Source organism: Ranitomeya imitator, chromosome 1 (genome assembly GCF_032444005.1).
Source record: "Ranitomeya imitator isolate aRanImi1 chromosome 1, aRanImi1.pri, whole genome shotgun sequence".
Classification (NCBI taxonomy): domain Eukaryota; kingdom Metazoa; phylum Chordata; class Amphibia; order Anura; family Dendrobatidae; genus Ranitomeya; species Ranitomeya imitator.
In genome coordinates this window covers 1,198,288,755-1,198,360,843 of record NC_091282.1, presented here as the reverse complement: position 1 = coordinate 1,198,360,843, position 72,089 = coordinate 1,198,288,755, and the positions used below count along the sequence as shown (strand labels likewise).

Here is a 72,089-nt window from a genome sequence, read left to right as displayed (position 1 = left end):
CCTGACCCCCCTGCCATGGTAAGTTATTGGTAACCTGACCCCCGCTGCCATGGTAAATTATTGGTAACCTGACCCCGGCAGCCATGTTAAGTTATTGGTAACCTGACCCCGGCAGCCATGGTAAGTTATTGGTAACCCGACCTCCGTTGCCATGGTAAGTTATTGGTAACCTGCCCCCTGCTGTCACGGTAAGCCATTTGTAAGCTGACCCTGGTTGCCAAGGTAAGTAGTGATGAGCGAACATGCTCGGATAATGACTTCAGAGAACGCTCAGGTGTTATCTCGGTGTGCTCGTGTATTATGTTTGAGTCCCTGCAGCTGCATGTTTTGCGGCTGTTAGGCTGAACACGTGGGGCATGCGTAACAAGCAATCCCCACATGTGTTCAGACTGTCTAACAGCCACAAGCCATGCAGGGACTCGAGCACAATATACGAGCGCTCCCAGATGCTCGGAAAACACCCGAGTGTGCTCTGATAAGTCATTATCCGAGCACGTTTGCTCATCACTGACGGTAAATTATTGGTAACCTGACCCCATCTGCCGTGGTAAGTTATTGGTAAGCTGATCCTGTTTGCCATTGTAAGTCATCGTTAACCTGACCCTGGTTGCCATTGTAACCCATTGGCCATCTCACCCCATCTAACCCTTCGATTAAGAATGCAACTAATGAATTGGACCCTCAAAAACTTGACAAAAAATAGATGAAAATGCAATAATTAAGCCCGAAGGGAATGTTTGATTTTGTGTAAAATATGTGAATCACCAGGTGCCATTTTGAGGTATTTGGTGCAAAAAGAAACCCTGCCATGAACCCCAAAAGACAAATAGAGGTAAAACTGCTGATGATGAATTGGGGCCATAGTGACAGAATAAAACGGCTGATCATTGTATAGTGTCTTCCCGCTCTTGAATAATCTCACACTCTACTTACATCCAGTACGTTCTCCGGTTTTCTAAATGGCGCAGACTTCAGATCTTAATGACACAGCTTATTTATCAAGTAAATGATGAGAAGTAGCTCATTGCTCGACAATCAATTCACTTATCATCTTGCAGCACAAGCGGAGCTCTGATTATACCCCTCAGTTATCAGGCACCCAGTGCAGGTCTACACGTTTGAATAGCACCGTCACATGATAATATTCCTAGTAATTCATATATCATGGTAGATCGCTATCTTATTAGAAGCCTTTATAATGATATGACAAGGAACAGATATCATAAGTCCTACTGCTCTGCTTATTAATGCTCCACATGAAACTACTCCTTAATAATGCTACAATACTGTGCCCAAAGCCTTCTGCTGTACTACTGCTAAATTTACCCACCATATAGTGCTTAAGACACATGGACTATTGACGTCTGAGTCTGAATGTTGAGAGTAGAATTGATGTTTGTGAAATTGCTGAATGGCAGCTGTTTACTTCTTATATCAGCTCCTTGAGATTATTGTCTGCTATCTTTGTAAAAAAGGGACGCAGGGTCATTGAACAATCATGTTTGCTAATATGTTGATTACAGATTGTACCAGGCCATGGAGCTTGTTAACTTTCAAAACAGAGGAAGACAAACTATGCAAATGAATGAAATACTTAAATAATGCGAGATAACCCCCTGCAAACTTCCCCCAATCCTGTGGAAAAGGGGAATCTGCCTCTGTATCAGGTAAACTTAATAAAACCACAGCCAGAAACACTCTACAGGACAGCTGCCAGAACACCATGGCTCCATCAAGAGGGACACAGATTTGACCTTCTACAAGATGCTTGCTTAACAATCTCGGCCCCAGCGGGAAGAATACTGATCTGCTCCTTTGACCATCACTGAATCCATGGATACGTTTGGAGAAGTCAGGGGGTGAGCCTCCGGTCACCAGGTCCACGGATACACTTGGGGAAGTCAAGGTTGGGAACCATCAGTTACCTGTCCTGAGGGAAATGTTCGGAGAAGCCAGGTTGTGACCGTACTGTCACCTGCCTCAATGGACTGTCAGCTTCCTAAGCTTTTTGCTACATCCTCTCTGTGGGCACCACAGGTAGTGGTAGTCAGCCCTGGAAGCCCGGAGGTCGCAGCTGCTCTAATACCGGCGAATCAGTGGTGAGACTGACTTTGCACCATCATGGGTAATTTGCTGGGACTGTTCCATTTGTTATTGTCTGTTCGTGGTTCAATAAAGTATTGCCACTCAGTTTTTACCCTCACTCTGTGTTGTCTGAGTAGTATTATGCCCATGTGAAGTGAGAGCAGGGGTTCAGTGGGATGATCTCTGGTCCAGGCAGTCACGGGCTAACGGACAAGAGCGCCCAGCAACCCCCTTGTGTCTCCACAATGACCAATAATGGATGGACTAATAACCGGCTGTATCGTGCCCAAATAATACAATGATACTGTGCACAAATACAACTGCCATATAGTGCCCACATATTACCACTAATCAATGTACTAAAATCACTGCTTTATGATATTCAAATTATTCTGCCATGCAACTCTGCAATATGGTGCCCAACCTTTATATTGTTGCCAAAAATACCCTCCATAAAGCACTTACATAATACTACCAGATAAAAAAACACATAGACCCGCCAATTTGTCATTTACTGGTTTTTGGGGAGTTTTATTTTCTTTTTCTACTCGCAGTTTTTTTCTCAAAATGGTGCACATGGGTTGATGAATTTTGTGCAAAATCAAAGATGCTTTTTTCGTTCTTTTCCACATTTTGCGCATCTTTAAAGCAAAAAGTTGTGCGATCCTTTAAAATCTCGAATGTTAGTCTTAAACTAAAAAAGACATAGATGATTTAAGGGATTTTTTTTTTTTCAAGCGAGTTTGGAGCGGGTCCACTCTGAAAATCACCTGAAAAAGCACTCAGAAACTGCCCCAAAAATCTTCCTTTTAAATTCTATGGATCTCTTCAGTGTCTTTGAAATCCTTCAGGTTTCCAAAAACACCAAGAGGTTGAAAGAAAGGAGTAGACCATTCTTCAGGCATTTTCTGTTTCGCAGATGCTCAACCCCAGAAGATGCCTGGGGTGTCTTTTAGTGACAAAATTCTCTCATTTTATGCATTGCTGAATGGACCGGTAAGAGCCCAGGATTGTGGAATATGCACAAAAAGTGTAACCATCAAAATAATGTAAGACCCCATGGGATCAGCACCATAAATCAATCCGCTAGGCCTCACATGTATCACTGCTAAAAGGGCTGAGAAATTCCCAGGGGATTTAAGCCTATTTAGGATGCAAAAATACAGGTGGTCAGAAACAAAGATGCCTGAATTCAATCTGGAGGTAAACTGATAAATCAGCACATGTGAGTAAATTCCTGCAAAACAAGTGTCAGTGAGATGGGGCTGAAAGGCCAACGCGTGTCGCCACTCACGGTGGCTTCGTCAGGGGCGGATTGTTCACCAGACGCATTGCACACAACTTATGTCCAAGATAATTGACGAGATTACAGGCAGCTGTTTAGCTTACCAGAGACTCGCAGGAAGTCAGAACAGGGGATAAGTAATGCTGTTTTGCAGGAATTTGCTGATTTATCAGTTTACCTCCTTGGACCCCATGGCACCTATTCACCTAGTGGTCTGCTGGTCTGTATACTGTTGTTGTTACTTTTTCTTTGGTCCAGGTTTGTCCTGATGAAGAGGTCCTGCTTGACTTCGAAACACGTTGACTTTTAACTTGTTTTAATAAATGTTTTTATTCTAAGGATATTCCATCTCAGCAGCGCATAAGTGATACCTCCGTTTGTTGAGGGAGGATCTAAAGTGATCCTTCACGGTTGACTCAGTGATTTCCAGATTAATTTACAGGGCGTTGCCGGCAACTGAAAATGACCAGACAGAGACTCGTGCCTCTGTGTGGGGGATCGAGCAGATCTCTGGGCCCCGTTTATTGTCTGACTTTTCATAGTCATAGAAATTATACTTCAACCAATCAGCATAAGAACACGTTCACAGTTCTTAACCTATAAGAATGCAGGAAAAACTTAACCCATGAGGATACAGGAAAAATGGGAACTACAGATATGGTCATGTCTTTTTGGCATAGAAAAACATATTAACAGATGCCTCAGTCCTGTATAGCGATACCCCCACGAGTCTCTTATCTGGCTCACTTAAGTTGGAATACTCAAGGTCTTTATACCAATTATGAACCATAGACTAGCTGAATAACAAAATATTATCTTCGTGAGAAACAGGACAGTTATTTCATAGCAGCTGTAACCTTTTACCTAAGTAAATAACAGAATTTATCTTTAACCAAAAACAAAATGGAGTCAAAGCAGAAAATGGAGAATCTTTCATAATTTGTTCCTTTACATTCCCCCCTAGATAAATTTTGTTAATTAATGTCCAGCATCAGAGGTACTATCCCAAGCTATAAGCTCGAGGGGTACTGGTCTTCACATGACTGGTGCCATGTTACCAGCCATGGCTGTTGCGGCGTACCCGTCCCCCCTGTATACTAGAATTTACGAATAACAATTATTGATAACGGTGGTGGGGATCTTTTGAAGATAGCCATGCGCTTGGCTTCAACATCTTCATCAGGTAACCTTGTGAAATCGGTGTAGAGAAGAGCAGTGGTGGCAACGCTTTTGGTTTCATCATTAGTTGTCTTAGTGCAGAATTTCCTAATACATACAGAAATACACCAAAGAACAAGTTTTAGTATTACATACATGACAAGGATAAAGGCAGCGATGTGTAACAAACTTTACAAGATTCCAGCTATCCAGCCGCAAGTCCCTCAAACCAATTGGCTGGATTAAGAAAGGAGAAGATATCCGTCCACCAACTGTCCTTATTACGGTCATTGTCTTTATCATACTAATCTCTGAGTCTTTGAATATCTTCTAACTTATGTGAATAGCCATCTTAAATACAGTTAAATTTGCATTAGCAAACATAAGGGGCATAAGAATATATAAAAGTACAAAAGAGTATAAAGATATATATTTTCAACTTGACAATCCCCCCTAAACACTAAGTTTTTCCCTAAGAAGAAAGTTCCTTCGAGACTGTCCATGTGATGGGGAAAGGGGAGGTGGATTTCTTCATCCAGACACCTCAGAAGCTTTCCCCTTGTGAGAGGCCTCCAGGCAGCTGAACCCTTCACTAGCTTCACATGGAGTTCTCCTACTGTCCCTAAACTAAATCTCTTAGCATCATCTGAGAGTAAAGGGCATTGTCTATCTTCTTGAGGGGGACGTACTTGGGGATCTCCCCTGGATCAGTGCCATCGTACTCTGGTGAGTCTACTTCTTGGTTAAGGAAGGTGCCAGTCGGAGTTGCCTTAGTGATAACCTTTTTATACAGGGGAATAACACAACAGAGGATTATCGATCCAACTACAAGGAGAGCAATCAGTTCTAGACAAGCTTGTTGAAAGAATCCTTTGAGCCCACCCAACCAGCCGGAAAAGAAAGATGTGTCTACTCCAACATTAGTTTTTAATTCTGCTGCTAACCCATTTATCTTTTTAAGGGCTATCATGGTCTTTCCATTTACCCCAGAGTTCTGAGGGATATAGGTACAACATTCCTCTCCCACCATCCCACAGACTCCTCCTTTCTCAGCTAAGATCATATCAAGGGCTAGTCGGTTTTGGAGGGTCATTCTAGTGTTAGGGCCCAATTCCTCAACTATACCCTGGAAGGCTTCACAGGTAAAATTGACAAACCTTTGTTCACTGTAATATATGTAATTGATCCCATCAACATTTTGTTAATCTGCACTTGTGGATTTATAAAGCAAAGCTAGCATAGATCTGGTTCTGGGCTTTAAATTGGTCAGGCACCCCCCTTGGCACTCCAATACCATCGACATATACCAATGGATCTTCTTCATAACTCATGTGGAGCTGATCGAGACTTCTCCTCTTTCTGGTATGTTCATCAGGTATCTCTGGATCCCAAGGTAAAATCTTGAACTGCATAGCTAGTTTAACAAGGGTGCATTGACCTGTCCAGGCATTAGGCAACCTAGGACGGAGCTTACCATCTCCACATAACCAATAAATGTCGTACATATACTGTGTATGATTAGCTAGCAAGTCAGTATCTAGGGAACTGTTCTCTTTACAGAAACCTGTCTCGAAGACCCCTACTGGTGTACCTGTAGTGTCGTGGGAATTATAGCAGGTATAATTATCAGCTAATACGGTTATCCCCCCTGGGACCTTTAGTGTGGGTTCTTCATGAATTAGTGGGACATAATCTGAGCAATCAGTGGGCTTTAAACCCTTCAACAGATTCATAACACAGGCAGTGGTATTAAGTATATCCAATATATGCCAAATTTGATCTTCTAGATAGTCTGTGGCCCTAACCAATTTATCCCACATTTGTGTAATCATAGGGTAAATGAAAATAGAACTGACAATTTTATTGGCTATACCCATCTGTACTATTAATTTTTCATGATATTGTACAAACTTATTATTCAAGGATGTTGGAGAATTTAGGCTGTCCCATGCGGTTACCAATATTATTACATGGAAATACGAAAAACTAAAACATTATGTCCCCCTTATTTGCTACTAGTCTGTTTGACCAGTTTGCAGTGCGATACGTGGATCCATTTCGGCCTAGCTTCCAGCTTTACTGACATAGGAGTGATGAGGAGGACTTGGTAGGGACCGTCATACAAGGGTTCTAGTCCGTGTTTTCTGACATAGCTTTTCACGACCATAAAACCACCAGGCTTCAAATTGTGACAAGTGTCGGTTTCTGCTGAATCTGGAAGGGAAGAAGAAACTAAAACATGGGTGTTAGCAACATTTTTACTAAGCTGAATAACATATTGAACAGCACGGACAGTTTCTTCTGATAACTACTGAGACTGAAATTTGCAACTGGGGCCTAGCACCAAACAATATCTCATATGGGGACAGGCCAAGTTTTGCAATAGGGGCAGTACGAATGTGTAAGAGCCCTGGCCATGGAGCCGTAGTCTCCTGCATCATTTTGGTCAATTGTCCCTTCAGTGTGCCGTTCAGCCTCTTAATTTTCCTACTAGATTGTGGATGGTATGGAGTATGGAGGGCTACAGTGGATCCAGGCATTGTCAGAAGCTCCTTATACACATGAGAAGAAAAATCCGGGCCTTGGTCACTTTCAACAACTTCTGGAACACCATATCTGCATATAACTTCCATCACCAGATTCTTTGCTGTGGTCTTTGCAGTCATGTTGGTAACAGGGAATGCTTCCGGCCAATTGGAGAACATATCGACAACCACCAGACAATATTCATACCTTCCAGACTTAGGCAACGTGATGAGGTCCACCTGGAGCCTTTGGAAAGGATAGTCGGGCTTAGCAAGGTGCTTCGGGGTTACACGTTGAAGTTGACCGGGATTGCAGGTCTGACAGATACCTCGATGTGTGGGCCCATGCGCCCACGTGGCAATAGCAGGGTACATCCGCTTAGGGAAACACACAAGTTGGTCCTTTTTCCAGAGACCATTGTCCATACGTGCTCCATCAGCCTTCCACTGCTTCACTTCTTCCTTTGGAGACATTCTCTGCATCGTCATTAAGCGGTCTCGCGGGGTCCGGCAGAAAACCTCAGTCTGGCATAGATCATCAGGTTCCTGTAGAGTCAGTGTTTCTTGTAACTGTTTACGCAGAGAGCGTGTGGTCACCATAGCTGGTATGGTCAGTTCAACAGGCAGAAGAGCAGCGGCTTTTGCTTGCATATCTGCAGAGGCGTTACCAACAGTCTGTGGACTGTTCTTAGGACCGTGCTCCTTAACTTTGATAATGGCCACCTGAGTAGGTAATTTGATTGAGTCCATGAGGGTTTTAACAGCTTCAGCATTCTTCACTGGAGTCCCGGCAGTAGTAACAAACCCTCGATTGGCCCATAGGGCTCCGAAATCATGAGCAATACCAAATGCATACTGTGAGTCCGTGTATATATTAGCCCGCCTGTCTTTGGCCGGAACACATGCAGTAGACAAATCCTGAAGTTCTGCTTCTTGTCCTGACAGGGAGGGAGGGAGGGAGTGCAGCTCCGTGCACTACAGTGTCTTCCGTAGTAACAGCTTATCCGGTGTGGAATCTGCCAAAATCATCACCATATCTGGAACCGTCTTTCAGGGCATTGTAGAGAGGTAGCATTATGCGGGATGCGTCCGGTATTCACTGACAACAATAAGTACATAGTCCAAGAAAACGCTGGAGCGCAGTCTCATCTTTTGGAAATGGAAGGGAGCTGACGGCTATTTTTCTTTCTTCTGTGAGGTGTCTGGCACCCTGAAGGAGACAGTGACCCAAAAATATCACTTGACCAAGGCAGAACCGAAGTTTCGAGGCCGAAACCCGACAGTTCAGATCTGCCAGATACTTGCGAAAACTAACAGTGGCAACAATGGCTTCCTGCTCTGTCCGTGCACACAACAAAACAAAAAAATTACCCACATACTGAAGCAACGTGACATAGGGATATTCTAACTGCCAGGGTTAACAACACTATCCCCCCTATTTTTTTTTTTTTTTTTAAACTGATTGGGAAAGGACATGTAAGATACACATCTCATTATGCTCATCTGCATAGGGGTTATATAACATAAGGACCATCTGACCATCATCTTGGCTCACCAACTCTCTAGGTTTGCTCAGGTGCACTTATACGTCCATCATATTATCTTTGTCTGTAAAATGGGAAAGGTTTGTTCTCAGGGTCAGCCAATTATTTTAGCGTAGCTAGCTAGTCAGAGGGCTTCCAGGGATAATACTCCTGTATCTGTCTTACACTACCTGATGTGGTTGGTTCTCTGGTGGTGGGGGTGACATGATGACCGGTTGGGGGTGACATGACATGCTGGTCTACAGCTCCTTCCCAAAAGGATTACTGTCAGCTTACTCCCAAAAGTTAATGTCCCCACTACCCACAATCCTGTCAGTTTCTTAAGTCACTACATGTGATCTTGTCTGGACAGGATTCAGTGTAATTCACTTAGGTTGGGTTGCAGCACAGATTATACAAGTATTTCTCCAGTCTGGGTTTGTCTGTGCGCAATATTTACAAGTCCATCTGTCTTGTCTTGGTCTGAGCGAGAGAGATTTCCAGACACAGGGTTAAAATAGATATTGGAACGTAAGACTGGATTTGTGTAAGGGAGGGGGCTGGAGCTGAAATCTTCTGCTTGGGCCACTGATAAGGAACCAAGCTGCTAGCTGTGTCCTTGCAGCTGTGGCGGGGGGGAGGGGGACTAGAGAGCGAGTAAAGATCGCTGCAGCTGCTGATACAGAATGGGTTAAGTTCTTCTGGAAACTTTGTACTACTTTTAATGCATCGTCCGGAGTGGAATTCTCGATGTCAGGTCTGACTGACATTATTGCCTCTTTCAATTCAGATTTAAAACTCGGACATCAAAGCTACCACAAAAACGTGTGAATGGGCTTTATTATACAGTGAAAACCCCAGATCTTTAAACACTACCATAAGACGCCCATAGAACTTCTCGGCAGTCTAGGATATATTGGTGCCTTGGGGTTAAGGGGCATAGGGCTTACAGTCGGGAGAAGAGACTTAATTTCCTGGGGAGGGACCATATTACCCAACAGGGAGTCCCCCTGTTTCAGATTTCTTATTGTTTGCTTTCCCAACACATTAATCTCAGTCACTTTCTCAGTTCCTTCCTGCACCACAAACATCCAGTTTTTTTTGTCATAGTAATAGACAACTTTCCTTTTTTTTTTTTTTTTTTCAACGTAACAAAAACAGATCCGAATTCACTTTCTCTGTTAATCCTTAATTTACTATATATCAGCCACTCAACTTGAAGCAGATGAATCCTTTTCCAATTTTTTTCAATCACACTGATAACCAAACGATCTCTTACAAATCTCCTTCTAAAACAAAACACCATATTTTACTTTAAACTTACAATATTTCTTTCTACACAAGGAGAGGATGCAGCGACTCGACCCCTCCATACCAGAAACACAGAACTGATAAGAACATCACAGCATTCCTCAGCACAGAAAGCAGAAAGACACAGCGCAGTTGTTTGACCCCTCCCATCGGGAAATCTACACAGAAACAGAATACAGCAGTTCTCAGACTTAATTAATTTCTACAAAACCTTCATCACACAATTCATATGCCAGAACACCTTAGAAAAACCAATGATTGAGAATATTTTCCTCATCTTTGGGCTAACAGTATCAGATTCAACACACAAATTCAAAGTCTTCTCTTACTTCCATGGAAACATAATTCTCCTTTAGAGCTAAATATCCTTACTTTGTCGTGCATAGTACCAGAGCGGCCGTATATAGTCTATTCCACTAGGTTTACCTGTCCCCCACTGGGACAACCCAAAAACGCGGTACTCAGTGAAAGGAGGAGGGCGTCTTAGACATTCCCTCCGAATACCTCTGGATATATATACTGTATACTTCTATATATTCCTGAGTTACGTATCCTACCCAATCTTCGATCACCTCACCGCGCCTGATTCTAACAATGATCAGGAATTCAGGATATTTTGACTATAAAGAGAATTACATCACTGGTCAATCCGGGGTGTCCGTCCCTTATGAGGTACGGTTCGAGCACTGGGCTCCCAACGGAACTACACCTCTATATGATTCCACCCAAAAATCACCCACCATCGGGGACAAACCTCAGATCCTCTTTGCAGCAACAAACACAGGAAAACCACACCAAACGGTCAGTCTGGACAGTATAACTGCCAACTTACTGTGGTTGTTGTGGGGGATGATCAGCCCCAATTTTCCAGTGCCTGTGTCCGCTCCGAGGGTCCTTTGTCTGGTTGTCCTCCGGGGGGCAGAGGCGTTCCTGGTTGGGGCCCCACGTTTTCGGGCGCCAAGCTGTTGAGGGAGGATCTAAAGTGATCCTTCACGGTTGACTCAGTGATTTCCAGATTAATTTACAGGGCGTTGCCGGCAACTGAAAATGACCAGACAGAGACTCGTGCCTCTGTGTGGGGGATCGAGCAGATCTCTGGGCCCCGTTTATTGTCTGACTTTTCATAGTCATAGAAATTATACTTCAACCAATCAGCATAAGAACACGTTCACAGTTCTTAACCTATAAGAATACAGGAAAAACTTAACCCATGAGGATACAGGAAAAATGGGAACTACAGATATGGTCATGTCTTTTTGGCATAGAAAAACATATTAACAGATACCTCAGTCCTGTATAGCGATACCCCCACGAGTCTCTTATCTGGCTCACTTGAGTTGGAATACTCAAGGTCTTTATACCAATTATGAACCATAGACTAGCTGAATAACAAAATATTATCTTCGTGAGAAACAGGACAGTTATTTCATAGCAGCTGTAACCTTTTACCTAAGTAAATAACAGAATTTATCTTTAACCAAAAACAAAATGGAGTCAAAGCAGAAAATGGAGAATCTTTCATAATTTGTTCCTTCACACGTTCATTTCTTTTTTATTCCTCTCGACCGGTATCTGTGCAGCAGCTGTCACTTGCTGTTTGTGTTGCCAATCAGCAACTCAGCAAGGTGAGTGTATCTCCCCTTTTTCCTGACAACCCATTGTCATCGGATAAGACCCTATTGCGCTTTTTCTTTCCCAGTTTTTATTCATACAGTTTGGAAACTAGACAACTTAAGGAACTTATCTAGATGTGTGGTGAGCTCTTTGAACCCCCAAGTACTTCACAGAAGTTTATAACGTAGAGCCGTGAAAATAAAGGACTGCACGACTTTTAATGAATTTGATGCATCTCCGGTCATGACAAATCATCTCCATTTTGCCCGTAGAGGAAAGACTGAAGGTGGAGACTGTCAGGGACTTCTCACTACTGATGTGATAATATCTCAGGAAACCGAGTATTATGCAACCTACAAATCGCTGCTGGACAGAAACTTGGGACATTCAACAGTTGGACCCCCAGAGATCAGCAAATTTTCACCTATCCTGTGGATTAGTGACAACTTCCCATTTGGGTATAACCCTTTTAGTTACAGTCGTGTCATATTTTCTATTAGTGAAGTGCAGTGTTTTTTGGTTTCGCACTTTACTTGACGATATTGAGTTCTGCTGTAGGGATGCCAACATTTTGATACTCTTGCGAAGCCCTGCCACGGTGATTTTCAATAGTGAAGTTCAATCGCAGGTTTTTGTCCCCTATGGGGACTAAAGTATACATTTAGAAGTAAGAAAAACTTTTTTTAAATATTACAACAAATAATAAAATGGTGAAAATGTCAGTCAGCACCATTTTGTCCCCCCCCCCCCCCCCGGCAAAAAAAAAAAAAAAAAATTACATGTGGCATCAATACTTTCATAAAAGTCCATAATAAGTTAAACCTTAACTGGATACGCCAAAAATGCAATTTTTTGGTTGTTGCACCTTTTCCAAAATTGCAGTAAAAAGTGATCAAAACGTCCTGTGTACCATAAACTGATACCAAAAAAAATGCAGTTCACCACAGCTCCGACGACAGAAAAATAAGATTCACGAGTCTCAAAAAAGGGTGACATAAACCAATTTTTTTCATTTAGAATTTTGTTTTACCGCTTAAATAAAACTATGCAAGAATGGTATCGCCGTAACTGTAGTACTAGAATCATGTTGATATTAATGTCATCATTAAAAATAAAAATTAAAAAAACTACAGAATTGCGCCTTTTTCACTATTTCACCAGGCTTGGATTTTTTTCCTGTTTTTCAGTATATTAAATGGTAAAGTGAATGGATGGCGGCATTGAAAACTACAGCTGGTCTTTCAGAAAACAAGAACTCGTATGGCTATGTGGGGGCTAAAAGAAAATTAAAAAAAAGGTAATGGCTCTTGGAAGGAGGTAGGGGGAGAGAAGGAAGGGGTTAATACCTATTTTTTTTTATATTTTAGCTGTTTTTTTACTTTGGAGTCATTTTCAGGGTATGTGCACACGTCAGGATTTTTTCCTGACATAATCCTGAGAATTTTTCGCGCGGATTTCTCGTGGAATTTGCGCGTTTTTTGCGCGGATTTTGCGCGGATTTTTTGCGAAATTTTTGCGGATTTTTTTAAAATTTTCCGGAATGTCCTTTTTGATAGGAAATCCGCAAAAAATCCGCAAAAAGATAGAGCATGTCCGGATTTTTTGCGGAATGCGTTTTTTTTTTGCGGAAAAAAACGCTAACATCTGCACAAAAAATGCGGAATGCATTCTAAATGATAGGATGCATAATGTTAGCGTTTTTTTACCGGATTTATAGCGTTTTTATAGCGAAATTCCACAAAAAAACGCTAAAAATCCGGACGTGTGCACATACCCTCAGTCTTCACACCTGTTGCTGCCATTGCCAAAGTAATAAATTATTCATTTTGCCTGCGGATTTCAGTGGGATAAGAGATAATGTATTGTAATGTGGTAGGTGATGACAACATCAGTCCGAAGACGGGGGCAGCATTGCAGTCCGCGAGTCCCATCATGGAGACAGTTATTAAATGGCCTCCTCTTGTTATTTGCTCTCATAAATTATCCCAGCAAATAGAAACATTTAACTACGGCTCTTGTTTAATAGCAGAAGCTGCAGGGAGAAGATCAATATCTAGTTACTTTAGGGGCTTGAGATTTGCTGACTTTACATTTTTGCTCCTAATGGCGCATCCTTCATAAGATCTCAAAGGAAGATTCAAGAAACCTCTCAAACATCTTGCACATGGGCATGTCACCAATTATATAAATGGCAGCGAAAATGTCCAATGTACAGTATCATCAGTAAAGGTACCGTCACATTAAGCGACGCTGCAGCGATATAGACAACGATGCCGATCGCTGCAGCGTCGCTGTTTAGTTGTTGTGTGGTCGCTGGAGAGCTGTCACACAGACATCTCTCCAGCGACCAACGATGCCGAAGTCCCCAGGTAACCAGGGTAAACATCGGGTTACTAGGCGCAGGGCCGCGCTTAGTAACCTGATGTTTACCCTGGTTACCATTGTAAATGTAAAAAAAAAACACTACATACCCGGCGTCCGCTTCCCTACACTGTGTAAGCGCCGTCCGTAAAGCAGAGTGGTGATGTCACCGCTGTGCTCTGCTTTACGGCCAGCCGGCGCTGACACAGGATGCAGGAGGAGTGCAGGGAAGCAGACGCCGGGGGACGCGACAGATGCGACAGACACCGGAATGTAAGCATGTATTTTTTTTTTTTTTACATTTACATGGTAACCAGGGTAAACATTGGGTTACTAAGCGCGGCCCTGCGCTTAGTAACCCGATGTTTACCCTGGTTACAAGTGAAGACATCGCTGGATCGGCGTCACACACGCCAATTCAGCGATGTCAGCGGGAGATCCAGCGACGAAATAAAGTTCTGGCCTTCTAGCTCCGACCAGCGATGTCACAGCAGGATCCTGATCGCTGCTGCGTGTCAAACACAACGATATCGCTAGCCAGGACGCTGCAACGTCACGGATCGCTATCGTTATCGTTCTAAAGTTGCTCAGTGTGAAGGTACCTTAAGTAACATTAGCATTTATTTATAGGGTGCCTGTAGAACTGCACCAAACAATAAGATCCTGAATCCCATCAGATGGGACGGTAGCAGCCTCTGTCTCCACCCTGAAACTAAGCTTTTTTCAGGGGTGAGTCTAGTCTCTGTTCTCCCCGCTCACCGGGTTATCTCCTTACAATGTGCGCTGACAGTGCACTCTCTTGCCGGCTCGTCACTTCTCATCAGAGCCTATGAAAAAAACACAAAAACTGAGCTTAACTTGAGTTGGTACACATGCAGAGGTTAAACGCATGTTCACATTGGCCACAAAACATTACAACCTACAAGAGAAAAAAGTAAGCAAAAACCCTAATGTAACTAAGCAAAAAAGGAAAAGTGCATTTAAATAACACAGAGTTTTTAGTAATACTGTTTTTTGATCAAAAAACAGCACAAAAGCCATCCCACTGCGCCAAGGTAACTCTGATCAGGACAGTCCTACACAGTGTTACCTTGACACGATGGAATGACTTTTGTGCTATTTTTTTAAATCAAAAAACAGTATTACTAAAAACTATGTTATTTAAATGCACTTTTGCTTTTTTACTAAAGGTACCTTCACACTGAACGATATCGCTAGTGATCCGTGACGTTGCAGCGTCCTGGAAGCGATATCGTTCAGTTTGACACGCAGCAGTGATCAGGATCCTGCTGTGCCATCGTTGGTCGGAGCAGAAAGTCCAGAACTTTATTTCGTCGCTGGATCTCCCGCAGACATCGCTGAATCGGCGTGTGTGACGCCGATTCAGCGATGTCTTCACTGGTAACCAGGGTAAACATCGGGTTACTAAGCGCAGGGCCGCGCTTAGTAACCCGATGTTTACTCTGGTTACCAGCGTAAACGTAAAAAAAACAAACACTACATACTTACATTCCGCTGTCTGTCCCCTGGCGCTGTGCTTTCCTGCACTGGCTGTGAGCGCTGGCTGGCCGTAAAGCACAGCGGTGACGTCACCGCTCTGCTTTACGGCTGGCCGGCGCTGACAGTGCAGGAAAGCACAGCGCCGGGGGACAGACAGCGGAATGTAAGTATGTAGTGTTTGTTTTTTTTACGTTTACGCTGGTAACCAGGGTAAACATCGGGTTACTAAGCATGGCCCTGCGCTTAGTAACCCGATGTTTAGCCTGGTTACCAGGGGACCGGCATCGTTGGTCGCTGGAGAGCTGTCTGTGTGATAGCTCTCCAGCGACCAAACAGCGACGCTGCAGCGATCGGGATCGTTGTCTAGATCGCTGCAGCGTCACTAAATGTGACGGTACCTTTAGTTACATCAGTGTTTTTACTTACTTTTTTCAGAGCCTCTGAAGGAGCGCACTGTCACTATGCACTGAGAAGAATACTGCACAGTAAGAATGGAGCTGGTGCTGAGCATACGTTGGACAATCCCTTTAAACCTAAAAATATCTAACTTTTATTAAGCATATTTTAAAATATCCACAAGACCGAAACATTGATAGATCATTGCATCAATAATGCATAGATCTAGTCCTCATGTTAGTAATAGATAAAACCTTACCCATAGTAGAGGGCGCTATGACTAGTAACCAACAAATGCGCCATGATTCGCGTTTCGCTTAGTCTTCTGCTTCTTCAGGGGGTGCATTTCGAATGTGGCATATTTTTTATATTATCAGAAAGTGAACTTGTCCCTATATTTATCATGCCAGATCTCACCAAGACACCAAGACAGAGACTCGTCACCCAATTTTAAGTAGTTGGATCCATTGACCACTTTCCAATGGATCGTATGACTGATCTGTTGCTGCATTGTGACTTCATTTAAAGAGATTTTATGGTTTCGGATAACCAACGTCCTCCAACTGTAGTTTATTAAAAACAAACAAACTGAGCTTTACTCAACATTGCCAGGTCCAGCATTGATTCTCTGCCACTGCTCATTGTGTGTTATTGTCTGTAAAGCTGATGTCATGTTAACAGTGCTGCAGGCAATCAGTAAGTTTATGGCATGAACAACACAAATATGCTGAGCTCACTGATTGGCTGCAGTGCTGTCGACATGATCTAAGCACTGCAGTCATTAACAAACACCGTCAGCAACAGCGCAGAGTCAGCAGTAGACCCAGAAAAGAAATTGTTTAGTTTTTTAAACAAACAGGTTTTCCGACACCTTTAAGAATGGAAGTCCTGAAGCAGAAGAGGTTCTCCTGCTCTGATGGACCTGCCTGTAGCATCAGGGGTGTAGCAATAAGAGGTGAACATGTAAAGCTGATCACAACACGCAGAGGCGGGCCAGCCAATTAACTATTTATTTTCCCTGAAATGGCTGGAAACGCGGTAATTATGAGAACAGTTAAACAATGTGAACCAGATGAAACACAAGTGGATTATACAATACAGAATGTGTGGCGAGTCCTAAAATTCATACGTTATGGAAGTCTCTGATTGCCTCTTCTCATAACCCGCTAACAGGGGTTGTACACCCCTTCATATGGGGGCTAATATGACCACTCCTCCTCTGGTAATAGCCCTAGCGGGGGTCGCCGATTCTTCCCGCTAGGCCACAAGTCCTCCTGACAAAGTCTACCAAAGCATGTTGGGCCTCCTTCACTTCAACCGACCCCCTGTCTGCTTTCCTGGCCGAGGTCCACCCTTATACCATACGACAGTGCTGAAATTGACGACCCCGCTCACTGGCATCTTCCGTTCACCACAGCAGGCATCCACTTCTGGTTGGGATGTCCTCCAGGATCTTTGGTGCTTGACTGATGGCGCATGTCTCTTCAGTTTGAAGGGATGAGGGCTGGGCTCCGACTCTTGACTGGCGTCATCTAGGCACTGGATCTTGACCGGAGCAGGTCTGTGATTCGGGCCTTGACCGGCATAGACTGTACTCAGGTACTGGTCTGGTGTTATTTGGGTTCTGTTTCCAAGCGTGCCGCAGCCCACTGGTCAAAACTTCTTACTGCAGCCTGTCACCTCCAGCATCTTCCCTAGTGCACGTCTGGACGACTCCCTTTCTTGGCGCCAAACCCACCTCCTGTTTGGCGCTCAGACCTTTTATATCCAGGAACCTCATCATCTATGTCTCCTGACTCTGTGTTTGATGAAAACTCGCCATCTTGAAACTCTTCCTCGTCCGATTCATTCTGCATGATCCAATTTGGACGATAGGTGGCAGTCTTCTAGCTCCAATGATGCACAGCACTGGGGACTGTCATTACCATTGTCACATCCTCTTACACAAATCTAACCGAAACATCAGGGCTCTGATACCCAAAGATCCTTAACCACAAGTGCAAATCTAGATGTTGGTCATACACGGGACAGAAAACATTGGAGGACTGCTGCTTTCCCGGAGGCTTCTGCAAAGTTTGGAAGTTCTACTAGTTCTTCTGGAGTTCTCGCCTTTGTCTGGGATCCTTCTGTGTATTCTGGAAGAGTCAGGAATAATCTCTTTATTTAAGACTCTGTGATTAGGATACAAACTAAATTGCCATTTTTTTTTTCGCAAGTTATACAAAACTTTAAAAATCATCTTGATTGTACAGTATACTGTTACAGAAAGAAGAGATGGCGGCATAAACCAAAACATGGTGGTTGAATGTTGATAAACAGAAAAGCATGCCCGCATGCTGTAGTAATCCTATTGCTGCATATACATAAAAAGGGAATATACGCGGTACCACAGAACAGGAGGACTTGGGTCTTCTGGTTACAAGTAAGCTCAGCAGCAGTGCTCAATGTCAAGCAGCAGACGCAAAAGCAAACAAGATATTAGGGTGTATAAAAAGAGAAAATAAATTGTAATCCCAATGTATTATTAGTATTACCGCTCTATAAATCACCTGTAATCATTTGTGGTTAGCAAGGTTTAGTGGAAATTGCCTTCTTCTACCCTTCCCAGTTTGGTGACCCGAAACTTCCCTACAGATTCCCAAGAGCCAGCGCTCAGCTTCAAGTGTACAGAGCTGTGCTGTTCTATGCACACAGCTGACAATACTTGATCAGTAGGAGTTCCAGATGTTGGACCCACTGATCTGATACTGATGACCTAGCCTAAAGTTAGACCACCAATATCAATGTAGTGGGCAACCCCTACCTGACATTGCATGCGAGTAAATCATATACTGTATGTGTAACAGCAACGACTGGAGCTAGCTCCGATGCTGCTCTTTCAATTTCTGACATCAGCAATTAGAACTAGAATTAGAATTATTAACTAGTTTCCGGTGCACAAATGCTCAAAAACAAAAAATTAAAGTAAAAAATATATTAATGTTTGAATAACTCGTCTCTTTCCAGTTGAAAAAAAAGAAATAAAAAAATAAGCATAATTAGAATCTGTCCATAAAAGTCCAATCTATCAAATTAGAAAATTAATTAACCTGTAAAATCAAACAGCTAGAATTGCCATTTTTTGGTGACCGCATCTCCCTAAAAAAGAAGCTATCATAATGTCATATGTTCCCCAAAATGGTGTAAAAAAGTTATAGTTATGCGAAAATGGCAACACAAACCCAATTTATTGATTTTTTTTAAAATTAAAACTTTTTTTTACGTTTTACAAGTTTTTTATCACTGTAATTATACTGAGCTGAACAATCATGTCACCAAGTTATTTTTACCGCACAATGAAAACCGTAAAAATAACACACACACACGCAAAAAAAAAACCAATAGCGGAATTGCGGATTTTTATTTTAACCATTTTATGGCATTTGGATTTTTCGTTCACACTGATTCTTTTTCAGAAGTTTGAAAACCACATATTTAAGCAGGTTTTTTTTGTTTTTGTTTTTTTTTTGGGGGGGGGGTGTCAATTCCTAAGCATATTTTTCTGGTATTTTCAGGACGTTTTTCGACCTCCACAAATTAGTTAAGGAAAAACGCACACAGGAAAAAAAACAAAGCCCAGACATTTTTTGTTTTAGCTTTAGCTTGACTTTTACCGTATAGCATTGAGCGCCATCCTAGAGAAAAATGTCAGAAGAATGGTTAGGTCACTAGTCACTACTAAAAAAAAAAAAACTTTTTTGAAGTTTTCACAAGGACATGGGTGTTTTTGAAGTGGAAACGACTTCATGAAATTCTCCTTTTTGGGGTAGTTTTTAATGAGTTTTTCGATGTCTGAAGTGGTTTTGTAAGAGTTTCCTCCCCCCCCCCCCCCCTTCAATCGTCCCTTTGATTGGACAATGCCTAGTTTGGAGAAGTTTCCTTCAGGATCCATTTCAAAGAAGTGATCTTTTTTTTTTTCCACCAGGCATTTTCAGGAAAAAGGGAAAAAAAAAAAAAGATTTCATGAACAGAAAAATGAACCTTATATGCAAAGGAAAGTTTTCTCAGGCTTTGAGCACGCGGCGTCTTCATCAAGCAGGGTCCGCACAAAGTTTTTAAAGCAATTTTTTAAGAGGACTTCATTATTTCGGAGAGGATTCGCTAAAAAAAAAAGCCCTCAGTGTGAACACAGCCATTAATGTAATGCACCCAGAAGTCTTGTAAAGTGTTTCATTGATGCAATGAATGTTCCCGTGGTCTGAGGCTCTATGGACTCTTTTTATGAAGCTTTACATGACCAGATCCTTCCAATTACCTAGTGAGTGAGCTTGTAGGACAGGTATCTTGAGACTTGTAACCCAGATTTCCGAGGCATTTTTAAAACGAATCCAACCATTTGCAAAGCCTGTTTCTATGTGAAGCCTATTTATTAGTGCCCCCTATAACTGGCACATACAGGTCATCTGTGCTATCCTCATCTCCTCCCCATGATATGGCTTTTACCTGCTTTGCTATAGGAGGACACACGTAATATGTCATGTGGAGTAATGCACTAACACAGTCCTGTCTCCCTTGCAGAACGATGGGCGCACGATGGCCCTGCAGGAAATATAGTTATGTTCTAGAAATCCAAAGGAAAAGTCTCACATTGCAACTCGTCATCGGGATTGGGATTGTAGTATACAGTATGTGTGGTTAGAATAGAAGGTTACGTATGGCTACCTGGTGCCCCGTATATCTCCATTTTTTTTTAAGGCTTCAAGTATGTGATCCACCATTGTCCCCATGACCCCAGGTGGGATGGCTCAAGCAGAGTTATGGCCGGTCACCACTTGGGTCAAGTGCTCCACTAGTGATGGCTGCAGGTAGCCACCAAGGCAGTAAGGTCGTGTTCAGACTTGGTAGAATTATGGTACCTTTTTTTAATGCAGATTCTGCAAGAAAATTCTATGAAATTAACAGAAACATTACAACGACATGCGCTTTAGTATGAAATTTAGGACCTATCTCGAGAATCATAAATATCAGATCGGAGGAGGTCCAACACCCAGTATCCCATGATCTGCTGCTACTGTGTTAGGCCGGGATCACACATACGTGAGATACGGCCGAGTCTCGCAAGTGAAAACCCAGCTCTGGTGTCGGCACTCTGGAGCGGAGCGTGCAGCCGCACAGCAATACATGGAGCTGCCCACTCTGCTCCGGAGTGCCGGCGCCATATCTCGCAGGCCTGCGCTATTCCGGTGCTGAGTAGTGGTAGCACGCTCTTGTCCCTTCCGCACACTGTCTCTTCCTGCCAAGTCTGTCTGCTTACGCGCGCGCTCATTCTCTTTATAGTAGCCACGCCCCCTGCTCTGTCCTGCAAAGGTCGGTCCGAGTCTCTAAGTTTTCCCCCGGACAACAGAGGAGACAGCCAAGACAGTTCTGGACCCGGCACAAGACAGGTACCCCCGGTCCGGTCCTTCTTCTTACAAATACACACAGTGATGTCACAGTATGGGAATAATAAACACAGTGCTGTCACAGTACAGGGATGGTGCACACAGTGATGCTCTACACAGGGGTAATAAACTGCTGCTATTCGGAAATAAGACAGAGCAAAACTTCTGAAGTTACCGTATTTTGCGGATTATACAGCGCACCAGATTATAAGATGCACCCCAAATTTTGAGGAGAAAAATAGGGAAAAAAATATTTTTAATAAAATGGTGGTGCTTCTTATAATCCATGTGTCTTATTGCTTATCGGGGGTGGTGCCTGCAGTAAAGCGGGGTCCCAGGGCCGCTGTTGGCGGAGGCAGGAGTGGAGCGTTACTACAGGCCATGGGCTGGGATGAGGGGGTGTTCGGATGTGCGGTGCGGCGCACCGCTGCGGGTGTTCGGTGCTGTGGTTGTCGGGTGCTGCGGGTGTCCGGTGCTGTGGGTGCCGGAGCTGTGGGTGTCGAGATCTCCATCTGCGCATGCGCCGCTCCCGGCCAGCAGCCATTTTCCGGATTCCAGTCCACCACATAGGAAACCATGTCACTGCGGGGGCTCTGGGCTTTCACAACATGTCGGCAGAACCCCCGCAGCACCGGACACCCGCAGCACCGAACACCCGCAGCGGGGCTCCGCACATCTGAACACCCCCTCATCCCAGCCTGCAGCCGGTAATGTAGATCCACATTATAAGGCCGGCGTCACACTTGCGAGTTTTACGGACGTAAGAGCGCAGAAACTACGTCCGTAAAACTCGCAAAAAATACGGCACAATTACTCTCTATGCCCCTGCTCCTATCTGCCGTATTAAACTGATCAGTATTATACGGCTTTCTACGGCCGTAGAAAATCGCAGCATGCTGCGTTTGTCACCGTATTGCGCAAATAAAACGCCAATGAAAGTCTATGGAAGCCCCAAAAATACGGATTACACACGGACCAGCAGTGTGACTTGCGAGGAATACGCAGCGGTGTTAGAGAGAAAAGCCGGTAATTCAGTGCGGTGTACAGTAAAATCACACTGACAGCTGACATTAGAATAGGTAGAATAAATATGTACACATAGAATAGGTATATATATATATATATATATATATATGTCAGTAGACACATATATGTATATATATTAATATTTTTTCCAGCGCTATACAGCTTGAAAGCCGGTAATTCAATTACCGGCTTTTTCTTTCTCCTTCCTAAAACCCGACATGATTTGAGACATGGTTTATATACAGTAAACCATGTCTTCTCTCCCTTTTTTTTGCAGATTCCACACTACTAATGTCAGTAGTGTGTATCTGCAAAATTTGGCCGTTCTAGCTCTTAAAATAAAGGGTTAAATGGCGGAAAAAATTGGCGTGGGCTCCCGCGCAATTTTCTCCGCCAGAGTAGTAAAGCCAGTGACTGAGGGCAGATATTAATAGCCTGGAGAGGGTCCACGGTTATTGGCCCCCCCCTGGCTAAAAACACCTGCCCCCAGCCACCCCAGAAAAGGCACATCTGGAAGATGCGCCTATTCTGGCACTTGGCCACTCTCTTCCCATTCCCGTGTAGCGGTGGGATATGGGGTAATGAAGGGTTAATGCCACCTTGCTATTGTAAGGTGACATTAAGCCAGATTAATAATGGAGAGGCGTCAATTATGACACCTATCCATTATTAATCCAATAGTAGTAAAGGGTTAAATAAAACACAAACACAATATTAAAAATTATTTTAATGAAATAAAAACAATGGTTGTTGGAGTATTTTATTCTACGCCCAATCCAGTCACTGAAGACCCTCGTTCTGTAACAAAGAAAACATAATAAACCAATAATATTCTTACCCTCCGCAGATCTGTAACGTCCAACGATGTAAATCCTTCTGAAGGGGTTAAAACATTTTGCAACAAGGAGTTCCGCTAATGCAGGCTGCTCCTTGCTGCAAAACCCCGGGGAATGAGGCTAAATATAGATCAATGATCTATATTTAGCTTCATTTGCGGTGAGGCGCCCTCTGCTGGCTGTTCATAGATCGTGGGAACTTACCTAGAAAGCTCCCAGGCTTTCTAGGTAAGTTCCCACGATCTATGAACAGCCAGTAGAGGGCGCCTCACCGCAAATGAAGCTAAATATAGATCATTGATCTATATTTAGCCTCATTCCCCGGGGTTTTGCAGCAAGGAGCAGCCTGCATTAGCGGAACTCCTTGCTGCAAAATGTTTTAACCCCTTCAGAAGGATTTACATCTTTGGACATTACAGATCTGCGGAGGGTAAGGATATTGTTGGTTTATTATGTTTTTTTTGTTACAGAACGAGGGTCTTCAGTGACTGGATTGGGCGTAGAATAAAATACTCCAACAACCATTGTTTTTATTTCATTAAAATAATTTTTAATATTGTGTTTGTGTTTTATTTAACCCTTTACTACTATTGGATTAATAATGGATAGGTGTCATAATTGACGCCTCTCCATTATTAATCTGGCTTAATGTCACCTTACAATAGCAAGGTGGCATTAACCCTTCATTACCCCATATCCCACCGCTACACGGGAATGGGAAGAGAGTGGCCAAGTGCCAGAATAGGCGCATCTTCCAGATGTGCCTTTTCTGGGGTGGCTGGGGGCAGGTGTTTTTAGCCAGGGGGGGGCCAATAACCGTGGACCCTCTCCAGGCTATTAATATCTGCCCTCAGTCACTGGCTTTACTACTCTGGCGGAGAAAATTGCGCGGGAGCCCACGCCAATTTTTTCCGTCATTTAACCCTTTATTTTAAGAGCTAGAACGGCCAAATTTTGCAGATACACACAACTGACATAAGTAGTGTGGAATCTGCAAAAAAAAAGGGAGAGAAGACATGGTTTACTGTATGTAAACCATGTCTCAAATCATGTCGGGTTTTAGGAAGGAGAAAGAAAAAGCCGGTAATTGAATTACCGGCTTTCAAGCTGTATAGCGCTGGAAAAAATATTAATATATATACATATATGTGTCTACTGACATATATATATATATATATATATATATATATATATATATACAGTATATATATATATTTTTTTCTTTTTGGGACACATGGATCACTTCTATAGCGGTATGTTGGTTTTGCAAGCCTGCGAGAAAACCACGCAGTACGGATGCCATACGGATTACATACGGAGGATGCCATGCGCAAAAAACGCTGACACACCCTGCCTACGGAGGAGCTACGGACCACTATTTTTGGGACTTTTCAGCGTATTACGGCCGTAATATATACGGACCGTATTGTTTTACGCTGTGTGTGACGCCGGCCTAAGACGCACTCCCATTTTCCCAAAAAAATTTTGTGGAAAAAAGTGCATCTTATAATCCGAAAAATACGGTAATTTTTTTTAGATATCTTTAGAGGAGGTGAAGCTTTGTTTTCCTCATACAGAGCTCCGAGATGTCTAGTATATATAGTGCTAAACATAAATGAGTACACCCCTCTTTTAGAAGTAAGATTTTAGAAGATTTAGAAAAATTAATTTAGAAATTTAATTTCGTTCTCACCCCTTTGTTGTCCTTTCTAATTCTCGGTCCTCTACCAGAAGCCTGGGAATTTGAGGGTTCTGCACAGGATCTTATTTGTCCCCAGCATTGCGCTTTTCTGGACAGAGAGCTAAGATGTTGCTCCTGGGATCTGTTGTAGCCATTCTTCCAACTTAGGGGTCACAGCTCCACATGTTCCTATTGTGAGGGGCCGAGACAGGGTAGTAGTCATGGCCGAGAGCATATGTGTTAGTGTGCCCTGGTCTCCCGTCACATGAATATAGTGTCCCCACTGCAGCACACCTTCTGCTTTCTCTTCTGCACCCTCAGGGTCCCATTGGCTGGCTGAAGATCCTCTGCTGCCATTGTTCCACGTAAAGACACAGAGTCTGTTTCCAACTTCAAGTGCAAAACTTTACTTTCATGTTTTTGCAGCACATCCACTTTCTTCGCAGTATCAACATCAGATTTCACACTGCACATTTATTCCTCTTTCCCTGTACTCTTCTCCCTGTCACACAGTACGTGCCCAGGGATGGACCGTATCAAACGGTTCCTCAGCGTCCTCCCTATTCAGACTCTCTGCACTTGGGGGTTCCCTCAGCGTTTTGCATCGGATCTGAGGGCGTCAGCTTATGCGATGATCTGCAACATGGTGAACGAACTGCCATTCGCTACTGCTGTGACTTCTGCAGATTCAATTCTTTCTAACGCTGTCACTGCTGCTGTCTTGCTGTTGGTCTGGCTTGCTGGTCCTGGATGGCTGGGCTTCTCCCTTAATGTTACGTGGTCACTGTGTTGTCTTGGGCACTAAGCCCGTCTGCACTGTCTGGGCACTCAGGCCCTCCTGAGCTGTTCAGCTCCCAGGCATTTTCTGAACTAAAAACAGGATGCTCTCTAACTTATCCACAGTTGGCCCCTCCTAAATTAACTATTTACAGGGCTATTGCTACAAGCTACACTGTACCCCCTCCAGTGGCTAAACTGAGGCACTGCACTGTCCCTATGTTGACTGTTATAATTTAGGCAATTCAGTACCACAATGGACATAGAGGTCAGAGCACATACAGTGATCTGACAATAACCCAAAAACATAGAACGAGCTCTGAGACGTGGGAACGCTGTTGATCGCAATCCCTGATCCTCTCCAACAACACTAGAGGCAGCCGTGGATTGCGCCTAACGCTCCCTATGCAACTCGGCACAGCCTGAGAAACTAGCTAGCCTGAAGATAGAAAATAAGCCTACCTTGCCTCAGAGAAATACCCCAAAGGAAAAGGCAGCCCCCCACATATAATGACTGTGAGTTAAGATGAAAAGACAAACGTAGAGATGAAATAGATTTAGCAAAGTGAGGCCCGACTTTCTGAACAGAGCGAGGATAGGAAAGGTAACTTTGCGGTCAACACAAAACCCTAAAAAACCACGCAAAGGGGGCAAAAAGACCCTCCGTACCGAACTAACGGCACGGAGGTACACCCTCTGCGTCCCAGAGCTTCCAGCAAACAAATAGATAAGCTGGACAGAAAAAACAGCAAACAAAATAGCAAAGGAAAACTTAGCTATGCAGAGCAGCAGGCCACAGGAACGATCCAGGAGGAAACAAGTCCAACACTAGAACATTGACAGGAGGCCAGGATCAAAGCACTAGGTGGAGTTAAGTAGAGCAGCACCTAACGACCTCACCAGATCACCTGAGGGAGGAAACTCAGAAGCCGCAGTACCACTTTCCTCCACCAACGGAAGCTCACAGAGGGAATCAGCCGAAGTACCACTTGTGACCACAGGAGGGAGCTCTGCCACAGAATTCACAACAGTACCCCCCCCTTGAGGAGGGGTCACCGAACCCTCACCAGAGCCCCCAGGCCGACCAGGATGAGCCACATGAAAGGCACGAACAATATCGGGAGCATGGACATCAGAGGCAAAGACCCAGGAATTATCTTCCTGAGCATAACCCTTCCACTTAACCAGATACTGGAGTTTCCGTCTTGAAACACGAGAATCCAAAATCTTCTCCACAATATACTCCAACTCCCCATCCACCAAAACCGGGGCAGGAGGGTCAACAGATGGAACCATAGGTGCCACGTATCTCCGCAACAATGACCTATGGAATACGTTATGTATGGAAAAAGAATCTGGAAGGGTCAGACGAAAAGACACAGGATTAAGAACCTCAGAAATCCTATACGGACCAATGAAACGAGGTTTAAACTTAGGAGAGGAAACCTTCATAGGAATATGATGAGAAGATAACCAAACCAGATCCCCAACACGAAGTCGGGGACCCACACAGCGTCTGCGATTAGCGAAACGTTGAGCCTTCTCCTGGGACAAGGTCAAATTGTCCACTACATGAGTCCAAATCTGCTGCAACCTGTCCACCACAGTATCCACACCAGGACAGTCCGAAGACTCAACCTGTCCTGAAGAGAAACGAGGATGGAACCCAGAGTTGCAGAAAAATGGCGAAACCAAGGTAGCCGAGCTGGCCCGATTATTAAGGGCGAACTCAGCCAAAGGCAAAAAGGACACCCAATCATCCTGATCACAGAAACAAAGCATCTCAGATATGTTTCCAAGGTCTGATTGGTTCGTTCGGTCTGGCCATTAGTCTGAGGATGGAAAGCCGAGGAAAAAGACAAGTCAATGCCCATCCTACCACAAAAGGCCCTCCAAAACCTCGAAACAAACTGGGAACCTCTGTCAGAAACGATATTCTCTGGAATGCCATGCAAACGAACCACATGCTGGAAGAACAATGGCACCAAATCAGAGGAGGAAGGCAATTTAGACAAGGGTACCAAATGGACCATCTTAGAAAAGCGATCACAGACCACCCAAATGACTGACATCTTTTGAGAAACGGGAAGATCTGAAATAAAATCCATAGAGATATGTGTCCAAGGCCTCTTCGGGACCGGCAAGGGCAAAAGCAACCCAATGGCACGAGAACAGCAGGGCTTAGCCCGAGCACAAATCCCACAGGACTGCACAAAAGTACGCACATCCCGCGACAGAGATGGCCACCAAAAGGATCTAGCCACTAACTCTCTGGTACCAAAGATTCCAGGATGACCAGCCAACACCGAACAATGAACCTCAGAGATAACTTTATTCGTCCACCTATCAGGGACAAACAGTTTCTCCGCTGGACAACGATCAGGTTTATTAGCCTGAAATTTTTGCAGCACCCGCCGCAAATCAGGGGAGATGGCAGACACAATTACTCCTTCCTTGAGGATACCCGCCGGCTCAGACAAACCCGGAGAGTCGGGCACAAAACTCCTAGACAGAGCATCCGCCTTCACATTTTTAGAGCCCGGAAGGTACGAAATCACAAAGTCAAAACGGGCAAAAAACAGCAACCAACGAGCCTGTCTAGGATTCAACCGCCTGGCAGACTCGAGATAAGTCCAGTTCTTATGATCAGTCAATACCACCACGCGATGCTTAGCTCCTTCAAGCCAATGACGCCACTCCTCGAATGCCCACTTCATGGCCAGCAACTCTCGATTGCCCACATCATAATTTCGCTCAGCAGGCGAAAACTTCCTGGAAAAGAAGGCGCATGGTTTCATCACTGAACAATCAGAACCTCTCTGCGACAAAACAGCCCCTGCTCCAATCTCAGAAGCATCAACCTCGACCTGGAACGGAAGCGAAACATCTGGTTGACACAACACAGGGGCAGAAGAAAAACGACGCTTCAACTCTTGAAAAGCTTCCACAGCAGCAGAAGACCAATTGACCACATCAGCACCCTTCTTGGTCAAATCGGTCAATGGTTTAGCAATACTAGAAAAATTGCAGATGAAGCGACGATAAAAATTAGCAAAGCCCAGGAACTTTTGCAGACTTTTCAGAGATGTCGGCTGAGTCCAATCATGGATGGCTTGGACCTTAACAGGATCCATCTCGATAGTAGAAGGGGAAAAGATGAACCCCAAAAATGAAACCTTCTGCACACCAAAGAGACACTTTGATCCCTTCACAAACAAAGAATTAGCACGCAGGACCTGAAAAACCGTTCTGACCTGCTTCACATGAGACTCCCAATCAGCCGAGAAGATCAAAATGTCATCCAAGTACACAATCAGGAATTTATCCAGGTACTCTCGGAAGATGTCATGCATAAAGGACTGAAACACTGATGGAGCATTGGCAAGTCCGAATGGCATTACTAGATACTCAAAATGACCCTCGGGCGTATTAAATGCAGTTTTCCATTCATCGCCTCGCTTAATTCGCACTAGATTATACGCACCACGAAGATCTATCTTGGAGAACCAACTAGCCCCCTTAATCCGAGCAAACAAATCAGATAACAACGGCAAGGGGTACTGAAATTTAACCGTGATCTTATTTAGAAGGCGGTAATCTATACAAGGTCTCAGCGAACCATCCTTCTTGGCTACAAAAAAGAACCCTGCTCCTAATGGCGACGATGACGGGCGAATATGCCCCTTCTCCAGGGACTCCTTCACATAACTGCGCATAGCGGCGTGCTCAGGCACAGATAAATTAAACAGTCGGCCTTTTGGGAATTTACTACCAGGAATCAAATTGATAGCACAATCACAATCTCTATGCGGAGGTAGGGTATCGGACTTGGGCTCATCAAATACATCCCGGTAATCAGACAAGAACTCTGGAACCTCAGAAGGGGTGGATGACGAAATTGACAAAAATGGAACATCACCATGTACCCCCTGACAACCCCAGCTGGACACCGACATGGATTTCCAATCTAATACTGGATTATGGACTTGTAGCCATGGCAACCCCAACACGACCACATCATGCAGATTATGCAACACCAAAAAGCGAATAAGGCTACGTTCACATTAGCGTTGCGCGCCGCTGCGTCGGCGACGCAACGCACGACGCACAAAAAAACGCGCGCAAACGCACGCAAAAACGCTGCGTTTTGCGACGCGTGCGTCGTTTTTTGACGAAAATCGGACGCACGAAAAATGCAACTTGTTGCATTTTCTTGCGTCCGACGCTAGCGTCGGAAACGACGCACGTGTCGGAAAACGCAACAAAAAAAACGCATGCGTTCTCCATGTTAAACATAGGGGCGCGTCGCCGCTGCGTCGCCGCTGCGACGCTGCTGCGTCGCCGACGCAACAGCGACGCACATTAGCGGAACGCTAATGTGAACGTAGCCTAACCTCCTGATGTGCAGGAGCCATGCACATGGTCAGCTGGGTCCAGTACTGAGGCTTATTCTTGGCCAAAGGCGTAGCATCAATTCCTCTCAATGGAATAGGACACTGCAAGGGCTCCAAGAAAAACCCACAACGCTTAGCATACTCCAAGTCCATCAAATTCAGGGCAGCGCCTGAATCCACAAATGCCATGACAGAATACGATGACAAAGAGCAGATCAAGGTAACGGACAGAAGAAATTTTGACTGTACCGTACCAATGGTGGCAGACCTAGCGAACCGCTTAGTGCGCTTAGGACAATCAGAGATAGCATGAGTGGAATCACCACAGTAGAAACACAGCCCATTCAGACGTCTGTGTTCTTGCCGTTCAACTCTGGTCAAAGTCCTATCGCACAGCATAGGCTCAGGTGATACCGCCAAATGGTGCACAGATTTACGCTCACGCAAGCGTCGACCGATCTGAATGGCCAAAGACATAGACTCATTCAGACCAGCAGGCATAGGAAATCCCACCATGACATCCTTAAAGGGACTCTGTCACCTGAATTTGGAGGGAACAATCTTCAGCCATAGAGGCGGGGTTTTCGGGTGTTTGATTCACCCTTTCCTTACCCGCCGGCTGCATGCTGGCTGCAATATTGGATTGAAGTTCATTCTCTGTCCTCCATAGTACACGCTCATAGTACACGCCTGCGCAAGGCAAGATTGCCTTGTGCAGGCATGTACTACGGAGGACAGAGAATGAACTTCAATCCAATATTGCAGCCAGCATGCAGCCGGCAGGTAAGGAAAGGGTGAATCAAAAACCCCAAAACCCCGCCCCTATGGCTGAAGATTGTTCCCTCCAAATTCAGGTGACAGAGTCCCTTTAAGAGCTTCAGAGAGACCCTTTCTGAAAATCGCTGCGAGCGCACCTTCATTCCATTGCGTGAGTACGGACCACTTTCTAAATTTCTGACAATATACCTCTATCTCATCCTGACCCTGACAAAGAGACAGCAAATTTTTTTCTGCCTGATCCACTGAATTAGGTTCATCGTACAGCAATCCAAGCGCCAGGAAAAACGCATCGATATTACTTAATGCAGGATCTCCTGACGCAAGAGAAAATGCCCAGTCCTGAGGGTCGCCACGCAAAAAAGAAATAACGATCCTAACTTGTTGAACTGGGTCACCAGAGGAGCGAGGTTTCAAAGCCAGAAATAGTTTACAATTATTTTTGAAACTCAGAAATTTAGTTCTATCTCCAAAAAACAAATCTGGAATAGGAATTCTCGGTTCCAACATAGAATTCTGAACCACAAAGTCTTGAATATTTTGTACTCTTGCCGTGAGCTGATCCACACATGAAGACAGACCTTTAATGTCCATTGCTACACCTGTGTCCTGAACCACCCAAATGTCTAGGGGAAAAAAAAGACAAAACACAGTGCAAAGAAAAAAAAATGGTCTCAGAACTTCTTTTTTCCCTCTATTGAGAATCATTAGTACTTTTGGCCTCCTGTACTGTTATAATTTAGGCAATTCAGTACCACAATGGACATAGAGGTCAGAGCACATACAGTGATCTGACAATAACCCAAAAACATAGAACGAGCTCTGAGACGTGGGAACGCTGTTGACCGCAATCCCTGATCCTCTCCAACAACACTAGAGGCAGCCGTGGATTGCGCCTAACGCTCCCTATGCAACTCGGCACAGCCTGAGAAACTAGCTAGCCTGAAGATAGAAAATAAGCCTACCTTGCCTCAGAGAAATACCCCAAAGGAAAAGGCAGCCCCCCACATATAATGACTGTGAGTTAAGATGAAAAGACAAACGTAGAGATGAAATAGATTTAGCAAAGTGAGGCCCGACTTTCTGAACAGAGCGAGGATAGGAAAGGTAACTTTGCGGTCAACACAAAACCCTAAAAAACCACGCAAAGGGGGCAAAAAGACCCTCCGTACCGAACTAACGGCACGGAGGTACACCCTCTGCGTCCCAGAGCTTCCAGCAAACAAATAGATAAGCTGGACAGAAAAAACAGCAAACAAAATAGCAAAGGAAAACTTAGCTATGCAGAGCAGCAGGCCACAGGAACGATCCAGGAGGAAACAAGTCCAACACTAGAACATTGACAGGAGGCCAGGATCAAAGCACTAGGTGGAGTTAAGTAGAGCAGCACCTAACGACCTCACCAGATCACCTGAGGGAGGAAACTCAGAAGCCGCAGTACCACTTTCCTCCACCAACGGAAGCTCACAGAGAGAATCAGCCGAAGTACCACTTGTGACCACAGGAGGGAGCTCTGCCACAGAATTCACAACAGTTGACCATCTTATAAATAGCAGACTACATATATATACTGTACATTCAGTTGTGGCCAAAAGTATTAACACCCCTGCAATTCTGTCAGATAATACTCAGTTTCTTCCTGAAAATGATTGCAAACACAAATTCTTTGGTATTATTATCTTTATTTAATTTGTCTTAAATGAAAAAATGCAAAAAGAATTATCCTAAAGCCAAATTGGATATAATTCCACACCAAATATAAAAAAGGGGTGGACAAAAGTATTGGCACTGTTCGAGAAATCATGTGATGCTTCTCTAATTTGTGTAATTAACAGCACCTGTAACTTATCTGTGGCACCTAACAGGTGTTGGCAATAACTAAATCACACTTGCAGCCAGTTGACATGGATTAAAGTTGACTCAGCCTCTGTCCTGTGTCCTTGTGTGTACCACATTGAGCATGGGAGAAAAGAAAGAAGACCAAAGAACTGTCTGAGGACTTGAGAAACCGAATTGTGAGGAAGCATGAGCAATCTCAAGGCTACAAGGCCATCTCCAAAGACCTGAATGTTCCTGTGTCTACCGTGCGCAGTGTCATCAAGAAGTTTTAAGCCCATGGCACTGTGGCTAACCTCCCTAGATGTGGACGGAAAAGAAAAATTGACAAGAGATTTCAACGCAAGATTGTACGGATGTTGGATAAAGAACCTCGACTAACATCCAAACAAGTTCAAGCTGCCCTGCAGTCCGAGGGTACAACAGTGTCAACCCGTACTATCCGTCGGCATCTGAATGAAAAGGGACTGTATGGTAGGAGACCCAGGAAGACCCCACTTCTTACCCCGAGACATTAAAAAGCCAGGCTGGAGTTTGCCAAAACTTACCTGAAAAAGCCTAAAACGTTTTGGAAGAATGTTCTCTGGTCAGATGAGACAAAAGTAGAGCTTTTTGGGCAAAGGCATCAACATAGAGTTTACAGGAGAAAAAAAGAGGCATTCAAAGAAAAGAACACGGTCCCTACAGTCAAACATGGCGGAGGTTCCCTGATGTTTTGGGGTTGCTTTGCTGCCTCTGTCACTGGACTGCTTGACCGTGTGCATGGCATTATGAAGTCTGAAGACTACCAACAAATTTTGCAGCATAATGTAGGGCCCAGTGTGAGAAAGCTGGGTCTCCCTCAGAGGTCATGGGTCTTCCAGCAGGACAATGACCCAAAACACACTTCAAAAAGCACTAGAAAATGGTTTGAGAGAAAGCACTGGAGACTTCTAAGGTGGCCAGCAATGAGTCCAGACCTGAATTCCATAGAACACCTGTGGAGAGATCTAAAGATGGCAGTTTGGAGAAGGCACCCTTCAAATATCAGGGACGTGCGTGGAGCAGTTTGCCAAAGAAGAATGGTCTAAAATTCCAGCAGAGCATTGTAAGAAACTCATTGATGGTTACCGGAAGCGGTTGGTCGCAGTTATTTTGGCTAAAGGTTGTGCAACCAAGTATTAGGCTGAGGGTGCCAATACTTTTGTCTGGCCCATTTTTGGAGTTTTGTGTGAAATGATCAATGTTTTGCTTTTTGCTTCATTCTCTTTTGTGTTTTTTCATTTAAGACAAATTAAATGAAGATAATAATACCAAAGAATTTGTGATTGCAATCATTTTCAGGAAGAAACTGAGTATTATCTGACAGAATTGCAGGGGTGTCAATACTTTTGGCCACAACTGTATATGCAGCTATACACAAGGAAGGTTTCACAGTTAGGGAGTATTTACATTAAGGAAGGGAGTGGAGTATTACAGAGTCCCAGTGCACCCCTTACCCTATCAACACTGGAAGCACTGTTACCTTCACCTTCCTCATCTTCTCGAGTTCTCCTTTGAGGCCCTGATATTTCTCCAGCTTCTCATATTCCTTCTTTCTGATGTTGTTGTCACTTGGCACTGCCATATCTATTATCATTGCTACTGATTCTTGTCTACTGGATCTTGAAGTCCCACAGGATTTTAGCCCTTTCATTCTCCACCACTTTCTCTGGGGTCTCCCTGGACTTAGGTGAGCTTAGCCCATATGCTGTGCAGATGTTCCTGTATACAATTCCCGCTACTTGGTTGTGATGTTCAGCATACAGTTTATATATATATACTGTATATGCAGTCCGCTCTGTAGATAATCGATCGTCGGGGCAATTGTTTCTGCTGCCCTCGCCATATTCTGGCGCACAGATGAGGCTTATCCTACCAACGGTCTGGTCTGGATATCTGCATCGTCTGTGTAAAAGGCCCTTTAATTTTCACGCTGACAGACACTGGCGGTAAGTTTGCAATTAGTGACTCCATCTATAACATCTATAAGTCTATTTCCAGGAAATGTATTATTGATAGACGCCGCTGAGAGAGATATGATCTCCTCTCCCTCAGCAGATTCTGTGCCGCTCTCTTCTCAATTAGCTGCCGAAACACAAAGAAACATCCGTCAAATACATTTTCCAGCACGATTTCTGGGAATTAGCATTTTATGCGGCAGAGGAGACGGCGTGCTGCATGCGATATGAGCATTTTACATGCTTGTCATTGCTAAGATTTCATGCATGCTCTTAACCTTAATGCTATGTATTCCATCAGCTTACACGACAGAGGCCTATTCCGAAAATTAAAATGTGCTCCCCCTGCTGATTCTGTTCTATGCCATTGAATTCAATTATCTCGCACGCCGGCCCTGTATTCCTCCTCCTAAAGCTTGAATTCTTTGTAGTCTTTTGGTGCGGATTAGTGATAAGTGAACGTGGTCTAATAAGGTATTATCTGAGCATGCTAACCACTAACCATGAGTGGAGAAAAAGTTTTGGTGTTATCATTCATAGTCTCTGAAAAAAAGCCAAGAAAGCAAAAATGTTGCTGGGGTATGTAAACTTTTGAGCTCAACTGAATATTTTCATTGCTTCACAATGTATATAATCTTTTCTATTTTATTATTTAATATATATAATTTAACATTACATATATATATTTTTTTAAACCATTGATGTCTTTATATATTCCGCTACTGCTATTGTGCATATGAAATCATTAGCACTTGTCACTGTCTCTTGGGTTTTGCGTTCGCTATCTCATCTGGTTGTTTTTCCCTCTCTTACCAATTTTATTATTTGTAAAGTTATACAGTTTACTCATTATGCACTCCTAAATTAGTTTTTTTTCCCTTCTCTTCTGAACAACTGGGGAGAAAGCAGAAGCGGTTTATTACCACTTCTGTCTCTTTAACCAGATACATAGCGCTCAATGAGTGGTGAATGGTACTATTAATTCTTCTGTAGGACCTTGTGATCACATAATTTCCAGGTATCTTCTGGAAATTATCCTAGAAGACCAAGATCAACTCTGCCAATGACATGGGGCACAGTAAGGGGTTGTTTTCCCCTGTAACTGGGGCTCCTATTTCTGCCTGATTACAGTGGGAAAAAATGAAAAATTATGGATAAAAAATGTATACATACAAAACTTCAGGGAAAAATAAAAAATAAAAAAAACGCCCCCACTACAAAACAAATACAAAATAGATGTTACTGCTTCCACATAAAATACATTTTATTACATACATATAACAGAAAAAAATCTACATATTACATATCTATACAACATTAATAACCCGGTCAATTCATTTGGTGTGAAACAGTAAACAATAGAAACAAGCAAAAAAAATTGTTTTATTTTTCTATATTTTCATATCCCCAAAAACATGAGTGCTGGTTAAAGGCAAAAATGGAGAGGCAAGCATGAAAAAATAAATGGCGAGAAACTGTGGAAGTTATAATTGTTTGTCTGCACTGCTGACTTCATGTTGACAACGTCACAGCCGATCGCTTAGCTCACTAAATAGCAACATCCTAGGAATCAGCAGTGTTTATTTTTTTACACAGTGTGTGCATTGGTTTTGATAAAACACCATTATCAAGATCCGCTGCTGGCAGCTTCCTTTACTATTTCTGGTCAATGATGTCCCAGATGTGCTCGATGGGAGACAAGTCTGGAGACGCTGCAGGCACATTTCGACCATACAGGCTGTTCACGGTATCACGAACAAGATGTTGCCCTGCTCTGTTATCGTACTGAAAAATTACTCCTGGGACACTTTTGAGAAAGTGCCGATCACTTACCATGGCAGCCTGGTTCCTTCTGAAGACACCCGTGTTCACTATGTGAGATCTCCTATGAAGCCCAGCCAGGCCAATTCACAATGCACAGCATTGCTACAGGATCTCAGTGTATTGCGTAGGTGATCAAGCGATTGCAGGTTCACATCCCATAAGGGGACAATTTAAAAATGTAAAACCATTAAAAAATATTTTTAAAATGTAGAAAAACAAAAACAAATAACAATGCAAAAGTTTAAATCACCCCACTTTTTTCCAAACACAAGTACTGAAATGTTAAAAATAAAAAATAACATTTTTGTTATCGCTGCACATGTAATTGCATGAGCTAATAAAATATTTATGATGAACGTCCAAGTGAAAAAAAAAATTCCAGAATTTTTAATTTTTTTTAACTCTTTAAAAAACAAATGTGTGGCACCCCAGGAGTTCAGGTACCACAGTGGTACTGCCTTCCTCTCGGGGATGGTGATGCCATGCCTGGAAACTAGAAGGATCCCTTTGACAGGTAACCTGTACATGCAACATGTTCTGACTCCAGGCCAGAAGGGGGAGCTCTGAACCCAGTTTCAGGGGAGCTTCCCTAGATATATATATTCTGGCTTGGAGGAGAAGTTAGTTAGCTCAGTCTGTAGAGACAGTGAAGGAGCACAGCAGAAGCGAGGAGCTAAAGGAGAGCTGCGATTTGGCTCCCTCCATGCTGAAGCACAGAAACCGGGCATCGGGGGCCCGAGGCTGTGTGGGACATCATGACCTACAGCAGAAACCGGAGGGCAGGAGATTGAAAATAACTTGTCCACATCTACACCCTGAGGTACATCAACATACAGAACCCGGAGTCACCATGGATAGAGGCCCCTATAATTCAGCTTGCGCTGCCTACCATGCAGGAACGGTCTCAGGACAGAGCGTAAGAGAGGACCTTGAAAGAAGTCAAAGGCAGCAAGGGACTATTATACAGCACATAGCGGAAGGCTCCCAATCTGACCTGACAAGGGGAATTCAACTTGTTTCCAGGCTGCCTGGACTCCACCGTCACCTGTTACCGATACCCTGGACTGTGGCCGTAAACCACCAGTAAAACAGGTAAAGAGACTGCAACCTTGTATCCTCTGATTATTTCTGGCACCACACTATCTTTGCCAAATACACCGGGAGCCCTGGGAACCCAACTTCACCTGTGGGAAGCCGTACCATCCTTGCTGCAATGTCATCACTCCCCAGAGGACCCCTTAAAGCAGCGTCAGTCACCCCTAACCAACTACCACACGACTGTTTTGGGTTAGATACCCTACTTGAGCACCTATCTCACACATTACGAGTGCCGTAGTGCTCCATATCGACTACCACAGGTGGCGTCACGAATATTCTTATGTCAATAACCTCTTTAAAGACCGTTCCTTTAATTTGGACTCCCAGGGCCACGGACCTGGTCGCTGCCACCTTGACCACCCATTTAATGACAACTAGACCTGGTACCGAGTGCCCCTAGGCCCTGGCGGGTGCTCAAAATGCAGTAACAAGCAGGGTACTGCAGCTTAGCTGGTATTCTATAGAGTAGGAGGTAACTTCTTCAGTACCTCGCAGTGGCTGCTACACTTTGAATGGAGATGTGCTTTGGAGTTCAGGACAGCTGATTGTGGGGGTCCTGGGTGTCAGATTCATACCGATCTGATATTAATAATCCATCCGGCCGCTCTCATAGAGTTAAAGGGAACCTGTCACCCCGAAAATCGCGGGTGAGGTAAGCCCACCGGCATCAGGGGCTTATCTGCAGCATTCTGTAATGCTGTAGATAAGCCCCCGATGTTACCTGAAAAAGGAGAAAAAGACGTTATATTATACTCACCCAGGGGCGGTCCCGCTGCTGAGTCAGGTCAGATGGGCGTCTCCGGTCCGCTGCGGCGCCTCCTATCTTCTTTCCATGACGTCCTCTTCTGATCTTCAGCCACGGCTCCGTCACAGGCGTACTTTGCTCTGCCCTTTTGAGGGCAGACAAAGTAATGCAGTGCGCAGGCGCCGGGCCTCTGACCTTTCCGGCGCCTGCGCACTGCAGTACTATCCTCTGCCCTCAAGAGGGCAGAGCAAAGTACGCCTGCGCCGGAGCCGTGGCTGAAGATCAGAAGAGGACGTCATGGAAAGAAGATAGGAGGCGCCGCAACGGACCGGAGACGCCCATCCGACCGGACCAGCAGCAGGACCGCCCCTGGGTGAGTATAATCTAACGTCTTTTTCTCCTTTTTCAGGTAACATCGGGGGCTTATCTACAGCATTACAAAATGCTGTAGATAAGCCCCTGATGCCGGTGGGCTTACCTCACCCGCGATTTTCGGGGTGACAGGTGCCCTTTAACTTAGGATCTAGTTACACAATCCCAAAGGACTCTGGGGATAATGAGCAGAGCCTGGTAGAGGCGCTTCCTTCAAATCAATCTAATCCTTAGCACAATTGTATCCGGAGAGATGTGTGACATTCTGATTATAAGAAAAAGGCCACTTTCTGGCATTTTAAGCAGGGAGCTCTTCCATATTTAATGAATGTTGAGGATGTGTTTAACTGTGGTAATTTAGGTAAATGTTGCACAATCACATCCTGCTAAATATTACATCTTTTTTAATCTATCGCAATTAGACTGTGATTTTACTGTTTGATCCATGAGACTCGGATTAAATTCATTGCCTATCCTTCCAATTTCTCTTCCATAGAACAAGCTCACACGACCGAACTTTTGGTCAGAGTGCTGTCCATAAAAAAACTCACATCACTCGGACCAATGTTATTCAATGGGGCAGTGCAGATGACCGATTTTTTCCATTGACCGAATCTGCACGTGAAAAAAAAATTGCAGGACGCATTAGCTTCTTCCATGTGTCAAATGAGACTCGCCAATTCAAGTCTTAAAATGTACAAAAAAAAATTGATTCTACACGCAGCCGCGCAAACCACTTACTACCTGCCGCGGCTACCCTGGTGATTAGTCAGAGCCTTTGTGTTACCAATAACGTGGACTCCCCCTATATTTCCATTAACAGATGATGGACCTGAGTGGGGATTTTGCTTTTTTTGTGGATTGAGTTGAATCTTTTATTGGTAACGTTTTACATAACGTTTCAGATCACATTTATCCGGCGCTCTACGTTGAGCACTTACTTTGGGGTTTCCATCTAAAGCTCTGAGTGACGTGACTCAGATGAAACCCCGAGGGATCTATTCACTATAGTGAGGCAGCAGAGTTACTCTGGACTCCATCTGGCCTCTGTTCAGCGGCGTACTTTTTTTCAGAACTGCATAAAACTGTGGCTGACGGCGCTCCTATGTAATCCTAAAACTATGGAAACATCCGGATCACAGGTCAGACGGCGTCCACAGTGCCTCATGATAGGGAATTTTCCGCTAGAGGTTCTGTCTGAATCATGTATTTCAGAGATTTACACGGAAACCCCGATGCAAGCGCTCAGCGCAGAGCGCAGGATAAATGTGCACTGAGCCTTACTGCGATCTTTGGGAGGCAGAATGAAAAAATCAACAGCAGGTGAATAATTGGTTTTATTTATTTTTTATGCTGTTCCTCATGCGGTATAAGTGATTAGGCGATTTCATTCTTCAGGTCGGTGCGATTACAGCGATAACAGATTTATATTGGGTTTTTATTTATGTTTGCCTGCTGCCTGTGAGGTGTGACTTTGTGCAAGGAAAGAAGCTGACATGGCCATGTAATGGCTGTTTGTGGGGAAACAATAACTTTATTCACAATGTGCATTATCACATCAACATTTTCATCTGGACTATATATAATAAAACAGTCCCACATCACACGGCTCAGTTTTGCAATTTCTCATCTCCTACCCTTTTTATCTGTGCTAGTCATCAGGCAAATGTCAGCTGTGTACCCATCGCAGCCAGAAGAATGAATAGGTCTGCTGAGTCACATTAAAACTGTACAGCATCTTCCAAGTTACGTAAGCCTGGTGATGAGGTAAAGTGAATAACGAGAGAGGACACCACACACAGCCGAATAAGGAAAATCATGACATTGTCCATCTGCAGGCATTGCCTACCTGGTAAGGATGGGTGGGCCAATTTTCGGGACTCCGGTCCATCGGCAGGTCTGTAGTCTCTGGCCGCTGGTATGGAGGCTCATGATTATCTTACCTTCCGGGATTCCCGATGTGGCTTTTAATTAGTAATAAATTAATTGCATGATACACCACAAGGATGGCGTCGCTCTGGCTAATCAAAAATCACTCCGGGGATCCCAGATGGAAAAAGATTTGCGAGTCTCCCATACAGAGGTCAGAGGCTACCAGAGATTGACCAGAATCCTGCAAATTTATCCGCCCATCTCTAGTACCTGGCTTTTCAGGTGACTTTTCAGACTGAGAGGTCACGTGTGTATACATGAGGGATAACACTATGGCTGGCCCTTATATCTCTTGTATCACGCATATTTTACCGGTTTTACCCTCAGTTGTCTCTGAACTAGTGGGTGAAAACTAGCCGCTATGATGTCTCCCATACACAGCACACACAGACATGACGGACTCCCGCTCTCCTGTCTCTATGTAGCACATGTTCAGAAGCAGCATGGAGGACAATCAACAGCAGATCTCCTTCATGCTGCTGCTTCTGAACATGTGCTACATACAGACAGGGGAGAAGGAATCCTTCATGCCTGTGTGTTTTTGTATCTGAGATAGTGGAGGCCACCTGCTATGAGGTCCGCTATGAACTGCACAGGCTGAGATGAAAAAAAATCTGCTTTGCTTTCTACATGTAGCACTTGCTTAGAGGCAGCAGCAGCATGGAGGATGCTAGACACCAGTACTGAGCAATGTATCGGTGAATCCATCTCTGGGCTAAAAATGTAATAGAAAGCAGAAACATTTTCTTTCTGCCTTACTCTGCTCCCCCCTCTATAGACTACAATAGGCAGCTGTATTCTGATCTCTCAAGTCATTATGAATGCAGAGGGAGGAGATGAGCTGTGACATCGCCTACTGTGAGTGGTGGCTCCTGTGTTATCTATTGTATATAGAGGTGTTATCAGTCATTGTACAGGAGGAGGTGAGCTGTGACATCACCTATTGTGAATGGTGGATCCTGTGTTATCTACTGTATATAGAGGTGTTATCAGTCATTGTACAGGAGGAGGAGGTGAGCTGTGACATCACCTATTGTGAATGGTGGATCCTGCGTTATCTACTGTATATAGAGGTGTTATCGTTATCAGTCATTGTACAGGAGGAGGAGGTGAGCTGTGACATCACCTATTGTGAATGGTGGATCCTGTGTTATCTACTGTATATAGAGGTGTTATCAGTCATTGTACAGGAGGAGGAGGTGAGCTGTGACATCACCTATTGTGAATGGTGGATCCTGTGTTATCTACTGTATATAGAGGTGTTATCAGTCATTGTACAGGAGGAGGAGGTGAGCTGTGACATCACCTATTGTGAATGGTGGATCCTGTGTTATCTACTGTATATAGAGGTATTATCAGTCATTATACAGGAGGAGGAGGTGAGCTGTGACATCACCTATTGTGAATGGTGGATCCTGTGTTATCTACTGTGTATAGATGTGTTATCAGTCATTGTACAGGAGGAGGAGGTGAGCTGTGACATCACCTATTGTGAATGGTGGATCCTGTGTTATCTACTGTATATAGAGGTGTTATCAGTCATTGTACAGGAGGAGGTGAGCTGTGACATCACCTATTGTGAATGGTGGATCCTGTGTTATCTACAGTATATAGAGGTGTTATCAGTCATTGTACAGGAGGAGGAGGTGAGCTGTGACATCACCTATTGTGAGTGGTGGATCCTGTGTTATCTACTGTATATAGAGGTGTTATCAGTCATTGTACAGGAGGAGGTGAGCTGTGACATCCCCTATTGTGAATGGTGGATCCTGTGTTATTTACGGTATATAGAGGTGTTATCAGTCATTGTACAGGAGGAGGAGGTGAGCTGTGATATCCCCTATTGTGAATGGTGGATCCTGTGTTATCTACTGCATATAGAGGAGTTATCAGTCATTGTACAGGAGGAGGTGAGCTGTGACATCACCTATTGTGAATGGTGGATCCTGTGTTATCTACTGTATATAGAACTGTTATCAGTCATTGTACAGGAGGAGGAGGTGAGCTGTGATATCCCCTATTGTGAATGGTGGGTCCTGTGTTATCTACTGTATATAGGGGTGTTATCATTCAGTGTACAGGAGGAGGAGGTGAGCTGTGACATCCCCTATTGTGAATGGTGGATCCTGTGTTATCTACTGTATATAGAGGTGTTAGCAGTCATTGTAATCCTGTCTGTGATGATAATGAGACTGCTAAAAAGTCTTCTGTACAAATTAGGAAGCTTACGTTTAGTATATGACCTAGTAGACAGTGTGAACATGTCAGTTTTTTAAAATTAATAATAGAAAAAACTACATTTAGCATAACATTTTGATGCAAACAATAGTTATTTATTTGATGACGCATTTCATTAAAACTGATTAATGTTTATTTTGTGGGGATGGCGGAGGATGAAAAACCTTATTAATTATCTATTGCTAAAATCCCAGGATGACTGCCACAGATGTAACAAGCGGACGCAGCAATCTCACTAAACGTCTATGTGATTGCATTTTTCAATGATCTCCCTCCTACAATCCCTTTAACAAAAAAAAACCTACAAAAATGTTTGTGACTTGCAGGTTGTGGGACGATGTCGGATATTCAGCTCTTATCCCCTTGAATATAAATGTGTGCCCCCAGCAGCCTTCACCTTCCATCATGGCAGTCGTCTTCGGAGTACCATTGCGGAGACTGCTCGGTTGCTATGACGGCTCGCCATGGTAACAAGCATCATCTAGTTCACTGCGCACACAGCACTTGCTCACAAATGCTGAGCTGCTAGGAGATCGGAGCAGCCATTTCTGATACCCAGAAGACAAAAGAAAAGCAGGGAAAGGTACAATGCATGCGGCCGTCACCCACCGCAAATCATTGGGATTGCATGCCGAAGCCTTACAATGTGGCCATGGGGGATTACTAATGTCACCGTCAGCTGCGGGCGAGGAGGATGATGTGTCCAGTAATGTATGCGCTGTGTATGGAGGCCGATGTAGCAGAGCTGAATATGTCATGTCATTCAGTAAACAATTGGTTTATCGCCAATTATACGGGGAGGGGGGGGGACACTGACATATGACAAACACAGCCCCTGCAACCACATTGCAAACTCAGCTCAGCCGCATCCTTTATTAAATGGGATTATGAAAAATTTTAGAAATATAGAGGTCACTGTTATGGGCTAGGCCCTGTCGGTCACTATGGGGTTAATAAATGATGCTCTGCGTTGACTGCCGGAGCTGCGCTCACTCTGCAGAAAGAGAGAGAGGCGTCTCAGTGATGTTCTGCGGTGGCTAAAGGGCACGCTATCATCGGTGGGGTCTTTTTTTTTAGAATCATGGCATACGGGGAACGTTGCACCTCATTAAAAAGTAATGAGCAGAAGATCTGCCCGCCATTTACTATAGGATTTATATAGTGTAAGAATAGACTGTGAGAGACGCACTAACTATACAGAATGTGATCAATATTCAGCCAGATATTCTATCTATTATCTATCTATCATCTATCTATTATCTATTTATCATCCATCTATTATCTATCTATCTATCATCCATCTATTATCTATCATCCATCTATTATCTATCTACAGTATCTATCTATCTATCTATCTATCTATCTATCTATGTATCATCTATCTATTATCTATTATCTATCTATCATCCATCTATTATCTATCATCCATCTATTATCTATCTATCTATCTATTATCTATCTATTATCTATTTATCATCCATCTATTATCTATCTATCTATTATCCATCTATTATCTATCATCCATCTATTATCTATCTACAGTATCTATCTATCTATCTATCATCTATTATCTATCTATTATCTATTATCTATCTATCATCCATCTATTATCTATCATCCATCTATTATCTATCTATCTATCATCTATTATCTATCTATCATGTATCTATTATCTATCACATATCTATCTAATATTTCTCTAATATATTTATCTATCTATTATCTATCATCTCTCTATCTATCTATTATCTATCTATCTATCTATCTATCTATCTATCTATCTATCTCTCTATCTATTATCTATCTATTATCTATCATCTCTCTATCTATCTATTATCTATCTAATATTTCTCTAATATATGTATATATCTATTATCTATTTGTTATCTATCTATGCATCCGTCTCTATATCTTATATCTATCCACCGACAGACACAGACAGAAGAGAGCCCCTCTGCAAGAACAATATATGGGCCCTTTGCAGTCCAATACCTCCTCATAATGTACAATTCCACCTGCTTAGGAGGGAGAAATGGGCCCCATTACCTCTTGGGTTGCACCAAGACTTTAGACTTTCTGCTAATATTGCTGACATTAGGTCCAGATGACGTTAGTGTATGGCAGCATTAAGGGCCACAGGGTCAGGGTGCTGGCTATTATCTAAAATCCATTGCATAGCCAATATTAACATAGTAACATAGTAACATAGTTAGTAAGGCCGAAAAAAGACATTTGTCCATCCAGTTCAGCCTATATTCCATCATAATAAATACCCAGATCTACGTCCTTCTACAGAACCTAATAATTGTATGATACAATATTGTTCTGCTCCAGGAAGACATCCAGGCCTCTCTTGAACCCCTCGACTGAGTTCGCCATCACCACCTCCTCAGGCAAGCAATTCCAGATTCTCACTGCCCTAACAGTAAAGAATCCTCTTCTATGTTGGTGGAAAAACCTTCTCTCCTCCAGACGCAAAGAATGCCCCCTTGTGCCCGTCACCTTCCTTGGTATAAACAGATCCTCAGCGAGATATTTGTATTGTCCCCTTATATACTTATACATGGTTATTAGATCGCCCCTCAGTCGTCTTTTTTCTAGACTAAATAATCCTAATTTCGCTAATCTATCTGGGTATTGTAGTTCTCCCATCCCCTTTATTAATTTTGTTGCCCTCCTTTGTACTCTCTCTAGTTCCATTATATCCTTCCTGAGCACCGGTGCCCAAAACTGGACACAGTACTCCATGTGCGGTCTAACTAGGGATTTGTACAGAGGCAGTATAATGCTCTCATCATGTGTATCCAGACCTCTTTTAATGCACCCCATGATCCTGTTTGCCTTGGCAGCTGCTGCCTGGCACTGGCTGCTCCAGGTAAGTTTATCATTAACTAGGATCCCCAAGTCCTTCTCCCTGTCAGATTTACCCAGTGGTTTCCCGTTCAGTGTGTAATGGTGATATTGATTCCCTCTTCCCATGTGTATAACCTTACATTTATCATTGTTAAACCTCATCTGCCACCTTCCAGCCCAAGTTTCCAACTTATATTAGTGGGTCTAAAAAGTCTACACCCCCCTGTTAATATGCCAGGTTTTTGTCATTTAAAAAATATCATACCAAGAAGAATCATTTCAGAAGTTTTCCACCTTTGGGCCACATTCAGTATTTGGTCAGTATTTTACATCAGTATTTGTAAGCCAAACCAGAAGTGAGTGATGAATACAGAAGTGGTGCATATGCTTCTATTATACTTTTCCTCTGATTGCTCCACTCCTGGTTTTGGCTACAAATAGTTATGTAAAATACTGACCGAATACTGAGCGTGTGAATGTGGACTAAATGTCAAACCCTCTGCCTGTGTACAGCGCCCTCTTCAGGTCACCACAGATTTTGAATTGAATTCAGGACTGGTGTCACAAGTGGGTCACATCCTCCTGGGAGATCTGGGGTTAAAGATCACTGCGTATTGTGAATCGCAGACCTTCCATTTAGCCTGTGTGTTTGTGTCCCATATTAAATGGATTTGGGTTTTTTTTGGTGGTGAACAGGTTAATGACCCTTTCTATTCTGGTCAGAAACTTGAATCTCCATTTCAGCTGCTTCTAATCTGGTCATTACCTCTCCTTATAAAACCTGGCCAGACCTTCTCTGCATTGCCAGTGAAAGCTCAATATCTTTAAGAGTACCACTGTGACAGAATAGTTAAGGTTCCAGTTTGAAGGACAGTTTGAGGCCCCCCTTCCTTTCCGAAGGCCTTCACTGACATTTTTACTGGCCCCACTTTTTTCTGGATTTTGACATGGATCCCGTTGCTAACCTTGCGAGACAACTGCAGAGTCTGTCTTTTGAGCTGTCCGACCTACGGTCTAAAGTCTCGTCACAACAAGCAGCTGAACCGGAACCTAAACTGGCACTCCTGGATAGGCTTTCTGGGGTCGGGATAAATTTGCTGCATTCCGGGAAGCCTGCAAGCTCTATTTCTGACTTCATCCCTGGTTATCTGGGAGTGAGGTACAGAGGGTGGGGATTGTTGTCTCCCTTCTTCAAGGAGACCCTCATCCTGGGACTTCTTACTCCCATCCGACTCATTGTCACTCCAGTCGATGGATAGATTTGGCCTCATTTATGATGACCCAGATCGTGTCTCCCTTGGATTCCAAACTTCGTGAGATCCAGCAGGGAGACCGACCAGCAGGGGAATTTTGTTCAGAATTCCGTAGATAGGCAACTGACACCCAGTGGAATGATCCTGCCCTTAGGAGTCAGTTTTGTCAGGGCCTGTCTAATGGTTAAAGGATGCACTCCAGTGTCGTTGGAGGCCACCATGGCTATTGCCACACGTATTGATAGATGCCTCAGGGATAGACTTGTACTGACCCCACTGCCTGTGGTACTTACTAAAGCGGAAGTTCTCCCTGTGTGCTCTGAAGAACCTATGCAGTTAAAGAGGGCTTCCCCTCGCTATGGATCTCATGCGGTTCACCGCAAAACAGGGGGGAAGGGGGGTGCTTTTACTGTGGCAAAAAGGGTCATTTCATTGGGGTTTGTCCATCTATACCTTAGCATCAGAAAACTTCCAACCCCAGGTTGTGTGGAGGATTACAACCTGGGTGTATATTTCTCCTCCGCAGGTGTGTCTCAGTTTATCCTACCTGCAGAAGTGGTTATTGCTATGGAAACGGAGGCAATAACTGTCCTACTGGATAGTGACGTAGGAGCCAATATGATGGATGCTTGATGAGCTCAGACCCATGGTGTTGGGTTTACGCCAAACATATATTTTGAATTATGTCCAAAAATTTCCTCCTTGTTCTTATCAGACCATGACATGTTTTATCACATGCTTTAGGCAGAGTTGAGATAGGTTTTGACGTTTTGACAAAACAGTCAGGCTTAGATGTTTTTCTTTGTAAGAAAAGACTTTGTCTTGCCACCCTACCTCACAGGCCAGACATATGAGGAATATGGGATTTTGGTATCACAAGCAGTACTCAACCAGTACTAGCCATAAATTCCTGCAGCACCTTTAATGTTGCTGTTGGACTCTTGGCGATATTCCAGACCAAATTTCTTCTTATCTGTTCATCAATCTTTTAGGGATGCTCAGTTCTTGGTTAGGACACTGTTGTGCCAAACATAGGCCACTTTTTGATGATGTGTTCACAGCGATTCATGATATATTTACGGTATATTTATATATATATATATATACTAGATGGTGGCCCGATTCTAACGCATCGGGTATTCTAGAATATGCATGTCCACGTAGTATATTGCACAGTCCACGTAGTATATTGCCCAGCCACGTAGTATATTGCCCAGTCACGTAGTATATTGCCCAGCCATGTAGTATATAGCAGAGACACGTAGTACGGTATATTGCCCAGTCACGTAGTATATTGCCCAGTCACGTAGTATATTGCCCAGTCACGTAGTATATTGCCCAGTCACGTAGTATATTGCCCAGCCATGTAGTATATAGCAGAGACACGTAGTACGGTATATTGCCCAGTCACGTAGTATATTGCCCAGTCACGTAGTATATTGCCCAGGCACGTAGTATATTGCCCAGCCATGTAGTATATAGCAGAGCCACGTAGTACGGTATATTGCCCAGTCACGTAGTATATTGCCCAGTCACGTAGTATATTGCCCAGGCACGTATTATATTGCCCAGCACAGAGCCACGTAGTATAGAGACTTAAAAAAAAAATAAACATATACTCACATGAGGCCCGTTGGAAGTCCTGCTATACTCACCATCTGCCGCCTTTGTCGCTCCTCGCCCCGCTCCCGTGACCGCTCCATTGCAAGCGGCAGCTTCCGGTGGTCCCAGGGCTGGTGTGAGCAGGACCTATGATGACATTGCGGTCACATGACTATGACATCACGGCAGGTCCTTGTCGCACACCAGCCCTGGGACCGGAAGCTGCCGCTTGCAATGGAGCGGTCCCAGGAGCGTGGCAAGGAGCGGGAAAGGCGGTGGATGGTAAGTATAGCAGGTTTTTTGTTTTTTTTAATTATTTTTAACATGACATATTTTTACTATTGATGCAGCATAGGCAGCATCAATAGTGAATAGTTGGGGACACACAGGGTTAATAGCAGCGGTAACGGAGCGCGTTACACCGCGGGCCGTTACCGCTGCCATTAACCCTGTGTGAGCGGTGAGTGGAGGGGATTACGGAGCGGGTGCCGGGCAGTGAGTGCAGGGGAGTAGGGGAGGGACTAATCAGACTGTGCCCGTCGCTGATTGGTCGCGGCAGCCATGACAGGCAGCTGCCGAGACCAATCAGCGAACGAATAACCATGACAGAAGGACAGACAGACGGAAGTAACCCTTAGACAATTATATATATATATAGATATATACATATATGCGTTAGAATCGGGCCACAGTCTAGTATATATATATATATATATATATATATATATATATATATATATATATATAATGCTTTGGACATATTTGTTGTACCCTACTATGCACTGATGATTTTCATCAATGAGATCCCTTTGCTGTGTTGTAAGCTGTTTACAAACCTTGTCTTTTGCTGTAAAATGCAACCTAGAAAAACGTCAGGAAAATCCTCCTAGAACAGGGACTTTTTTTTTTGTAAATCATTATTGAGCCAAACCTGAAGTATGTTCTGTCCATCAAAGTGTCAGTGCAATTCATGGTCAGAAATGCAATAGAAAACATGGATAATTCAGTGTTAAAAATAAAAAATAAAAAAAATAAAATAAAAAATTAAACTAAAACAAAATTAAATGTAATAAAAATAAATAAATAAAGCACTGAGAATTATTTTTAATAAAAAAAACTTTGTTTTTACTAAAATCATAAAAATTACTTGCCCGTTTAATCATTAGAAACACTACATTACATGTATAGTGTACAGTGATTAACATACAGTATTAGGAAAAAAAACAATAATGGTGAAAATTAAATAATAATTATAATAATAAAAATTAAATGATTAAAGAGATAAACTCTGAAATGTAAAATAAGACATTGCATGATAACATCGTTGAAAAAAAGAGATATAACTGAGAAAGGGAGATGGAAAAATGGAAAATCCTCTTCATCCTAAATAGATAAAAATCTTGCTGAAAAATAATGCACAAAATCTAATTGTAAATGAATCCTCTCGTCGCTTTTCTCTAATCAGAGGAATCTTGTAATTAGCTATATGCGCTCAGCTAATCGCTCCTGGTCAGATTATAGGACAGTTCTGTGCGGGAAACGGCTGCCAGATTATCGGATTTGTCGGAGCAGTATTTCACTTTGATCCTCGGTATGATATAGAAATATGATGGATAAAACATCTACATGGAAATTTTGATGGGTGTTCTCATCATTGAGGTGGGCTATAATGGGTCCGTCCAGCCCACTCCATATTTTTACTCTGCCATCTTCTCGATGCCAAATGCATTTTCGGCATCCATTAAAGTGAGGAACTGGCCCATGGGTGAAGGACAGAAGTAGGCGTAGACAAACAAGCAGCGGAGGAGGAGCCACAGATGAGAAGGGGTTTAGTGGCGCCCCAAATTTTTTGAGTTTTTGTCTTTCTGTATTTCCAGGGGGCAATGTTTTCATTTTTTTCACCTGCATAGCTATAGAGATTACATTAACCCCTTCACGCTGTGCACTGTGTACGGCTGACATGTGCCCCTAACAGCCGCGGGTGGAATCGCAATCCATCTGCGGCTGTTAACCTGTTTAAATGCCACTGTCAGTCTCTGACAGCGGCATTTATCATGATCACGCCGGAAGCGCGTCACTAATCTTGCCCATCGGCACCCTTGTCACATGACCTCGGGTCGCCGATGGGTTGGCATGACAACCCGGGGTCTGCAGCAGACCCCTGTGGTTGTCATTGCTGGATTGCTATGAGCGCAGCACAGCAGTGCGTGCTCATAGCAAGTGAACATTTTAGCTAAATAGAACAGAGCTGCAGCACAAGCAATTGTATGATCCAATGGAGACTATTGAAGCAAGTAAAAAGTAAAAAAAAATGTTTTTAAAACTATAAAAAAATAAAAGTTTAAATCGCTCCATTCAAAATAAAACAACTAGAAGAAAAAAAATACACATATTTGGTATCCTTCAGAATCGCCCGATCAAGATATAAAAACATCAGCTTGGCATGCAAAAAATAAGCCCTCACCCAGCCCCGGATCCCGAAAAATGGAGTCTTGGAAAATTATGCATTTTTTTTTAACAAACTTTGGATTTTTTTTTTCACCACTTAAATAAAAAAGAACCAATACGTGTTTAGTATCTACAAACTCATAATGATCTGGAGAATCATAATGGCAGGTCAGTTTCAGCATTTGGTGAACATGATAAAAAAAAATAAAAATAAATAAAAATTGTGAAATTGCACTTTTTTTTGCAATTTCGCCCCACTTGGATTTTTTTTTCCATTTTCTAGTACCCTTTATGGTAAAAGCAATGGTGTCATTTAAACATACAACTTGTCCAGCTAAAAGCAAGCCATCACATGGCCATATTAACAGAGAAATAAAAAAGAAGGGGAGCAAAAATGGGCTTCAGCGTGAAGAGGTTTATTCCAGCGCTATGTAGGAATTCATGTAAATTACTGTGTAGTTTATAGAATTTTATTTCTCTACTAGAATACGTAGCAAGTGTTTTTTTTTATATAGTTTTCTAAAATAAATGTTATGCTGTTCATATGTTACACGAAACATCCTGTTGAATTCATTCTTCAGGCTATTACTAGTATGTGGATACTAAAGTAGTTTTTATAAAATGTATTTATAGTTTGCAGTATATACAGTATATATTACATAATATGTCCCCCAAAAGTTCATATAAAATCTCAGGAGGAGCCTGTATCCTATTTTGTATTGGTTAATTCTTCACTATAACTGGGACATCCATAGAAGCCCATGTTATAGTGGAAGATCTGACTGTAGTTATAGAAGTCTGCTAAGACCCAGCAGCACTGCGGTTCCCGGCAGACATCCAACAATCATGTGATCACCAGGTCCCCCAGAAGCAGGGCCGGCTCCAGGTTTTCGAGGGCCCCGGACGAAAGAGTCTCAGTGGGCCCCCCCCCTTTAACACATACCCCGATTTATGATGCACAGATAAGGCAGAGAAATGTATAGTACAATGCCAGATTTCACTTCTTACATGAGTGACAGCTATTGTAGATTCTGCAGTGTATATATAAAGGAGGAAAGGTGCTGTGCAGTGTATATATACAGGAGAGGTGCTGTGCAGTGTATATATACAGGAGGAAAGGTGCTGTGCAGTGTATATATACAGGAGGAAAGGTGCTGTGCAGTGTATATATACAGGAAAGGTGCTGTGCAGTGTATATATACAGGAGAGGTGCTTTTCTGTTTTGAGTTTTTCTATGAAACAAAGACTTTTCTACATAAACAACGTTGTTTGGTTTTGCGGCCCTAACAGATCTGTGCTACAAAGTAACAGGCGGCTCGGGCATTAATGAGGGACCTGATGCTGAATCCTTTCCACAAACCCTAATGACCCAATTAGTGCCCTGTCATTAGAAGCTCATTAAACGCCTCCCTGTCCCGAGCAGTCATGTACAGTATGGGGGGATCCTGCAGCCCACCCCCTGACTGCTCCATACCATACACTGTCGCGCTCACTATTATCCTGTGCATTTCTCCTTCATCGTTACCCCATGTTACACTTGTCACCCCCCACTACAGAGTAGCAGGGCAGCCAATGTCACCCCCTCCCGGACCCTAATGGCAGAAGGAAATGTCTGCTCCTCTATTGGGTTGGAGTCACCTGATTTAATCAAGGAATAATGTGGATTTGTTGCCGGTGGCTGCAGGGGAAGGGTTAAGTGATGCCATGTCCGTGGTGGGAGCAGTGGCAGCTGCTGGGACCTGGACAGAGACAACCAATGTTGCTGTGACTGCACAGTGTGACCTGGAGGAGAGAAGCTGAGACTCTGGAGCAGAAATCACCCACATGCCAGCACTGGGCAGAGTCCCTCCAGTCACCAGCCTGGGGCCACGGGGCCCCAACCTACAGCCCACAGCTCAGATTTATCCATGGCAGCAGCTCCCCTTCCTCCTGGCATCTGGTTAACCCCATTTATGCGGGTCGGATTGTTATCTTTAAGGTTTAGCAATAACCTTCATACAAATGGGAAGGGGTTAAGCTTCTTCCTACCCCACTGGTGCAGGTTTGGTGCAGCATGCATGTATTCTGGGAGAGCTGGGCGGCTACAGGCTGCACCCCACCAGCTGCTCCTCCAGACATCACCCACATTTTTAGGCAGCGGAGACAGACAGCAGCAGACTGAGCCACAACTGCAACCACTGCTGGATACCTTTGCACTCACTCAGGCACTGGTAGGACGAGCTCCTCCGGAATCTGCCTGATAAACTTCAGCACTGTCTGCAGCCACCCAGGGGGGAGAGCAGAGAATGTGCTCTCTCCGCCCACAAACAGTGTCACACTGGCTGCCTTCTGTTAACCCCTATGTGTGCCTGCCTGGCTGCACTGACTGAGTGAGAAGATGCTTGTGTCAGAGCTGGCACATAGGGGTTAAGAGAACGCAGCCAGCAGTGACTTTGTGGGGGGAGAGAGCATGTTATCTCCTGCTCTGCTCTCCCAGCTGTATCTATGACAGTGGGCCCCCCTCTCTCCCCAGGGCCCCGGCATTTGCCCGGTGCTGACGCCGGCCCTGCCCAGAAGCATTGGCATAGTCGATGTTTCCACTCATTGAATGTTAGGCAGATGGCAAATAAGAAGAGAGTAGCAGTAATAAACCGCTTCTTTCTGCCGCTGACAGCCAGAGACCCGAGCTGCTTCTGCTAGATTATTTATTAAAGCAGCAATGTCCAAAGACATCACTGCAAACCTAGACTGCCCAACCAATCCCTTTAGTCTTCTTTAATGGGCCAAAAGGACCTTTAGACTCCAGGGCCTGAATGCAACTGCAACCCCTACACCCATCATAGTTATGGCCCTAGATCAGGCCGTTGTTAAAGATTTTACATCTGGGCACAGAACTTTCAAGTTGCACCTCTGCTCTGAGAACTCTGGTCTTCTCCCACTCTTCAAAAACATAACACTTGGGTAATTAATTTAACAGAACCATAATTTAAAGCTTCTGCACACCACTATAAAATGCGTAAGGCCCAAAAATTATGTTTCATTTATAATACTGGTTTATTCTTAAAAGGTATAGGAGCTTTTCAGATTTTAAATGCCAGGGCCTGTGTGCAACCCCCACCATGGTACCCTTTATACCTATTACCACCTGTGAATTTATATGGCATCTATCGCTCTATGGATCTAATAAAAGCAATCTACAACCATTAGATTGATAGCCCATTACTTCAGAAACATAACTGATAAAATATCATGCTTAAAATAAATCTCCAGTATAAAAAAATCTTACTCTTGTGATTATTCAATTGTAAACTCTGCACAAAACCTGGTTAATCATTTCTGCACGTTGTATTTGTGCCAGGTACCTCTTATCTTGACTAAATCTTAGCTGTTGCCTCAATCAACACTAGCAGTGGCTGTCTACACTGTTTTTCCTAACTCTTATGGTTATTATTAGTGATGAGCGAATATACTCGTTACTCGAGATTTCTCGAGCATGCTCGGGGGTACTCCGAGTATTTTTTAGTGCTCGGAGATTTAGTTTTTATTGCTGCAGTTGAATGATTTACATCTGTTAGCCAGCATAAGTACATGTGGGGGTTGCCTGGTTGCTAGGGAATCCCCACATGTACTTATGCTGGCTAACAGATGTAAATCATTCAACTGCGGCAATAAAAACTAAATGTCCGAGCACTAAAAAATACTCGGAGGACCCCCGAGCATGCTCGAGAAATCTCGAGTAACGAGTATACTCGCTCATCACTAGTTATTATCCCCACTGCACTACAAAAGTGATGGTGTTTCTAGGAGGTTAAGGTTTCTCCTTGTGGAGAGCACCAGCAGGGATAGGGAGTTTTTCAGGCCGCACGCAACACTCTCTTAGTCCGGTTTCACACATCCTGATATTTCCAGTACCGGAAAAAAACGGTACCAGAGATATCCGTGTCCGTGTGTGTACTACGTGCCGTGCGGCATACATATGGCAACTGTGTGCCGCATCAGTACCAGACAGACGGCTGCAGGGGAAGAAGCGCTACAGTAAGCGCTGTTCCCCTGTGGCTGGTGGTGAAGCCAGCTCTCATCATTTTCCCCTGCTTTGCCGACGATCGGCGTAAGCAGAGGAGAATGATGAGAGTTATCTTAAAGTCCGAACGATGACAGCAGGTGGGAGTTTTTGGGGCTTTTACCCCGATCATCCGATACCTGCTGCCGCTAATAACAGTGACAGCAGGAGTGGATGATCAGCGTATCACTCATATACATCAAAAATAAATATATATATATGTATATATATATATATAAAAAAGAGATAGATTTCATTCTACAGAAAACTGTTTTGGGTTCTTCCCCTTCATCAGTGCAAAACAGGGTAATGGTTGGCTGAGTGAGATACATTTGGAAATGATTGTAGGTTGGCAATGCTTTCCTAGACCGTTACCTTCTAAAGCCTACAGACTTGGCTGCAGAATGAGTTGAATGGGCTGCACTTTATGGTCATAAATCAGACAGAAAATAAGAGTTGTGAAGTAACCCATCAGAACCAGCTCACTGATAGATTTTCAGTTAACTCATTCTGCAACCAGGAATAGACAGCGCAACACAAAGGCTATAGAAAGTAAACCTTGCTCAAAATTTCATGAAACCCAATGGCATTTTTTCCGCAAAATACAGGCATTTCAGACAAAAAAGGTGTCCACTTCCCTTATGATGTTAATCTATTCAGCTATATTCAGGACATAGAGACCAGATTTTCCAACCATGTTTTCTTCTAATATCCGTAACTGACCTACATAGAAAATGAGATATTTTAACATAGACTTTCAGGTATCTGCAGCCGCAGCCTCCGATCTTACAAACGGCCACAAGATGCATTATTAATGGAGCCATGTTATTATTAATCGCATGCTTTGCAGAGGTGGCAGCTCTGTTTGTTCGCTTGTTCTACGTGTTAAATCATTCCGTTTCGTTCCAGGGGGACAGAAAACACAGATAACGCACAATGTCGTACAGAATCACAACAAGCCGGATCTGTGCCCTGTTCCTTTTGATGATAACGATAGGTCTGCCGTTCTCCAGGTTCGTCCTGGCAGAGGAGCTGTCGGGCACCACCATCCCACCAGAAAGTACGTGCTCCTGCGGGGGTTATTTCATGTTCATTTCAATTATTTTATTCCTGCATTTATTTTATTACTGTTTATTTCACGTTCAAGAAAAACGAACCGATTATTTTGATCAGAGTTTGGTCTGAGTATCATCCGTTTTTTTCGTACATGGATGGTCAGGAAAATGAGGCAATAAGAGTAATACTTTTTTATTTATTGTCATTTGTGGGAAGAATATGTAGTTCATGGAAAAGTAAAAGAGGGTGGGACTCACCGTTCTTGTGAAAAGACTTTCATTTCATATCTTTAAAAACATGGAGCCGGAGAGAAGGGTGAAGAGCAGGATGAACGGACGACAGCCGTTTCTCGCTAACTGCGCTTCAACGAGTCCTGTGTAGAATATGTAGGCACACTGTATGGGGCCATCGTACAGCATATGGGGTGCTGTGAGGGCCATCTTACTGTGTGGGGGGTCTGTTGGGTATTATGCTGTGGAGGATGTGGAAGCAGCATACTGTGTGTGTGGGGGGCTGTGGTGTCATTACACTGTGTGGGAATCTGTGAGGGATCATATTGTCTAGAGGTCCGTGGAGACATTGCATTTTTGGGGGGATTGTGTGTAAGGGGTTGAGGGGCTATTATGCTGTGTGGGGAGCTGTAAGTGATCATCGTACTGTGTGAGGAGCTATGTTATCATACTGTATTTGATGCTGTGGGGCCAAAGTACTGTGTGTGGGGTGCTGTGGAGCCACCTCACTGTGTGTGTGAAACTGTGGCAGCCTTCATACTATGTGTGGAGAATGTAAGGGACATCATACTGTGTTCAGGGGGCTGTGGGAGCATGATAATGTGAGTGGGGGCACCATATTGTGTGTGAGGACCACCATACTATTTGGGGGACTGTGAGAACATCATACCGTTTGAGAGCTGTTTGGGCTATCATACTGTTTTGGAGGCTGCTGGGCCTATCATACTGTGTGGTGGTTGTGGGGTCATCATACTGTGTGAGGGGTTGTGGGGACATCATACTGTGTGGTGGTTGTGGGGTCATCATACTGTGTGAGGGGTTGTGGGGTCATCGTACTGTGTGAGGGGTTGTGGGGACATCATACTGTGTGAGGGGTTCTTGGGACATCATACTGTGTGGTGGTTGTGGGGTCATCATACTGTGTGAGGGGTTGTGGGGACATCATACTGTGTGGTGGTTGTGGGGTCATCATACTGTGTGAGGGGTTGTGGGGTCATCGTACTGTGTGAGGGGTTGTGGGGACATCATACTGTGTGAGGGGTTCTTGGGACATCATACTGTGTGGTGGTTGTGGGGTCATCATATTGTGTCAGGGGTTGTGGGGACATCATACTGTGTGGGGGGAATCATACTTTGTGTGGAGATTGTAGGATCCTTCATACTGTGTTGGGGTTGCTGTGGGAGAATCATATTGAGTGGGGGCATCATGTACAGGGCTGTGAGGACCACCATACTATTTGGGGGACTGTGAGGCGATCATATTGTGTGAGAGCTGTTGAGCTTTGAAGGCTGCTGGACCCATCATACTGTGTGGAGGGCAACATACTATATTAAGTGCTTAGATTAATATTAATATAAAATAACATGGTAATATTATTTTTAATCATAATTAAGCTCAGCTCTCCCCAACAGCCATGGTCTCTCATATGGCCCCAGGAAATTGAATTGCTGATGCAGAACTTCCCTTGGGTTCCCTCCGACTCCAGGTTACAGTATATTCCTAGCCATGAATTAGGTTTGACCTTTGCGCTCTACAGTACTGCCCATCTCCCTGTTTTTGGACTTGGATGTATTTATGAATCTTATTGTGTATGAAGTAGGGATTAAAAAAATTAATGGGAGTTAAAAAGCCATAAAATAGAAGTCTGTAAAATTTGGAGGAGATACAGTTCTTCAATGAATCCCAGGATAACATCTCTCCGCTGCCCGAAAATAGTATAAGGAAACAAATAGTCAGTATAGAAATATGGGTATATTTTCGTAAAAAATTGTGCGAATTATGTTTTTTTTTTGCAAAATTGCATTAAAAATGCAAGTTAGTGATAGTTGTTGAAGTCTGCATCAAGTCTATACTTGTATACATTATACCAGTGTTCCCCAAGTCCGGTCCTCAAGAGCCACCAACAGGTCATGCTTTCAGGATTTCCTTAGTATTTCACATGTGATAATTCCATCACCTGTGCAATACTAAGGAAATCCTGAAAACATGACCTGTTGGTGGCTCTTGAGGACCGGACTTAGGGAACAATGCATTATAGGGATATTACGGTAAGTCAATCTCTCAGTAATAACCAAAATTGGTCAAGAAAACCCACTTTTGGGCAATGTTGCCCTTTTCAAACCGCTACAGGCACACATTGTTTCCAAAAATTTGGTCTTTTTCCAGTTGGCAACTATGCAAGTGCCTGTTCCTTAATGTTATACAGTAAGTAGTGCAGTATTTTTGTCCATTTGGCATTTTCAGTGCCACCATAGAAATGAATGCAGAGAGCCGCACATGCCCAATCACCTCTCGATTGCGCCTATCGGAGGTTGATTCCACTTCCTATCGATGTGACATAAATATCTCATATACGAACACTTTTTTTTCATGACGCCTCTGTCTGCATACAACATAAAAATTTCTGCTTGAGGTCCCCTTCACGCATCCGTTTTTGTGTCCATATGTGGTCCGTTTTTTTAAGGACAGCAAATACGGACACACGCGCGCACATTGCATTCAATGGCGGCACGCACATCTCAATTCTGGCGCTTTACCCTGCTCATGCCAATTGCCCTGGAGTGGTAGCAATGGGGGTAATATATGGGTTTGATGGCGGCTGTGATTTGTAAAAAATCACAGCTATCATCAAGCCTCAGGGTTAGTAATGGAGATGGGTAAGTGAGACACCCCATTACTAAGCCTGTAAAATCACCTGTACTGGAAAACCAGTATTGGAAACACCAGAACCCATGAAGGTGCCCTTACTGTTAGCAAGGAGAAGAAGATTACTTTTTATACCTGATTTGTGAAAAAGGGTAAAAAAAAAAAGGTACATGTATAGGATCCATATAAACGAGGAATCCCAAATATTGAGAATTTATTGACATGTGATTCATTTTTTTTCAGGTCGCCCCTGTGTGGATTGCCATGCCTTTGAATTTATGCAGAGAGCACTGCAAGACCTCAAAAAGACAGCGTACAACCTGGACTCTCGGGTATGTATCCAATGGAAGAAGCAAAACCCATGCACTTATCTAATAAAAATAAGTTGTGTGCTCCAACATCTCGGATCTGTTCACATCAACCTCGCGCCCATAGAAATGAACAGTTGAGTTGGGTGGATGATGGGATTGTCTTACTACTTATTATGCAGCTATGAATTCCGCTATTATGTATGAATCCCCAATATTTGTGAAGCATATAAAATAAAAGAACACTCGGGAAAACTTTGGAGATTGTTGGAAATCATACACCTGTTTTTTTCGATATAAAGGGAAGGAAAGAGTCGGCTCACCCGTTCTGAAGCCCTGTGCTCAGAAAGCCGGCAGTGCAGTGGGAAATTGCAATCATGTCCAAAAAATCCAGCATCCAAGGGACTCCATAAAATCACTGAGTTTAGAAAATTCCAATAAAAACGGTTCATCTAGAATGTTACAACCCCATGGGGGGGAAAATGGATGGACAAACGCGTTTCTGACCCACGTGTGTTTAATCAGCGCATGTGTGGGTCTGAAACCTGTGTGTTTCGTCTTATCTTACCAGTTGAACCACGGAAATGTTTATGTTGAAGTGATTTCTAGTCTATCAGGGCTTAGCACAGAAATGCCTCTCCTGTCTTACCTGCAGTCACCAGTGGAGGGAGCTCACTGCATGCAAACGTATCTGTCAGCAAGTTTAGCAATGTAATCTGAGCAGGGCTGCCACTAGGAATTTCGGGGCCCCATACTGGCAACATTTTCGGGGCCACCCCAGCCCCGCCTCCACCCCTCGAACTGTCCACAGTCCCACCGCTCTCTCTTGGAAAAACTCCACTTCTCACCAATCACACATTAACAGTTCCCATCACCAGATCACACATATAGCCAGCAGCCTTTGTTTTGAACAAAAGATTTTTTAAGCCGCCACCATGACACGATAGACTCTTTTGGCTGGGCCCTTCTCTACTCTAACCTATTAAACATTTGGTAAAATATGCAATACAATTTAGGTGTATTTTTAAAATGACCAATAATATCACACACAAGGGACAAATACCACCGTACCATGACCAGACACCATATTACCACCACATAGTGACCTATAATACCACATACAAAGAACAAATATCGCCACACCATGTCCAGACCACATATTAAAACCACAGTGACCGAATAATATCACATACAAGGAACAAGTACCACCACACCATGACCAGACCACATATTACCACCACATGGTGACCAATAATACCACATACAAGGAACAAATACTATCACACCATGGCCGGACAACATATTACCACCACTTTGTGACTGAATACTACAATACTGATCAGTAATAAAGAAAAACCCACAATACTAATATCACCATATCTGCCATTATACACAGGAGATCTGTGCTTAGTATGCAGTGTCAGTCTAAAGGTAATACAGTGATCACTGGTGACATTGTACACAGGAACACTGTATATACTGTACAGTGTATAGTATCAGTGTATAGGTAACACACTGGCTCACCAGTGACACCTCTACGTGAAGTATTTCTTCTTCATCCAGCACAGACCGACGTCACTTCTTCCAGCCAGGGCTCGTCTCTGCAGGAAATAACAGTTAGATAGCTAGAGCACCGCGTATAGAACACATTACTTTTTGCAAACTTCTACACTACACCAACTGAAGAAAAAAGGTGACATAGTTTCGCGCTGCACAGTAACAAGACCGCCTCTCCCATTTAAAACAGTATACTCAAAAAATAAAATAAATACATCACTGCAGTAATAATATCCCTTAATTAGGTTAATTAGCCCCTATGGTAATAATATCTCCCATCCTGGCCCTCGTGTGTCTCATTCCTAGCTCCAGCCATATGTTCTCCCATCCTGCACTCATGAGTATCCATTCTGCCCTATATGATCTCCCCATCATGCCCCATCTGTCCCATGATCCTGCCACAACTATCCCATTATCCTGCCCCATGAACCTGCACCATCTGTCTCCATCCTGCCCCATGATCCTGCCCCCTGTGTCTCCATCTTGCCCGATCTGTCTCCATCCTGCACCATGTCTCCAATCATGCCCCCTGTGTCTCCAATCCTGCTCCCTGTGTGTATCCAATTCTGCCCCCATATCTTTCATCCTGCCACCATGTTTCCAATCCTGCCCCCATATCTTTCATTCTGCCCCTGTGTCTCCAATCATGCCCCGTGTCTCCAATCATGCCCCGTGTCTCCATCTGTCCCTGTGTCTCCATTCTGCCCCCTGTGTCTCCATTCTGCCCCGTGTCTCCATTCTTGCCCTGTGTCTCCATTCTTCCACCTATATCTCCATTCTGCCCATGTCCATTCTTGCCCCCGTGTCTCCATTCTTCTCCTGTGTCTCCATTCTTCCCCGTGTCTCCATTATTGCCCCGTGTCTCCATTCTGCCCCCTGTGTCTTCATTCTGCCCCGTGTCTCCATTCTTGCCCCATGTTTCCATTTTGTCCCGTGTCTCCATTCTTGCCCCGTGTCTCCATTCTGCCCCCTGTGTCTCCATTCTTGCCCCGTGTCTCTATTCTTCCCCTGTGTCTCCAATCTGCCCCGTGTCTCCATTCTGCCCCCTGTGTCTCAATTCTTGCCCCGTGTCTCTATTCTTCCCCTGTGTCTCCAATCTGCCCCATGTGTCTCCATTCTGCCCCATGTCTCCATTCTTGCCCCGTGTCTGCATTCTTGCCTCGTGTCTCCATGCTTCCCCCGTGTCTCCATTCTGCCCTGTGTCTCCATTCTTGCCCTGTGTCTCCATTCTTGCCCTGTGTCTCCATTCTGCCCTGTGTCTCCATTCTTGCCCCATGTCTCCATTCTGTCCCGTGTCTCCATTCTTTCCCCGTGTCTCCATTCTGCCCCCGTGGCTCCATTCTTGCCCCGTGTCTCCATTCTTGCCCCATGTCTCCATTCTTGCCCCGTGTCTCCATTCTTGCCCCGTGTCTCCATTCTGCCCCGTGTCTCCATTCTTGCCCCGTGTCTCCATTCTGCCCCATGTCTCCATTCTGTCCCCTGTGTCTCCATTCTGCCCCATGTCTCCATTCTTGCCCTGCGTCTCCATTCTTGCCCAGTGTCTCCATTCTGCCCCCATGTCTCCATTCTGCCCCCATGTCTCCATTCTTGCCCAGTGTCTCCATTCTGCCCCCGTGTCTCCATTCTTGCCCCGTGTCTCCATTCTGCCCCGTGTCTCCATTCTTGCCCCGTGTCTCCATTCTGCCCCCGTGTCTCCATTCTTGCCCGGTGTCTCCATTCTTGCCCGGTGTCTCCATTCTTGCCCGGTGTCTCCATTCTTGCCCCGTGTCTCCATTCTTGCCCCGTGTCTCCATTCTTGCCCCATGTCTCCATTCTGCCCCGTGTCTCCATTCTTGCCCCATGTCTCCATTCTGCCCCGTGTCTCCAATCATGCCTCCATATCTTTCACCCTGCTCCCTGTCTTCGTTCTGCCCTGTCTCTATTCTGCCCCTGGCAGGATGAACACTTGTCTCCATCCTGCCGGTTTGCCGCTTTCTATTAAATAAAACAAACAAACAAAAACCTTTCCTCTTACCTTGCCGCGCTCCTGCGGCGAGCGATTTTCCCTCCAGGCTGAAAGCGCGCACTCGCCAGCGAATGACGATGACATGAGACGCCGGCGACATGCGCGCTGACGTCAGCTGCCAGCCTCCTATTGGCTGGCGGCTTTAACTATTGCCATGCGGACCTGGGCTCGGGTCGGGCCTGCACGGCAATGGAGTGTAACTGAACCCTGGTCTCGGACGCAGGGTTCAGTAAATCCTGCCGCTGGGGCCCGGTCAGCAGAAGAGACGGGGCCCGCACCAGGAACTATACACCAGTCAGGGCAGTAATGCCCTGAATCTGAGAGTACCAGGATGTTGGGGCTGACAACCTGATTTCTGCGATATGCCACTTACTAGGGGGTGTTTTGCTATTTCAATAAAATCAGTGTTTTATCAGCAGAAGATTATCACTACAGGACTAGGTATCTCCTGTCTCCTGTCTCCTGGTCCAACCCCTCCCCCACTACTGATTAGCTGCTTTCTGTCAATATATAGCGTACACAGAAAGCGGCCAATCAGTGGTGTGGGTGGGGTTATGCAGAGAAAGCTGCCAATCAGTGGTGTGGGTGGGGTTCTACAAAACTCAGCATTCGAGCTGTGCTAGATCTACAGCAGAGAAAGGAGTAATTGTATCACAACTGCTGCACCCAGTAAACTAAAGGCCCCTTCACATTAAGCGACGCTGCAGCGATACCGACGACGATCCGGATCGCTGCAGCGTCGCTGTTTGGTCGCTGGAGAGCTGTCACACAGACAGCTCTCCAGCGACCAACGATCCCGAGGTCCCCGGTAACCAGGGTAAACATCGGGTTACTAAGCGCAGGGCCGCACTTAGTAACCCGATGTTTACCCTGGTTACCATCGTTAAAGTGAAAAAAACAAACACTACATACTTACCTACCGCTGTCTGTCCCCGGCGCTGTGCTTCTCTGCACTCCTCCTGTACTGTCTGTGAGCACAGCGGCCGGAGAGCAGAGCGGTGACGTCACCGCTCTGCTTTCCGGCTGACCGACGCTCACAGCCAGTGCAGGAGGAGTGCAGAGCACAGCGCTGGAGGACAGACGGCTGTAGGTAAGTATGTAGTGTTTGTTTTTTTTACTTTTACGCTGGTAACCAGGGTAAACATCGGGTTACTAAGCGCGGCCCTGCGCTTAGTTACCCGATGTTTACCCTGGTTACCAGTGAAGACATCGCCGGATCGGTGTCACACACGCCGATCCAGCGATGTCCACGGGAGATCCAGCGACGAAATAAAGTTCTGGACTTTGTTCAGCAACCAACGATCTCCCAGCAGGGGCCTGATCGTTGGTCGCTGTCACACATAACGATTTCCTTAACGATATTGTTGCTACGTCACAAAAAGCAACGATATCGTTAACGATATCGTTATGTGTGAAGGTACCTTAAGTAAAACATTGCCTGAATCAGGGTATCTGCCCCTACATCATGCTGCTCTTAGATTACACAGCAAAAACCTACTGACAGATTCCCTTTAAGTTCAGCGCTTTTTGCCTTAGTTTTTATAGCCATATACTGCTTCACAGTGCCTAATAAAGCTTCCACACAAGGACCACAAAGTACATCCATTCAGGAGCCAAATAAGTGCACTATTCAATGCCTTAGTAACACTTCTAAAAATATCTACATCATATTTACATATAGTGCCTCTGTAACACTGTCCTAAAATTCTACACAACCATCAGCCATATAGTCTCGCCATAACAGCTATAAAATCCTACACAATACTGCCATACAGTGCCTCTATAACACTCTCATATAATCCTATACAATACTGCCATATACTGTAGTCCCTCTATAACACTGTCATAAAATCCTATACAATACTCCCATATAGTGCCTCTATAACACTGTCATATAATCCTACAGAATACTGCCATATAGTCCCTCTACAACACTGTCATAAAATTCTACACAATACAGCCATATAGTCCCGCCATAACAGCTATAAAATCCTACACAATACTGCCATATAGTGCCTCTATAACACTGTCATAAAATCCTACACAATACGGAAATATAGTCCCTCTACAACACTGTCATAAAATCCTATACAATACTGCCATATAGTCCCTCTATAACACTGTCATAAAATCCTATACAATACTGCCATATAGTCCCTCTATAACACTGTCATAAAATCCTATACAATACTGCCATATACTGTAGTCCCTATATAACAGTCATAAAATCCTATACAATACTGACATATAGTCCCTCTATAACACTGTCATAAAATCCTATACAATACTGCCATATACTGTAGTCCCTATATAACACTGTCATAAAATCCTATACAATACTGCCATATAGTCCCTCTACAACACTGTCATAAAATCCTATGCAATACTGCCATATAGTCCCTCTATAACACTGTCATAAAATCCTATACAATACTGCCATGTAGTCCCTCTACAACACTGTCATAAAATCCAATACAATACTGACATATAGTCCCTCTATAACACTGTCATAAAATCCTATACAATACTGCCATATACTGTAGTCCCTATATAACACTGTCATAAAATCCTATACAATACTGCCATATAGTCCCTCTACAACACTGTCATAAAATCCTATGCAATACTGCCATATAGTCCCTCTATAACACTGTCATAAAATCCTATACAATACTGCCATGTAGTCCCTCTACAACACTGTCATAAAATCCTATACAATACTGCCATATAGTCCCTATATAACACTGTCATAAAATCCTATGCAATACTGCCATATAGTCCCTCTATAACACTGTCATAAAATCCTATACAATACTGCCATATAGTCCCTCTATAACACTGTCATAAAATCCTATACAATACTGCCATATACTGTAGTCCCTCTATAACACTGTCATATAATCCTACACAATACTTCCATTTAGTCCCTCTACAACACTCTCATAAAATACTATACAATACTGCCATATAGTCCCTCTATAACACTGTTATAAAATCCTATACAATACTGCCATATACTGTAGTCCCTATATAACACTGTCATAAAATCCTATACAATACTGCCATATAGTCCCTCTATAACACTGTCATAAAATTTCATACAATACTGCCATATAGTCCCTCTATAACACTGTCATAAAATTTTATACAATACTGCCATATAGTTCCTCTATAAAACTGTCATAAAATACTATACAATACTGCCATATAGTCCCTCTATAACACTGTCATAAAATACTATACAATACTGCCATATAGTGACTTTTTATTACTGTCTGTGAAGGAAACCCAGTTCCTCCCACGTCACCAATCCGTGACTTCACTACACAGGCACAGCTCTCCGGCACCCACAGGTACAAGACTTAGTTGCTGGGCAGCCCCCAGAAAGCGTGCTTGCTCCCCTCTTGCTGGCATATGCCCTGTTCCTTAGTTAGTCATCTTCCTCTGTTCTGACCCACTCTCCAAGGGTCCCAGCTCTTAACCCTGCTGTGTCCCTCCCCCCTGTACCTGGGCGGGCTAAGAATCTCCACCCCTCAGCTTCCCTGCAAGATCTGTATCCAATATCTAATAAATGGGATAACTTCTCTCAGGATGATCGGATCAGCACACTGGCAGTACCAGCGCACAAGGTTTGTTCTGCCGGTCACACAGGGACCAAACCCGGACTCATTTGGTCGCTGTGGAAGGCTGATCTCCATATCTCAGGTTCCAGAACTCCCACGGACCCCGGAGTTGCACTGTCAGAGGCGCAATTTCTTTAGGGCGGGGGGGGGGGGGATATTTTTTATGAGCCTGTACCCCGGACGAGGCGTCCATAATTCATGATTCCATGTTGGAGACGGTTCGACTGGAAGACCACAATAGACGTGTATCCTGTGGCCACTTGACATGCGTGCTTTAACTGAGGCCCCAGGCACCAGCGTGTCCCCTGCTGGTGTGGCTTCCTCATTGAGCTTTGAAGTACCTTCTGCCTGCTACACTGAGCTTAATACCATTACCATGCTAAAAGGAACTTTATTCATGAGAAGAGGTGGGGGCCAGGAGCACTCATCGCTGCATACCTGTGACCAAGAGGCAAAATTTGAGTCACTCCAATCTCTGTTACTATGCCCGTATCCAAGATGGCGGCTGCTCCTTCATCACACTGTCATATTAATCCCTCACAATACTACCTTTTACTACCCAAATGAAACTGCTATTCAGTGTCCACAAATACCACCAAACAATACTGAAATATTCCTTCCATTCAGTGTCCACATAATGCTTGACATGAATTGGCATAATACTGCTGACAAATAATATGCAGTATCCAGATAATATCTGAAAGTACTCCAATAATAATGTTATATGATTCACACACAATACTGCAATTCTATATCCAAATAATACCGCCATACAGCAATAAATACTGGGCGGAGTTAGCATTTGTCTGGGAGATAACAGCGGAGGAGTGTTTTCTTCCTTGGAAACGTCTAGGAACTGAGGCCCTCGAACATCTGACCCCAGTCCTGACCATTCTGCAATATTGTCTTATGTCCTTTCGAGCTTATCCATACCAGTGATTACTAACGTATGATGTTGGTCTTCTTTCTTTTTTTTGTTATAGACGGAGACGCTTCTCCTCAAGGTGGAGCGGAGAACCCTCTGTGACTGCATATCTATGGAGGGTCTGAGCTGAAGCTGAGCGACATTTCACAAGGAGCACCCCCCATTTACTCTTCCGCTGCTGGTTCGGGTGTGGCGATGCATTGCTTTGTAGCGTGGCCCAGTTCCCGCTGGCAGTCTAAGTGTTAAACACATGAATTATGACTACACATGACAAACCCATCCTGACACTGAGCCGTGCATGTGTGCAAGGAGACATTATGGCTGGGAGAAATTCACAATAAAGATCACAGGATTTTTTTTATTATTATACTCATTTTTTGAGGGAGTGGGGTGGGGGTGATCACATTTTTAAAATTGATTTTGCATTTTATTGAAATAACAAGCCCCGTCATTTATATCACTTTGTGTCTTGTTATCCATGATTAAATAAATTTATTTTCCTACAGCCATTGGGAGAATGACTCAACACAACCATATTATCTCTTTATTTTTAACCCTTGAAGGCCATTTGTTACAATATTAGAATACCAGTGTATTACCAAAGCGTGGGTTGCCAAAACTGGTATTGCGCCAGTGACTCAATAATAATGTGACCCGAGTGCCCCCTTAAAATAAATATTGGCCCCCAAGTTCCATTTTAAACCAAATAATGCCCCCTGAGCAGTGGCGTAACTAGTGTTTGATGGACCTGGCCTTCATCTGTATATTGGTTAGATGTATGGGCACTTGTAGCATTCTGGAACCTATAAAATCATGCTGTCACTGCACTGTTACAGGATATCCCGAGGCTAGGGGCTCTTCCCTATCCTTAAAGCTAAGGATGCCCTAGCTATCCCTGCTTCCCGGATTACTTCTGATGGTGAAGATGCCGGGGGCCACATGCCTTGCTGAGCTTCTAAATCAGTCCTTATCTGTCCCTTCCTCCACCCAGTGAAGTGGGGAGTTGTAGAGTATAAGTATACACAAAACCAGACTAACAAGAGAAGACGTAAAGGGATAAATGAAAATACCAATCATACAAATATGCACTTACAAACAACAGAGTGAAACACTGGGAAGTAAAGGAAAGAAAAACCAAATAGGAGAGGATGAGGATATGCACAAAGACAAATTACTAAACAACAGTCTACTGAACAACACTACAAACGCCTCCTCAAACAACCAAAACCTCCAAATCTACTACCAAACACTATATAACTAATACTGGCAATCCCTGATTGCCAGAGGTGAGTATATATAGCAGAGAGGAGTGGAAAATACTGAACAGCTGAGACAATCAAAACAGGAAAGCTCCGGGAGCTTTCATCTGAGCAGATTAATCCCTGCACTGCTAGCAGAAACCTGCACTCTTTAATATGAAGGTGAAGTGCTTCTAATCAGTGTAGTAGTACTTGATATTAGGCACCATGGTCCTCTGGCCTCTCTCTGTTGCAGTAAACTCATGACACATGCGTATTCGCCCCCTATGTAATAATGTCCCCTGTTCTGTCTCCTTCCTGTAATAATGTCTCCCACCTGGCCCCTTCCAGAATTAATGCTCCCATTTTGAGCCCCTTCCTGTAATAATGCCCCTCCATCCTGTAACAATGTCACCCATCCTGGGCCCCTTCCTAGTATAATGTCCCCCATCTTGGGCCCCTTCCTGGTAAAATGTTCCAAATTCTGGGTGCCTTCCAGTAATAATGTCCCTGTCCTGACCCCTTCCAATAATAATGTCTCTCCCTACAATAATGCTCCCCTTTATCCTGGTCTGCATCCTATACTAATTTTCCCCCATCCTGGGCCCCTTTCTATAACAATATTCCCCCATTGCTCCTTCCTGGTATAATGTCCCCCATCCTGGGCCCTTTCCAGTAATAATATCCATCGTTCTTCTTCAGCACATTTAAAAAATATATATACATATACTGTATAATATGCAGTATATACTGTATTGTGGTGCAGGGAATCTGCTGGTCTCTGTGCCATAATACATTTCATCTGAATGTGCGTCTGAGGACACACATCCAGTTGAAATAAGAGCTGGAGTCGGCCGGCGCCCTCCCACTCAGGATCCGTCACGGCGCACCCTTGTTACGCTCCTGTTCCTGAGTGACCTGGATCCACTACATGATGCAGTCTGGTCTGTTAGCAGCCGAGTATAAACCAGGAGATACTCAGCAGATTGATATTTACTGATATTTATTGAAATTTGGAAAAGATTCAGTGAAACTTTTCATTTATTAATTTGAATTACTTAATAGCCCAGTGGGCGGTCCTATTAGTGACTGACAACTTTCCGTGTTTAAGTGTGCATGCAAAGATAGCTCATCATTGTGTAGGACCGCCCACTGGACTCCTAAGCCCAAACTGAGCAGTAATTAAAAGTTATACGGAATCTTTCCTTATAAAATTGTGTCTCAGTCTGCTCAGCCTCTCCTGCTCTGTAATCCGCAGATAAGAAGGGATATACAATGTGACACATCCCCTTTAAAATGGTGGGCAGAAGTCGAATAAAAGGGAAAAATCACCAGAAATGGTCATTAGTATGATATCGGACTCGGTTACAGTATGGCGCCATTATTTCACGTTTCTGCTGGCGTTTCAATGCAATTTTTCGCTCATTCCATTTTGCATGATGGTTTATTCTAACCGAATAGCGCAATAATATGAAATAATATGGGGAAATCTGTCAAATTGAAAGCCAAAGACATAAATGAATTTTTGATGGTATTGTATTTTCTTTAAAATGTGAAGAAAAAGAAGAGCCTCCTGTGATAAAACAAACAGCAGCTGTGTTTACGTGTCTGCAGCCTAATCGTATGTCTTGGTAACACAATAGCTCGAATGAGGCAGAAACTCTCTAAATAAGGAGCATAAATAATTGTATACAGAGAAAAATAAAATAAAAATTGCAGCAAAAGATGCCAAAAATGTCAGAATAAAGCTAAAACATGGAAATCTAATAGCAGCAACTACATTCGTACTGAGCAGCCTGTGGATGACCAGCGTCTGCAAGCATACTCCTATGTGACTAATGCTGGGAACGATGGTCCTATGCTCAAAAATTGAGGCATGAGGGGGTTCAGGGTGGCGTACGTACAGTATAGGCAGGGCATGTGACTGCCTCCGCCGACACTCAGGTGCTGGCTGTCGGGCCCCAACCGATCAGACTTTCCTAAGGATATGTCATCAATGATAAAGTAGTGGACAAATTTGCACCGTTTGCCTTCTTTAGCCTGGACTATTGCTGGGTGCAGAATGAGGTAACTGAGAATCCATCAGTGAGTTTCTAACTTTTTTTTTTATCTGTCTTTTTCTGAGTTACTCCCGGCCGACCGATGACCACTGACCACATTAAAGTTGAATGTGCTGGAAAACAAAGAGCCGGTAAAATCAAAACAGTGCAACATTTTTAAAGAAATCCATTTGCAAAAATACATATTTTTTTTTACATTTTCTGCCTGAAATACATGTGTATACAGTCCCGGGCAAAAGTGTTGGCACCCTTGAAACTGTTCCAGAATATGAAGTCTCCTTCAGCTCCTGTAGCAGACATATTTCATCGATCTCTCACTTCTTCCTGCCTCCTGTGAAGAATACATTTTTTTTTTGCTTTAAGGCTCGATAATGTAACACATTCTTCCCTTCCCTAATGCCTGCAAGGTTTTCTGTCGGTCCCATCTGACAATATACTGACAACACATTCCCATATTATCTGGCAACAGAGGTGGGAAATTGGGTACGTTGTATCATGTGCTCTAAAAAAAAATGTGAATTATTTTATAATAGTCCATAAAGTCAAATAAAACATTTCTATCGTTTTGTGTCTTGAGCCCCATATGCAGAACTATGTGTCGCCATGGTATCAGTCTACAAATTAAACTCTGTATACATCAATGTATGATGAGCTCCCCCTAGTGGCAGCTGTTAGCAGACAAAATTTTACCAGATCAGTTTTTTGCATTTTCATTTTTTCCTCCTCATCTTCCAAGAGTTTTTTTTATTTTTCCTTTGACATTGGCATTTCAGGGATTGTTTTATGTGAGACGAGCTGTAGTTGTGAATGACACCATTCGTTTTAATGTACAGAAAAACAACCAAAGAAAAATCACAATTGAGGTGGGTGGAAAAAAAAATTCATTTTGTATATATATTTTTTTTTTTTGGGGGGGGGGTCGTACTTACAGAATTCATTGTGAAGTAAAAATGATATGAAAACATGATTCTCCAAGTCAGTACGATTCTGGATAAACCAATCTTCTATTGCTTTTTTTATACTATTTCATGACCTTTTGGTTGTGTCACCATTTTCCGAGATCAGTAACTTTTTTATTTTTGCATCCATGAAGCTGTTAGTGCTTGGTTTTTTTTTTTTGTACTGAGCAGTAGTTTTTAATGGAACCATTTTTAGGCAAAGACAATGTTTTTATCCTGTTTTATTGCATTTTATTAATCAAAAAATAACAGTTTTGGATTTTTTTTTCTTTACTTTATGATTTTTATAATGTATGTGTTAAAGAACGTCATATTTAGAAAGATTGGACTTGATTATTACTTATTTGTTTTAATTTCTTTATTTTTAGGTGGATAAATGGATCTATAAATATATATTTTTTGTTTATTTGGTTTTTTTTTTAGCCCATACTGTATGATCCAATACTTTATTACTGCAGGCCCCAGGTGAAATGTCCAATAAAAATATTGCGGGGGATGATTGTTCGGCTAGAGAATTACGGTATGTGCACACGTTGTGGATTTGCCTGCGGATTTTTCTGCACAGAATCTGCATCTCTTGCCAGAAAACGTAG

At 43.7% G+C, this 72,089-nt stretch overlaps 1 protein-coding gene and 1 long non-coding RNA gene across 2 annotated transcripts; one reads left to right on the top strand and one right to left on the bottom strand.

Moving 5' to 3' along the window:
- Positions 1–3,855: 3,855 nt before the first annotated feature.
- Positions 3,856–11,366, bottom strand: LOC138657230 (uncharacterized). The gene is made up of 2 exons (XR_011317027.1): positions 10,720–11,366; positions 3,856–4,636 (listed from the first exon to the last, which is right to left on the bottom strand). It is a non-coding gene; the product is annotated as an uncharacterized lncRNA (long non-coding RNA).
- Positions 11,367–43,008: 31,642 nt separating this feature from the next.
- Positions 43,009–67,770, top strand: LOC138657229 (NELL2-interacting cell ontogeny regulator 1-like). The gene is made up of 4 exons (XM_069744884.1): positions 43,009–43,276; positions 55,798–55,948; positions 59,065–59,153; positions 67,298–67,770. The coding sequence occupies exons 2-4, from the start codon at positions 55,825–55,827 to the stop codon at positions 67,367–67,369; spliced, it is 285 nt and encodes a 94-aa protein (XP_069600985.1). The 5' UTR covers positions 43,009–43,276; positions 55,798–55,824; the 3' UTR covers positions 67,370–67,770.
- The last annotated feature ends 4,319 nt before the right edge of the window (positions 67,771–72,089 follow it).

What these genes read in the sequence shown, in the direction of transcription:
- LOC138657229 (XM_069744884.1), top strand. Translation starts at nt 55,825, where the DNA reads ATGTCGTACAGAATCACAACAAGCCGGATCTGTGCCCTGTTCCTTTTG. An exon ending in CACCACCATCCCACCAGAAA is followed by an intron (nt 55,949 to 59,064) that starts GTACGTGCTCCT and finishes ATTTTTTTTCAG; the next exon opens with GTCGCCCCTGTGTGGATTGC. An exon ending in CGTACAACCTGGACTCTCGG is followed by an intron (nt 59,154 to 67,297) that starts GTATGTATCCAA and finishes TTTTTGTTATAG; the next exon opens with ACGGAGACGCTTCTCCTCAA.